Genomic DNA, 72,089 nt, shown 5'->3' on the forward strand with positions numbered 1-72,089 from the left:
TAATGACCTAAATGACAGTGAAAAGAAGAATACAAAATATATATTTAAAAATGTGCATCCTCTATGCAACAAGGCACTAAAGTTATACTGCAAGAAAACACTGCAAAGGAATCAACTTTTTTTAGCCTAAATGCAAAGCCTTATGTTTGAGGAAAATCCATCAAAACGCGTCACTGAGTAACTGCCTCCTTATTTTCAAGCATGTTGGTGGCTGCATCATGGTATGGGTATGTTTCCCAGTCCTGGAAGAGGGGCCTGAGTGAAAAGGTTTGGGAACTCCTGACTTACAACACAAGGCAAAATCTACACTGCCCACTGGGCAAAAACTGGTTGAATCAACTTTGTTTCAACATCAAAAATTAAATGTGATAATGTTGAATCAACACAGAAAACTGATTATATTTGCATTTTTTTTTACATAACCTTTAACGTAAATCCAATGACATGGTGACATTATTTGTTGATTTCACGTTAGTTGACAACTCAACCAAATGTAAATCAAACTAGACATTGAACTGATGTCTGTACCCAGTGGGTGCAGTTGCAAAGTTAGTTTTGACTTAAATCACTTAGAACATCTATGGCAACAATATGTGATTATACAGATATACTAATCAAGATATGTCACACTATTCATCTGCATAATTTCAATCTAACATTAATTTGCATGAGACAAAGTCAATTTCATCAATAGTTACTGCTCTAGTATCCTATGGTGCCACTGATGCAAATGACATCTATAGTGCCACCAACTGGTTGGTTCTAATGAAATATAAATAAGGTTTATATACCTAATTTCATGGCCCCATGTCCATTGGTTCTTATAGCCCTGGTGTGATATGGTCCCATCTAGTGGTGTAGTGTGGCTGACTTTGAATGCAACAAGGAATCATTCTCAAAGTCATAAGATGTGAATTCATTGAGTCTTTATAAAATCAAATCTGGAGTCAAACTGACTACTAATGTAGCAACAATTGTTTTTCAAACCCATTAAAGATGGATATAATGAGTCTCAGGACAACATTTGGAGTGAATCTGAAGTATGGTTCATGAGGAAATGATTTTGAGCATTAGCGTTACATGCAAATAATGAGTTGTTACTAGTTTCCTTGTTTTTTATATATATCAGTAACAAATTCTGTGTATGTCCATGACAGTGATGACAAGTTTCAAGTTCATAGATGACTGTGGAGTGGAGTTACAGCGGTTTAAATGGACACATAAAATCTGACTCCGACATCTTTTGACCAATCCCTTATCTTAACTTAGTTTGAGAGAAGCTATGTATATTTAGCATATTAGCGTAGGATCATCGGCACCATCAAGCATGCCCTGTGGGAGACAAGGAACATCAGAGTCTAACAACAACACACCATGGAACGAACATTGTTTGCCTGCTTGCTCCGCAAGTTGTCCTTCGTCCCCTCTGCAGATCCATCACCATTCCCAGCACCAAAACAGATCCTATTGGCCAGTCCCAGCACCAGATGAGGTGTGAAGGAGGGACCAAACACCAAACCTTCACCCGGAGCAAGCGGACCACAGGGGAGTGCCACAATTGACCTCCAGGTCTAGGGCTCCCTTGCGTGGCTGCTTGGTCCTCAGGTTGTCCTTCCTCCCCTTTGCAGACCCAGCACCAGTCCCAGAACCAATCCAGATCCCGGTTTCCAGCACCAGTCCCAGCACCAGACCACCTGATGAGGTTCGGAGGAGGTACCAAACATCACACTTTCACCTGGAGCAAGCAGAACACAAGGAAGCACCACCATTGACTTCTGGGTTTAGGACACCCTTGTGTGTCTGCTTGCTCATCAGGTTGTCTTTCCTCCCCTCTACAAATCCTGACCCAGCTCCCAGTTCCTGTTCTCTCCCAGGCCCACAGTCCCAGCACCAGACCCAGCACCAACCCAAGGTTTTCCAGCCCTGGTACCAGCACGATCTCCAACCTAGCCCCAACACCAACCCAAGTTTCCTGGTACCAGCCCCAACACTAGCACAAACCCCGGACACTGCACCGTCCTACAACTACCACCTTCATCCAGCAACTTCCAGCTCAGACCCCACCCCACCCCTCACACAAAGACACAAACACACCGTCAACCACTCCACCAGACCAACCATGACTGACTGACTGACTGACTGACTGACACTGATGATTGTTACATGTTATTTGAACGAATGCATTTGTTTTTTGGTAATTGTTGATCGATTGATTATTTATTTTTGAATTGTTGATTCTTTTTAAAGTTTAACTCAATTTGATTTGAAATTGTAACATATAATGAATTTTGAAAAAAACAAATTGACATTTTGGAAAAAGACAGGTGCTTTTGATAATTCTGCCATCGTCGTCAGTGTGTGTAGCCAATGTATCTGATGCCGTCTGGTCAAAAAGTATGGCATGTCATACTCTTTTTTTGGGCTAGACAGCATCAGATACATGGGTTACATATTGTAAGATAGAGGGGCACTGTTGTGCCCGCTTGGATACTTTCTCCAGTGATATAGTGTCAGCCACATGCGAATTGAAGGAAAGTTGGCGGATTCTGTAATTATTTTGCATGAACATACGAAGGTAACCTACTTTTTGAAGTGATTTGCTTGACAATCAGATGAAAACATCATGACAGGTTGTGTTCATGGCACATTAAAAGGTAATACATTTTTATAGTTAAATTACATCTTACTATAAAACCCATTATAGTATATAAAGAGGGGCAGGGCAGGGGGCTCAAACTGGCCTCTGCCTGGGACCTCCAAATCACTAAGTCTGTGCAAGTTATTTATCGTGTAGGCTTCTACATCAGTTTTTTGTCTTGCATCAACAATGATCTATTTTTGGGAGATCCATTTGAATCACTCCAAAACTTTTCACATACAGTGCTGCCATCTAGTGGACAAAGTTTAAATTGCGCCTGGGCTAGAAAAAATTATGATGTCCTTTCTCTTGCATTTCTAAGATGGTACAAAAAAATACAAAAAAACGGTTGGTCTTTACTTTGTATTATCTTTTACCAGATCTAATGTGTTATAATCTCCTACATTCCTTTCACATTTCCACGTACTACAAAGTGTTTCCTTTCAAACGGTATCAATAATATGCATATCCTTGCTTCAGGGCCTGAGCTACAGGCAGTTAGATTTGGGTATGTAATTTTAGGCAAAAAATAAATCAAAAGGAAAAGGGTTCGAAATTAACGAGGCATTAGGAAAGGTGGAAGTTAGTCAGAGTGACCAAGAGTGGTTATGTTTCGATTTCCTATTTCTCGAAAGAGTAGAAGGAGGGTAGTGTGGCTGTCTGTGTACATTATCAGGAAGTGGAGAGTTTTCGGAGCAAAGCACCATAAAAACTGTTATCTGGAGTCTCATTTGACATTGTGACGAGTTATCTGAAGAAGCAGATTTCAGGAGTGATTGGAGCAGGTCGTCTAAACCTTGTAGTAGACAGTGGTGTAAACATACTTTAAAGTATTACTTAAGTAGTTTTGGAGGGTATTTATACTTTACTGTACTATTTATATTTATGACAACTTTTACTTCACTATATTCCTAAATAGAATAAATGTACTTTTTACTCCATACATTTTCCCTGACAACCAAAAGTACTCATTACATTTGAATGCTTAGAAAGAGATGAACATATTCCATTCGCGCACAACCTCTTGCCTCTAGAACATCCCTGGTCATCCCCACTGCCTCCGATCTGGCAGACTCACTAAACACACGTTTCATTTGTAAATTATGTCTGAGTGTTGGAGTGTGCCCCTGGCTATCCATAAATGACAAAAACAAAAAAATCGTGCTGTCTAGTTTTCTTAATATAATGAATTTTGACATGATTTATACTTGAACTTTTTCTACTTAAGTATATTTAAGCAATTACATTTACTTTTGATACTTAAGTATATTTAAAATTAAATACTTTTAGACTTTCACTATTATTTGAGTCATTTGCTATTAAATTATATGTACTTTTACTTAAGTATGACAATTGGGTGGGTACCTTTTCCACCACTGGTAGTAGATGGAAAGTCGGAAAGTCAATTAGTGCTACTGATGTTTGAAGTAAAGTATCTGCCTACTCATAAGATATGCAGTGAGAGCGTTTGTGAATAAACGTTTGCAGTGTCTTAATTGCAAAAGTGATGGTAATGTATCAAGTGTGAGCCGACGGAAGCTATATGTAGTGAAGGTGATGTACGGGGTTGCAATTGTGGTGGAAATCACGTTGCCGAATTCCCGTAAAAATGTTCGTGTAGCTCCGCATTGACATGATTGGGTGGCGGGAGGTCGAGTATGAAACAAACTCACTTCCTTCACAACAGCTCTGCACTGCTCCACGAAGCGCAATAAGCATGAATGCCCTGAATTCTACAGTAATTTTGCTCATTTTCCCTCTCTTGGATTACATTTGACTATTTTCTAAAGGAGGACGGATGAGTTGATAAAATCTAATTGAGAAAAGACCCAGGTTTGGAGAAAGTTGTGTGTGTGACGCACAGACGTTTTTATCTGCAAGACAGTTCAATGAAAACGCAGCGTAGCAGGCAATTGCCGCGTCTACTTTTAATGCAAACTTGTTAAATGTCGACACAAAAAAAATCATAATGGAAATAGCTAGTGTTGAATGTGGCGACCATACGGGGTTCTTTTCTATACGAATATTTTATCTCAGGTGTGATCCGTAGCAGTCTCTGTAGCCGTTTTCTCAACTGCCCCGAAAATCTCGACAGCAGTAGCCATTAAACGCCCATTTAAAAACACACACAGCAACTTTAGTGGACTGAGAGTTGGGTAATCAGCGACTATGGCTACTTCGAGGAAATAATGGTCGTCACAAACAACAAACCCGCTCCAAAGGTTATTTCAGAGATGGAAGAGGAAGCGAGCGATTCCACTCCCTCTTTTTTTTCTGGTCCATATACTGTCTGTGATCTAAGCAGACCAGACACAGCTGCCATAGCACTGGTGCCTATGGGAGAGTCACCCCTTAAAAGGCGTAAGCAGATAGGAACTGTGAATTAAAAAATAAATGTAGTAAACCCACTGAGTAAGACTTATTTTCGGATATAATGGTGTTCGAGCTAACTTAATGTGCATGTCGCCTCTAACTGTAGTGAACTGGAAAAAATGTTTTAATCCATTGCTCAAAGGACAAATAAAAAGCATTCAAAATACAAATAGATAAATAAAAACATCCCAGCCCTTCAGTCATTGTCCAATCCAAATCACACCCCTACACGGGATCAGGGGCCTGGGAGGGTAAATCATGTTCAGTCAGTATTCCCAGCAATGTTTCAGCTGTAATTCTTGAATATCCAAAAACCTTGCATATACAATTATGTCCGACTTCTTGCTCGTTTGGGCAGTACATTTAAATCACTTGCGCAACAAATCAATGTATCTGTATCCTTCAACTGATGAACGAGATTCTGAATCTCAACTGGCTGATCGGCATCCACCGCCATAGCTTCCTCAACTCCACTCGCTCCTTCAACACTTTCCTGCGCCTCTGTTTGGGAAACTTGCCGTACAACCCGGATCCGTGCTACTTCAAACTCCTTCACCCAAGCAGGGTGCTCCGGGAATTCGGAAACGTGATTTCCACCACTATTGCAACCCCGTACATCACCTTCTTCACGAGGCGCACGGAGACTTGGTACAGAGCTCAATTTGGCCTCTGCGTTTGCTTCACACCATCCAAACGGCGCCTCCGACCACATTTTCAGATCAAGCATAAACTGTCTCATAGGGTCTCCGGTAACCCGCAATAGCCAGCATGGATATAATGAACTAATATGTTGCAACGTATCACCACGGTCCATACATGCGGTGGTGAAACTTCCATCCAGCTAACCCGAAAAGCAAGGCAGAACAATTCAGGCATTCTTGAAAGTCAGGATATGCCTTGTCAGGCAAAGAAACATATACATTTTATAGTTGAAAAAATATATTTAGCAAGCAATAGGCATTTAGAATGAAATGTGCAGTTGAGCTTTATTTTTACGTGATGACATCACGTGCTCTGCATACCTTCTGCAATCATAGTTTATTTGAAAAATTCAGTTTCCATTTGTCGCAATAAAGAATGTTTGACAAAAGAAAAAATCCACCTGACAATTGCATGCTTAGGAGCGTTTCCATTGAACTGTCTTGTGTCGATTAAAAACAGCTGGAGTAATGAAGTCACACACAAAAAGTTCTCAAAAAGCTAGAATGTCGAAATAAAAATGTGGTTAAAGTGTTTCCATTATCCATTTAGGCAAATTGCGCATTAGTAGCTTACATTTGCCACAGCCTGTATGCCCTCCCACCTACACAATGTATACAAAAGTATGTGGACACCCCTTCAAATTGCTGACAGGTGTACTGTCAACTGTAAGTGCTGTTATTGTGAAGTGGAAACGTCTAGGAGCAACAACGGCTTAGCCACAAAGTGGTAGGCCACACAAGCTCACAGAATGGAAATGCTGAAGCGCATAACCCGTAACAATTCTGTCCTTGGCTGCAACACTCACTAACCGAGTTCCAAACTGCCTCTGGAAGCAACGTCAGCACAATAACTATTCATTCAGGAGCTTCATGAAATAGGTTTCCATGGTTGAACAGCCACACACAAGCCTAAGATCACCATGTGCAATGCCAAGCATCGGTAGGAGTGGTGTAAAGCTCACTGCCATTGGACTCTAGAGCAGTAGAAACGCGTTCTCTGGAGTGATGAATCACGCTTCACCATCTGGCAGTCCAACGGACAAATCTGGGTTTGGCGAATGCCAGGAGAACACTAGCAACTCCAATGTAAAGTTTGGTGGAGGAGGAATAATGGTCTGGGACTGTTTTTCATGGTTTGAGCTAAGCTCTAGTTCTAGTGAAGGGAAATCTTAACGGTACAGCATACAATGACATTGTAGACGATTATGTGCTTCCAACTTTATGGAAACAGTTTGGGGAAGGCCCTTTCCTGTTTCAGCAAGACGATGCCTTCGGGCACAAAGCAAGGTCCATACAGAAATGGTTTGTCGAGATCGAAGTGGAATAACTTGACTGCACAGAGCCCTGACTTTAACCCCATCAAACACCTTTGGGATGAATTGGAACGCCAACTGCGAGCCAGGCCTAATCGCCCAACATCAGTTCCAGACCTCACTAATGCTCTTGTGGCTGAATGGAAGCAAGTCCCCGCAGCAATGTTCCAACATCTAGTGGAAAGCCTTCCCAGAAGAGTGGAGGATGTTATAGCATAAAAAGGGGGAACCAACTCCATTAATGCCGATGATTTTGGAATAAGATGTTCGAGGAACATGTGTCCAAATACTTTTGGCCATGTAGTGTATCTGCTCCATGTCTCCGGTAGCTACAAAAGCGAGCATGGATAGAACGCAATAATTTACAAATTTATAGTTAGATAGTGGTGACGTCACTTGACCTTATTACCTTATTATTAGGCAATCAGTTATTTGAAAAAACGCCATTTCCATCATCATTTGTCGCAATAAAGTTAGACAAAAGAAAAATCCACCCGTCGAACAGATACTATTTTTTATTGATCTTTAAAAAAAAGTATCCTATAGCTGTGTATTTTTTTGCGACATTGAGTTTGTTCTATAAACTTGGGTCAATAAAAAGCTGCCTCATGTTTTGTGATTATGGTGTCATAGAAATCTTAGCTAACGGTTTGTAATTAGCATGTTTGACAGCCTATTTCCATCGGCATATTGTCCCCAGTTAGTGGCCACCTTACTATTTTTTTAAATAACGAGATATATCCGTTTAATTTTGTTAAAAAAAGAGACATGAACCTCTTTGACGTGTTTCCTAGATATCTGACTAGTTGGTTAGTTTTCCGGTAAAAACAATTACCGACCCGTCAACTTTTCATTTCATTGCATACCCAGCTGCGTCTTTCATGTGGACTTGTAAAATGGTTTGTATGGATCCTGGATACTGATTGGATGAGCAGCGGTCCAAGCCGTGCTATATTCGCAGACACAGGCACACTTTTGCCTGCTAACAGTTCCATCTGAATCCCTGCGCTTTCACTTCATGAGATCATTTTGCTGTCCGAATCATCTCTTGAATGTATCTCAACCTGTACATTATTTCTCCTTGCTTCTAAGCTACTATTTAGTTTATAACAGCGGGGATTACTATAATGTCACGCGAACGTGCTAGTCGGAACTAGGAAACTCTGAAATGTCTGATTTACTAACTCATTGTAGAAAGATACGTTTCCCACTTGGGAAGTAACAGATTCAACTAATAGGATGCTCTATGCAAAAAAAGTGTCCGTTTGAACTCTGAGGTTCCGGGTTTCTGATAGCACGTGAACACGGCATTTGCGTTGCTGTCTGACATCCGAAAGATGTTTCACTCTTGAACTGTTATTTCTCCTGTGCCAAAAAAAGTGAAGCGTCCCGAATTTTTTTCTTCATTATTATGGATATATCCAAGTAAATGCCAATAGAAAAACGCTAAAACAAATGAAAATGCGACTGATACGCACACGTCTGTAACATGGACAACCTGACGAATATGTTGGAAATCGTTTTATAAAAGCAATAAGGCATGCGAGTCAGACTGCTTCGCGTCGGGCCGAACAACGCAATTTACCTATGACTGTATTCATTACATAGCACTGCCTCTTGTGCCTTATTGCTTAATTCAAACATGCTTCCTCGTCCACTTTTTGTGTGTCGCAACCAAATATTGTCTCATTAGTTTTACAAGTGAATCATATGTCTTGACAGTCAAAACTTTTGAAATAGATTTTTGAGAAGATATCAAAAATAGCTTATGGTTTTCAAATTATTGAATTGGAATTTCAGTTGACTAATCAAAGCTATTGTCTTAAAGGGGCAATCTGCAATTGGTAATTTTTTTCTTCTTTTAAATTAATTATACACCGAGTGTACAAAACATTAGGAACACCTAAATTATACACCTTTCCATGACATAGATTGACCAGATGAATCCAGGTGAAAGTTATGATCCCTTATTGATGTCACTTGTTAAATCCACTTCATACAGTGTAGATGAAGGGGAGGAGACCGGTTCAAGAAGGATGTTTGAGACATGGATTGTGTATGTGTGCCATTGATGGTGAATGGGCAAGACAACCGTTTTAAGTGCCTTTGGACGGGGTAGTAGGTGCCAGGTGCACCGGTTTGTGTCAAACTGCAACGTTGCTGAGCTTTTCACGCTCAACAGTTTTCCGTGTGGACATCCAGCCAACTTGACACAACTGTTGGAAGCATTGGAGTCAACATGGGCCAGCATTCCTGTGGAATGCTTTCAACACCTTGTAGAGTTCATGCCCTTACGAATTGAGGCTGTTCTGCAACTCAATATTACGAAAGTATTCCTAATGTTTTGTACAGTGTATATACCCATTGACTTGAAGAATACAACTAACCCTAAGATAATGCTTCATTAGCTTACTTCAACTGTCGTACCCCATCAGAACCCCAAATATAAGCTTGTTTTACCACAGTGTTTCTACACAATGTGACTTATCAAAAACAGTATAGCCTTTAAACATGGTTAAAACTATAATTTTGATATAATAGCTGGTCAGTCCTTGAGCACCTTCCCCATAACTCTGTCTGAATTTGAGAGCGCTTACATTTCTCCAGCCCAATCCCTCAGCTCTTTACCAAAACAATGGCGGTGTGGCCACTTTGTTATTGTTTAAACTGCAGATTTCCACTTTTAATTCAAATTCACCCCAACCCTGATGTGTAAAGACTGTATAACCTCTACTCCCCATCTCCTTCCTGCCAGACTCCCTGCAGCTCTCTCTCGCTGTCTCTGAAGAGGAGGTTCTCCCTGAGCACTGTGAGCAGGAGCGGAGCCTTAGTCTGGGACAGGAGAACACTGAGCCCACACAGATTAAAGAGGAGGAAGTCGGGACCAGTCAGGAGGAAGAACCACTTCAATAACTATTTGATACCAAAGAATCCATATTCGCTCCTCTCTGTGTGACAAGTGAATGTGATCAGGAGGACCCACTTCAGTCCTTCATTCCTCCTCAAATCCAGACTGTGGAGAACAGAACCCTAAACAAGTGAATCTCACAACTTTTGGCACTGTGACTCCGCTGAGGTCTCTCAATATTCCCTGTGACCCTCCAAATAATCAAAACGATGCATCCAGCCACAGCACAGCCGAAAGCAGCGACCCAATAGGACTTGATAGCAGCCCAACATTAGATCCCAGCTCACCATTGGATCACAACCCACCATATAAGAAACAAAGATCCAAACCCAGCACCACAGCTATAAAAGCTCTCCGCTGCCATGACTGTGGTGAAACCTTTGCTCTAAAATCTGACCTGCAGATGCATGTGACTCTCGCCAAGAAGAAACCCAGTGAATGCTACAAGTCTACCTGTAAACTGAAGGCCCATGTCAGACTGTGTCACAATGGGAAAACCTGCCCCTGCCCCTTTTGTGGCAAGACTTTCCAAGTAGATATTTCCAAGCACATGATGATTCACACAGGAGAGAAAACATTAAGCTGTGGTGACTGCGGGAAGAGCTTCAGTCTCAAGAGTAACCTAACCGAACATGTTCAGACTCACACAGGAGAGAAACCATTTAACTGTAGTGACTGTGGGAAGAGCTTCAAACAGAAGGGACACCTAACCATGCATAAACTGACCCACACAAGAGAGAAACCATTTAGCTGTGGTGACTGTGGGAAGAGCTTCAATCGCAAGCAGCCCCTAAACATGTATAATCTGATTTACATGGGAGTAAAACCATTTAGCTGTGGTGACTGGGAAAAGGTTAAATTTAAGGACTCGCTAAAGAAGCATAAACTGACTAACACAGGAGAGAAACCCTTTAGCTGTGGTGATTGTGGGAAAAGCTTCTATCAGAAGGGGCACCTGAATGTGCACAAACTGACGCACACAGGAGAGAAACCATTTAGCTGTGGTGACTGTGGGAAAAGCTTTAGTGTCAAGGGGAATCTAACCATACACAAACTGACACACATGAGAGGAATATGGCTGCTCTGTCTGTGGGAAAAGATTCAGTCGTACAGCTCAGCTGTTAAAACATATGAATAAAGTTCACAAAAGAGAACAGGACTAAAAATATTTAGACAAAGATATGTCAGAAGAGCCGGTTGACGTTTATTGGGTTGAGTCTTGTCCTTGAGGAAAAATTGAGTGATTTCTGCTAGATGGGTCAGCTGCAAAGTCAAAATTAACTATATTGAAACAATTATTTTAAAAAATGTTTTTGCTCTGTGGTCTTAATTTAAGGTTAAGGTCAAATCAGATTTTATGAATTTGTGGCTGTGCGACCTAGTGACCACTCTGCAGAGCTGCCTCCAGAACAAGACTCATAACAGAAAAAAACGCTGACCTGCATCAGAAGATGGAAGTTAAAAGGCAGGGTTTGGACAACTGAAAAGTTATGTAAACTCTGGATAATACGTGCTCTAGATGTGATAGATTTACTTTTGTAAACAGTTCTATTGGGGTAATTCAGACCGAGTTGCAAATGTAAATTTTTGCACTGCCCTCTCTATGGTATTCTGACGTTAAACTGAAGCATGGGAAACGCTAGTGCCAGCCAGGCACGTGTTTGGGGAGGAGATCAAATAAATGGAGGTGTGTCTACATATAAGCCATATTCTGACCTCGACTTCATTCCCTCATAATGTCACCACTTTACCGTGAAAATCCCAAGAATAAGGTTGAGCAACCTGTCGGTTTCAAGTGGAAAAACATATACTTCATTTCCCCCCCATAGGTTTGACACCATTCTCCATGCACTGTAATTTATAAACTGATAAGAGCATTTACCTTTATGATTGCTGAAGACAAATGTGAAGAAAACTCATAAGCAAATCAACACGAATGGTAGTTCTGCCCTTTTCCCACTGTAAAGTATGGAATGCTGTGACGTTGTAAATAATTGCAATTCTATGCTCTTATAACTTGCAGGACTAAACTTGGAGACGCAAGCCAAATGGGATGACAAAGCAAAGCAGAGCACAGCGAGTCGCTCTAAAATGCTTTAATTATATGCTACGACGTTTCCTGTTTCCTATCATTTGCTTTATGTCAAATGTTATTCGCCGCTATATAGGTAGTGACCCTCAGTATTAACCACTCTTATTTAACACATTTAGTGTTAGTTCCCCTCAGTTGGTACCCCACATTTCGTATAATTCCATTGCATTGTTTGGTTTAGACTACCTTAATTTTTTTCTTCTGTAAACGCTGTCACGTTCTTGTGGTTGTTACGGAGGGTCGCTAGTAATAGTGGATATTATTTAATTGAAGGCCTCGTACAAATTGTAGTATACATCCGGGCATCTAAGCTTATAAAACAATAATGGAGCGCAGACCAAATCATTATAGTTTGAACTCAAATTGCAGCGCAAGACTTGGACCTTATTGTCACACAGTTCCATGATCAGTGCGGGCAATCAGGGTTCATTTATATCCTACTAATAATGTACACTGCTTAGTTTTCTTTTATGCATAAAAGCCCTTACAACCCTATTTTTCCTGGAAGTAACCTAGGATTCATGAATACTTACCTTACGATAAATGTGTAATATCAGTGTTTTTAAATCTACCCATGGATTCTGAAACGGAGACAATTATTCATGTTTTGATGGCTATCTTTCATTGATCTCCATATTCTGAACGCATTCTCCGTAGGCTAGATTTGTCTTGTGAAAAATAATTGAATAAATTACCTGATTGATTCAGTCTGTCGCTCGCTCAGTGGGTGTTTTCTGGGGTAAAACAAAATGTATTCAGTGCGCGCAAGGGAGCCACTCCCACAAATTTCGTTTCGCACCTACATAAGGTTAGTCCGAATACCAACTACTGAGAAGTGCGTAAAGGCATGCCTAGGAATGGCGTAAATGTCCTGAGTAAATAGGTCCCTAAGTGAATCAAGTTTGATTTGAATGATGTAACTATTAAACAGTACAGAGTACTGTAGGAAACTCACAGCTCTGGTTCAAAGTCTGTTTTCACATTATTAAAAACAGGGATTCCGTTATATTTTGAATGTCTCTGTATGAGGAGAGTATCAGAATTTTGTTATTGATACATTCAAAATGCATACTTTCCGGATAATATTGCCTTCTTCATGTCCAAGAGTATTTCTCATTCATGTTGACCTAATACTGCTCGTTCATGATATTGATTGGATCTTCTGTGAAGTAAACCACCAAGTCAGCCTTCTTCCACCTCACAAACATTTCACGACTGAGACCCTCTCTTACCGACCCCACTGCTGAAACCCTTGTTGTATCCGGCCTGGACTACTGCAACACTATTCTCTACCGACTCCCCGCCAAAACACTGGACAGACTTCAACACATTCAAAACTAATCTGACTACAAAAATATTGTAATCCGATTAGATACTTCTGAAAAACTGAATGACTTTTAAAATAAGAACTGTGGCATGTCTCCACCAACAGGTGGAAGTTACAAAATGTGCCTCAATCTTCTGTGATGCCCTTCCCACACACATGACAGAGTCATGTTTCTCTCAATGTGTACTCTTAAGCCCATGATACAGAGGCAACATTACCTCCAGAAATTCCAAGTGTATCATGGCCTTAAAGGCTCCAATGAAAATTGTCAGTGTGAAAAGAGACAAGTCAGGTGACGGTCATCACATTCAGAAAAAGTATTTAATGTTGCAAACAGTAGGCCTACTGGGAGATCACTCAGCACAAAGTCAGCAACCTCTTCAAGATACAACTGCTAAAATGGCTCAAGGGCTAATTATTCTTCGGAGTGATAAGAATATTAATTCTGAATGAGACATACATGCATCATTATAGACGATGGGTGATACTGAACAATGAAACACACAAAATGGTTTCTGAAAGAGACGGGCTACACAATTAACCATACAAGTTCTGTTCTCAGTAGAAAAATACAGCTTTACACTTAATGAAAGTTACAGCCAATGCAGAATGGAAAATGACAGGTGAAGCAGAATATGTCCCGATTATGTCTTTTTAATAGTTATGCATAGATGGTGCCGACAGACATGGCAGCTTTGCCTCTAGCTATGTAACTTTGCAGTATTTTTTTTTTTTTGTGTTATTTCTTACATTACTGGCCCAGAACGTTTTGTGTTATTACATACAGCCGGAAAGTACTTTTGGATATCAGAGTGGCGGTAACTCCCCAGCATTACAACTTTCCCAAATTGGATCCTTTGTTTCTTACCCCCCAGGGCATTTTTTAAAAACTGTTAGATACTATTGCACTGTTGGAGCTAGGAACACAAGCATTTCGCTACACCCGCAATAACATCTGCTAAATATGTGACCAATAAAATAACATTTGATTTCAGGACTACCAGAGTAAAGGTCATTCAAGCAATGTCCTCAGGTGACCCTTTAGGCTTTGAAGGTTGTTCTTAGCTTTGTGTTCTCCGATGACTAGTCAACGCACTTCTGGCACTAAAGCATTTTCTACAGAAAAGATTTGCTAGTCATGGTATTAATGTGGTTCCTCCCCTCTGTCTCCCCAGACGATTCAGATTGGAAGGAGTGAACCATTTACAACAATCCTGACAGCAAAATAGTTTACTGCTCATCTGATTATCCTCATATGCACTTGTGACCGCCAGTGCTTAAAGATCTGCTACTATAGCAACGATTATCTGATTTCCCTCGTGTGAATCCTCATATGCGTTGTCAGATGACCTTTATGACGAAAATATTTGCCACAATAATGACAGTTACAAGATGTCTCCCGTGTGATTCTTCATGTGATAACTTAGAGAAGTGTGCTGATTATAACATTTTCCACAGAACTGGCAGCAAAAACGTTTCTCCCCTGTGTGAATCCTCCTGTGAATATTCAGATCCCTAAATTTAAAAAAACATTTGCCACAATCATGGCAGCGATGCGATTTCTCCTCTGTGTGCGACCTCCTATGATAATTCAGGGACCCAGCATTAGAAAAATATTTGCCACATTCCCCACAGCAATACAATTTCTCTCCTGTGTGATCCTTCAAAGTGGTCAAGGAGGGTTCGAAGCGGTCAGACTGAGGGAATACTTTGCCACAATTCACCCTTGTGTGAATCTTCATATGAGAATCCAGATATCCCCACTGAGCAAAACATTTGCCACATTCATCACAGCGAAACTGATTACCTCTGGAGTGTATCATGATCCTATGAGAATTCAGTTTTCCCATCTGAGTGAAACATTCCCCACAATCACTACAGCAAAATGATTTATCTGCTGTCTGACACCTCCTTTGCACTGGTGATTTCAGATCCATTGATTTTCTACCCTCGGAGCTGATAAAACTTTTTCTCTTTTCTGTCTGTGTCCTCCTCGATTTGGGCCGAGAGCCACTGGTTGGCTTTGAATAATCCACTTCCTTAGGTTTTGGTCTGTCTTTGTATTCTTCACTTTGGGTTTGTGAGGACTGAGTAGAGTACTGATCATAGTCACTTTTCACCCAGGCAGGAGTGAATACAGAGTCTTCCTCCCCCTGGATTATCCGGAATTCCTCCTGCTTCTTGTTAATCTGTATGGGGTTCCAGTCATCTTGCCCCAAATCGGGGCTCCACTCTTGTTCAAAGTGCTGCTGCTCAGGGGGAAACTCCACCTCAGAGACAATGAACTGCTCAAAATCTGAAGGGATGGAGAAAAGAGGAGTTAGAATTTATAAGCTGATGAGACAGGTGGTCTTTGCATTGTCTTATGTCAGGAAGTACTTCATCCTCAACTGACAGTGTAGACAAATCCTGACAAAAAGAATCGGGGTCCCTGTTGAAGGATAAGTTCAGCCTTTTACGACGTAATTCTAGTTGGTTCTTCACCTTGAAAGTAGCCTATGAATCTTTAAACAGCCACGACAAACATTGGCTAATTTAAGCCACAACTAGCAAAACATCTATGGAATTGCAACTGTGCAATGTCAAATCAAATTAGGGCTGACCCCAATTAATCGACTGGTCGATTGTTTGGTCGTTAGGCTGTTGGTCAACCGAGATTGTTTCAGTCAAGCAGTAACAAATCGGGGTGTGACCACCAGTGCTTAAATATATATATATATCTGCGCCCATCTCTGTGAACTAATCCATTGCGGAGGCCTAGACTAAAGCCAATCTATGCTTGATTTGAAAATGTGGTCGGAGACTCCATATGGAGGGTGTGATGCAGAGGCATGTAGAGGCCAAATCGAGCTCTGTGCCGCATCGTAATGCGCCTCCCAAATTTTGCAACAATGCAGAGGGCTCTGTATAGCTCCGCATTGACATGATTGGTTGACAGTAGGTGGTGGTGGTAAATTCTGTATAAACACAAACTCACTTTCTTGACAACATCTCTGCACTGCTCTGTGAAGCGCAAGAAGTATGAATGCCCTGACTTCTGCGGAGGTCATATCATCATAAATGCTGCATGGTAAATGCAAACGTCAGATTGAACATGCGCCCAGATGAACAATGCACTTCACTCTCCAGAATGCGCTCTCTCCCAGCAATTTGTGCACATCCATTGTTTCATAACTTCATTGTGTGAAATGTTTGCTTTTGATTGTTAGTGTATATTAATTCTCATTACATACACTACCGGTCAAAGGTTTTATAACACCTACTCGTTCAAGGGTTTCTTTATTTGTACTATTTTCTACAATGTAGAATAATGATGACATCAAATCTATGAAATAACACATATAGTAACCAAAAAAAGTGTTCAATAAAAATATATTTTAGACTCTTTAAAGTAGCCACCCTTTGCCTTGACAGCCTTGCACACTCTTGGCATTCTCTCAACCAGCTTCATCTGGAATGCTTTTCCAACAGTCTTGAAGGGGTTCCCACATATGCTGAGCACTTGTTGGCTGCTTTTCCTTCACTCTGCGGTCCAACTCATCTCAAACCATCTCAATTGGGTTGAGGTCAGGTGATTGTGGAGGCCAGGTCATCTGATGCAGCACTCCACCACTCTCCTTCTTGGTCAAATAGCACCTTAAACAGCCTGGAGGTGTGTTGTTTCATTGTCCTGTTGAAAAACAAATGGTAGTTCCACTAAGTGCAAACCATATGGTGTATCACTGCAGACTGCTGTGGTAGCCATGCTGGTTAAATGTGCCTTGAATTCTAAATAAATCAGACAGTGTCACCAGCAAAGCACCCCCCCACCATCACACCTTCTCCCCCATGCTCCACGGTGGGAAATACACATGCAGAGATAATCCGTTCACCCACACCACGTCTCACAAAGACACGGCTGTTGAAACCCAAAATCTCCAATTTGGACTCCAGACCAAAGGACACTTTTCCACCGGTCGAATGTCCATTGATCATGTTTCTTGGCTCAAGCAAGTCTCTTCTTCTTATTGGTGTCCTTTAGTAGTGGTTTCTTTGCAGCAATTCAACCATGAAGGCCTGATTCACACAGTCTCCACTGAACAGTTGCTGAGATGTGTCTGTTTCTGTTACTTGAACTTTGAAGCATTTATTTGGGCTGCAATTTCTGAGTCTGGTAACTCTAATGAACATATCCTCTGCAGCAGAGGTAACGGAGTCTTCCATTCCTGTGGAGGTCCTCATAAAAGCCAGTTTCATCATAGCACTTGATGGTTTTTGCGACTGCACTTGAAGAAACTACATTTTCCGTATTGACTGACCTGCATGCCTGGTTTTTGCGACTGCACTTCCTGGATTGACTGACCTGCATGTCTTAAAGTAATGATGGACTGTCGTTTACCTTTGCTTATTTGAGCTGTTCTTGCCATAATATGGACTTGGTCTTTTACCAAATAGGGCCATCTTCTGTATACCACCCCTACCGTGTCACGGCACAACTGATTGGCTCACACATTAAGGAAAGACATTCCACAAATTAACTTTTAACAAGGCACACCTGTTAATTTAAATGCATTCCAGGTGACTACCTCACAAAGCTGGTTGAGAGAATGCCAAGAGTGTGCAAAGCTGTCATCAAGGCAAAGGGTGGCTACTCTGAAGAATCTCAGAAAATATATTTTGAATTGTTTTACACTTTTTTGGTTACTACATGATTCCATGTGTTATTTCATAGTTTTGTGTCTTCACTATTATTCTACAATGTATAAAATAGTACAAAAAGAAAAAAAAACTCTTGAATGAGTAGGTGTTCTAAAACTTTTGACCGGTAGTGTATATCACCAGTAGTACATTTACCGTTAATTCTTAGAATTACTAATCTTCAATGTTTTACTTTGGTTCCAGTAATTTATTTTAATGCATTCAATATTATTATTCCTGTTCTCATTGTCAGAGTGGGCAATTGTTTGCACAACCTATACTACACTTGTGAGAAACAAGTTTTGGTTTATTTAATTCAATTTGAGTTCTGTCAATTTAGTCTGTGTGTTTTGTTTCGAGCGCTGCTGTCAATGTTGTGTATGGATGTGCACACATAGAAGTAGTTCTATAGGCTACCTGGCCTGCGTGCAAATGTAGGCATAGAAAAGGTGCCCATTTGGGGATCTGATAGTATTTCTGACTGGCTTTAACGCACCACCACTAATGACCTGTGGAGCTTCTCAAAGTAATGTTTTCTTCACCTCAAAAACAGCAAGCAAACTAAGTCTTTTACAATTACAATAAAATCTTTCCAGCTCTTTCTCTCTTTCGATAACCACTCGGCGTGAAAGGGGAAAATGTCATGCTCTGATCCAGTGGAAAAGTCATAAAAATAAGCTTCTTTATTAGTGCTTGACTTGGACTGAAATATGTTCTGGTACTCATTTTGGGTCATGATACTGTTTATATTTAGGTGCAGGAGCTCCACAATACTTTTGAGCTTATATTCTATAAGAGGAACAGGAGCTCAAGCATTTTTTTGAGGGTGTCGGTACTCAGTTCTGGTGAGCTCCTGCCCAAGTCAAGCACTGCTTCTTATCCCTTGCGCAAATGGCCTACAGCTGTGTCTGTCCCAAGCTCACTGTATTTTATACAATGTTGCAAGTAGCAAGCTTCCAGCTGGACCCAAGTTAATACAATGTTTCAAGTTTGTTGCAGACAGGCCAAATGTAGCCAATGTGATTTATAGGATATTTATTTTTATCAGGATATTTTCTACCTGCAGGCTGCAATATTTTTTATTTGTTGGCTTTATGTAGGCTATTTTTACATAGTTGACAATGGCAATAGAAGTTACTTTTTAGTTTGGTATCATTTTCATTTGGATAGAATTTTGATTAACTACATGACAATGATTAAGATATGAAGACGTTATATATTAAATGGCTTCGTGAAAATGTGCATATGAAAACCATAACTGGCACACAGATCCTCAGAAATGGTAAGATAAATTGGCATTCCACATGAGAAAGGTTGCCGGCTCCCCATGTAGCCTATTACCAGCAACTTCAGGAGAGTAATGGCAGAATCAGCAAAAGCCAGCAGGAGCTGGAGCAGAATAGGTGGGTCAGGTTAATTGTTTTCTTCTTCTGGTTATCTAGATCTCTGTCGCCCTCGAGGCATCAAATCTTAAGCTTAAAGCATCAGACAAGCTCAATGCATATAGTTGATTTTATTAAAACAGAGTGTCTCTAGCAATAGATTTGTGAAAAGAACAGAAGACTTCAGTCAACCAAGATGTTTGTTGTTGTTGTCAGGGACAGCCCTAAATCAAATAATTGTGTTGATTTCAGTTGATTTGGCTATTAACTGGAAAAGTGTTTCATTAAGACAGGAGGCATATTCTGCACGTTTCTGTTTTTTTGCCTCTATCCATTTAAGTTAGTAAGGAGGACACCGGCATCTTTCGCAACCTTAATGGAGGATGTTTAATGTATAGCAGGGAAATTAGTGTGCTAGCCAATGTACAATGTCTGTTCAAACGATAGTGGGAACATCAAAAGACAGAAACAGCGACTACTAACGACTGTTCAGGCTAGAAATGATGCAGAGGCAGGCTGCTAGTGGAGTCATGGCAGAGGGGAAGAGCCGAAGCGAGAGGGTTTACTCCACCCCAAATCTGTCCACATTAAGCAGGTCATTAATTATCACGCAAGTGAGGAGTTTTTGCATGGGGGGAGGGGGGGGGGGGGGGGCAATGAGTGTGGAAATTTTGTCAAGATAAAAATTTATTGCCATTTTGATTAAAAAAAGCCTAATTTGATCTAATATAAGTTTTGTAACACTTGGGTTATTACAAGTGTACTGCAGAAGCCTGGTGAGAGGAGGACCGCTAATAGTATTGGCTGGAATGGAGTAAATGGAATGATATCAAACACATACCTTAATACATTTCCATTGATTCCATACTAGAAGCCCATCCTCCCAAATGATGGTGCCACTGATATAAATATGATGCACCGACATCCTGGTAACTTTGAGGAAAAAAACACTATATCGGAGTTCTCCCTGTTGAAATTCAAGACTTCAATGCATATTCATGAGGATAGCATAGCGTCTCATTCTCCATTGAATATTGTCCGTTGACTTAAACACCCCTCGTCAAATATTCAAAAGAAAATTCAAATAAGGTATTTCCACCAATCCAAAGAGAGGAACAGGAATGAGCTTGACAGCCCTCCGTTCTGCTCTGTGGACATCAAATCCAATTGTTAGGGAGAAGACAAGCATCTCCTCATACAGTATATCTGGCGCGTTTTCATTACGGAAACCGTTCAGTTTTTAAGAACCAAACAGAGCAAACGATTATTTTTATTTGACAAATTCAGGTAGGTCCCTCCCGTTTCATTCGCTTCTGTTTACTAATGGTTTTGCAACATAATTGGCGTAATGAAGATGCCCCCAGCCATAGTTGCGTCACTACTTCTTAAGTCATCTACTTCTTATTTGGTGTGGTCAATCTTGGCATCCAACGTTATGGTGAATTACCGCCACCTACTGTCCTGGAGTGTGGGCCAGTGACAGGGTGAAACTAAAACCTACCTGCCGGCCCCATTGCTCTTAAAATATATAAAATATTTGAGACTATATCTAAGGACGTTCTACTCAATATACTCGTTAAACTGATTTCCTGTATCCCCTTCTCCCTCATTCTAGATCGCAACCTCTTTCCCTCTGATACTGCCCACACTGTTGAAATACATGCTCCACGGTCTCTGCTTCAAAGTCAAACACCCCGTCTATTGTACAATTTCTTCTTAAAAATCAGTTTAACCCTAACCCAATGCTAACCTTATACCGAACCTTAAATACCAAAAATCGACTTTTTGTTTTTATAAATGTTTACGATAGAGCCGAATGATTTTGTGGCTGTGGCAACTAGTGACAACCCCTGATCACCCCTTCAACATTGCTGCCTAGTTTGCTAGCCATAGCCACACAGGTTTTCTAGCCACGTTACGTAAGCTAGCTTCCTGCAGCACTGAAATAAATCCTCAACAATGCAAATGTTTTTAAAATGAATGTTGAATACTGAGAAAGTAACAAACCTGCTCTATACAACTTTATCTCAGGTTTCAGGATGATGTCAAGCAGCCCCTGTAGACGTCGGTTGTCCTCTTTCGATAGATTAACGTTGTCCTGGTACTCTGATATCGTTTTTGCAACGGCTCTGAATATCTCCTCCGCAGGCCCTGTACATCGTTGGTTAAAAATCACTCTCAACAACTCCAATTTATACATTTTTTCAGATAATGCCCATGGCTAGCTCGTATTGCGTTCCGTCACCCGTGAAGCCTACAAGAGTAATGAAGAACTTCCGGGGCAAGTTATTTTAATCCTTCAAAGTAAGAATATTATGTGAAACTGTAAAATTAACAATAAAAGCAAAACTGGAATTAACATTTTATACTAGTTATCTCTTGGATCTCGGATCTCTTGAAGTAATGTGGTAATTGTTTAGTTAAAAAAAAAAAAAAGGATTCCCACTCTTCAAGAAATCACTCCATAACCTTTCCATAAAATGTTTTATGACTTACAAGGATGAAAATACTCATTTTTTTTAAATGTAACCTTTATTTAACTAGGCAAGTCAGTTAAGAACACATTTTTATTTACAACTACGGCCTCCCAAAAGGCAAAAGACCTCCCGCAGAGATGGGGGCTGTGATTATTTTTTATTTTTTTAAATAATATATATATATATAATTATTTTTAAAATATAATTTTTTTAAATATCAATTATTTTATTTTTTATATATATATAAAAATATAAAATAAATAGAGGGTTAAACACACGATAACTACACACCGAAGTAGGTATCATACATGTATGTGTAGATAAACAATGTATCAATTCCCTAGGTGAAAATCCAGTTTGTTCAGGTAGAGAATGGCTACTGGTGTCTAGTGGGCTGAACTGGAATCTAATGGTCTCTACTGGATTCAATAGGACCAGTTTAAGTGACCGTTTGAGCTAGACTCGGTTACAGCTTGCATCAACGTGGATTTCATCAGATCAAGATAATTGTATCACTATCGTTGGACCAATTATTTGACAGATGTTGTGCAGTGATTGCCTGGCAGGGTTCACATGGAAAGTTATAAAATGAGACAAATATAATCAAGTTAAACTGTGAACAATAGTAACTTGTCTGTCTGATGCCCTTCCCTACACAGGGCACAGTCATGTTCCCGTGCATTCTCTCCATGTGTCTGCTTAAGCCTTTGTTTTGAAGCAATCATCACTTAGCCTATATAGTTTCTTCTTAGTTTTTATTCTCTAAAGACTATTCAATGCACTTTTGGCACTTAAGCATTTGACAGACACTTGTAAGATTCCTCCTGTGTGAATGTCTCACACACAGTAGCTACATTTCCATCCACAGTTTTTATGCGAGTTAAATCAAATCAAATGTTTTGTCACATACACATGTTTAGCAGATGTTATTGCAGGTGTGGTGATGCTTGTGTTTCTAGCTCCAACCATGCAGTAATATCTAACAATTCACAACAATGCACACAACCTAAAAGTAAAATAATGGAATTAAGGAATATATCAATATTAAGATGTGCAATGTCAGAGTGGCATAGACTAAAATACAGTAGAATAGAATACAGTATATACACATGAGATGAGTAAAGCAGTATGTAAACATTACACATGAGTAAAGTGACTAGTGTTCCATTATTAAAGTGGCCATTTCAAGTCCATGTACAGTGGGGCAAAAAAAGTATTTAGTCAGCCACCAATTGTGCAAGTTCTCCCACTTAAAAAAGATGAGAGGCCTGTAATTTTCACCATAGGTACTCTTCAACTATGACAGACAAAATGAGGGGAAAAAATCCAGAAAATCACATTGTAGGATTTGTTATGAATTTATTTGCAAATTATGGTGGAAAATAAGTATTTGGTCACCTACAAACAAGCAAGATTTCTGGCTCTCACAGACCTGTAACTTCTTCAAGAGGCTCCTCTGTCCTCCACTCGTTACCTGTATTAATGGCACCTGTTTGAACTTGTTATCAGTATAAAAGACACCTGTCTACAACCTCAAACAGTCACACTCCAAACTCCACTATGGCCAAGACCAAAGAGCTGTCAAAGGACACCAGAAACAAAATTGTAGACCTGCACCAGACTGGGAAGACTGAATCTGCAATAGGTAAGCAACTTGGTTTGAAGAAATCAACTGTGGGAGCAATTATTAGGAAATGGAAGACATACAAGACCACTGATAATCTCCCTCGATCTGGGGCTTCACGCAAGATCTCACCCTGTGGGGTCAATATGATCACAAGAACGGTGAGCAAAAATCCCAGAACCACACGGGAGGACCTAGTGAATGACCTGCAGAGAGCTGGGACCAAAGTAACAAAGCCTACCATCAGTAACACACTACGCCGCCAGGGACTGAAATCCTGCAGTGCGGGACGTGTCCCCTTGCTTAAGCCAGTACATGTCCAGGCCCATCTGAAGTTTGCTAGACAGCATTTGGATGATCCAGAAGAAGATTGGGAGAATGTCATATGGTCAGATGAAACCAAAATGGAACTTTTTGGTAAAAACTCAACTCGTCGTGTTTGGAGGACAAAGAATGCTGAGTTGCATCCAAAGAACACCATACCTACTGTGAAGCATGGGGGTGGAAACATCATGCTTTGGGGCTGTTTTTCTGCAAAGGAACCAGGACGACTGATCCGTGTAAAGGAAAGAATGAATGGGGCCATGTATCGTGACATTTTGAGTGAAAACCTCCTTCCATCAGCAAGGGCATTGAAGATGAAACGTGGCTGGGTCTTTCAGCATGACAATGATCCCAAACACACCGCCCGGGCAACGAAGGAGTGGCTTCGTAAGAAGCATTTCAAGGTCCTGGAGTGGCCTAGCCAGTCTCCAGATCTCAACCCCATAGAAAATCTTTGGAGGGAGTTGAAAGTCCGTGTTGCCCAGCAAAAGCCCCAAAACATCACTGCTCTAGAGGAGATCTGCATGGAGGAATGGGCCAAAATACCAGCAACAGTGTGTGGAAACCTTGTGAAGACTTACAGAAAACGTTTGACCTCTGTCATTGCCAACAAAGGGTATATAACAAAGTACTGAGATAAACTTTTGTTATTGACCAAATACTTATTTTCCACCATAATTTGCAAATAAATTCATTAAAAATCCTACAATGTGATTTTCTGGAGAGAAAAAAAGTATCATTTTGTCTGTCATAGTTGAAGTGTACCTATGATGAAAATTACAGGCCTCTCATCTTTTTAAGTGGGAGAACTTGCACAATTGGTGGCTGACTAAATACTTTTTTTGTCCCACTGTATAATGGTCAGGATAAAGATGGGTTAATAATTCAGCAATCAGGGGGGCAGAGAACTGCAGCAAAAATGGATCAAGCATATTAGCCCCAGGGGATTTTTTAATATTATTATTAAAAAAAAACATTTTTACACATCAATCTTAAGCAAAGCATCTAGTACATCACAGATAGTAAATTGTTGAAATAAACAAAGATTCACTATAAGTTGACGGGTTAACAGTCGTGTCAGCTGGAGGCTGGCAGAGGGAAGAGCAGTTGATTGACTTACCAGGATCAATTAAACCAGTTTTTCTCAAGTAAAAAGCCTGCCGAGATAAAAAAGATGATTAAAAGCATCACTTATCCCATTGTTCTCAGTTATGATGCCAGAGGCCTGCCTTGGCACGGAAGAAGAGGAATGTGTTCTATTCAGCACATTGACTGTTTTCCAAAACTTAGAAGGATCACCAGCAGAGTCAGAGATTGCTTGATTAAGCTTCTGAAATCGAGATAGGACATCTGTTTCTCAATTGTCTGAAAGATTGTCAGTCCACTACAAAGTTAGTTTCCTTGAATTGGCCCAGGCCTGATTTCTCATCTGAATGAGCTCAGATACAGGCCAAGGGTTAGATCAATCTTTGACTCTGAATTGTTTAAAAAGGGTGTGTGTATCTGCCAGAGGAATAAATATGGAGAATACATTTTCTAGAGCCAACTCAGGGTCAGGAACACAGGAGACGATGACTAAATCAGAGTAGAACGCGTCATGTTATGATGAACTTCACAGGGTGGTGAAAGTGCATGGTATGAGCTTGATGCTCCTTTCTCAAAAATATTGAGGGTCTTATTGACATGAAGATCGATGAATACAAAATATTCTCACTCTTATCCATAATAAATCTCATCATGAAGGCTAGCCTACCCGCACAGCCTACCCTGTCTCTGCGACCTGTTGGTTAGAGAGCACGAGCCAAGACCAGAGTAGGCACATTTGCTATTTAAAGCAACAGTTTGTGACAAAACTATTCACATAGTTAGATTTTGATTTGGTACATGAAAACTTAAGCGAAAATGTACATTGTGTGCACCACGTCATCACACACTGATTTTTATCCACAACAAGTCTGCTTGGTGGAAACTGGTGGGAAAATGCGCATATTTTCTTTATGCAGAATTTAGAATATTCACATTAATATCTGTCGCCAATTGAATGGAAACCTAGCTAATGTTAAAGAAAGGCAGTTATGAAATATTTGCAAGTCATGGTAGCATGTGGTTCCTGCTCTTGGTCTCCTCATATTCTTACAATTATTGAAACATTTACAACAATCCCGACAGCGATATAGTTTATAGCTCATGTGATTTATCCTCACATGAACTCATGTGACTACCGCCAGTGCTGAAAGATGTGCTACTATAGCAACAATTATATGATTTCCCTTGTGTGAATCCTCATGTGCACGGTCAGACTATCTTTACGCCGAAAATATTTGCCACAATAATGACAGGAATAACATTTCTCTGTGTGAATCCTAATGTGAGACCTCAGATTACTAGGACGAGCAAAACATTTGCCACAGACCTGGCAGCAAAGTGGTTTTTCCCCTGTGTGAATCCTCATATGAAGTGTCAGATCACCAACTCGATAGAAACATTTGCCACAATCATGACAGCGATGAGGTTTCTCCCCTGTGTGAGTCTTTCTGTGATAGTTTAGATACCCAATTTGAGTAAAACATTTGCCACATTCATCACAGCGATGCGGTTTCTTTCCATTGTGGGCCTTCCTATGAGCATCCAGTTTTCCCATCTGAGTGAAACGTTCACCACAATCACTACAACAAAATGGTTTCTCTTCTGTGTGACTCATTTGCACTGGTGACCTTAGATCCATGGTTTTTCTATCCTTCGAGCTTTGTCCTATTTCTGTCCATGTCTTCTTCAATTTGCACTGGGGATGAGAGTCACTTGTTGGCTCTGAGGAATTATCTTCCTTAGGTTCTGTTTTGATCTGTTCAGTTGAGGCCATTCTGTCTTCATATTTATCACTTTGGGTTTGTGAGGACTGAGTTGAGTACTGATCATAGTCACTCTTCACCAAGGCAGGAGTGAATACAGAGTCTTCCTCCTCCTGGATGATCCTGAATTCCTCCTGTTCCTCTTTAATCTGTATGGGGTTCCAGTCATCTTGCCCCAGGATGGGGCTCAACTCCTGCTTACAATGCGGCTGCTCAGGGAGAAACTCCACTTCAGAGACATTGAACTGCTGGAAATCTGAAGGGAAGGAGAAAAGAGGAGTTAGAACTGAAATGCTAATTAGCTGGTTTTAGCAACGCTAGTATTTACACACGCAACACTAGTATTTACACACTAGCAATGCTAGGAATTAGTTGGGTTTTTAAAAATTAAAAAACAGAAGTCTGCCGGAGGACAGAAGTTAAATTAAATTTAAACTGACTTAAATTTGGAAAAAAAACATAATAGAACGTAAATTAAACAGACTTTCCAAACATGGGTCTGTTGTAGACCCACTTCCTCTTCGCTTACCTCATGTCAAAATAAAAGTCATGCACGTGCACCATACCTGCACAGAAAAAAAATCAACAAGTTGTGGGGGGGACTTTTATTTTTTTACATGAGGTAAGCAGAGAGGAAGTGGGTCTACAACAGACCCATGTTTGGAAAGTCTGTTTAATTAAACATTCCATTAGATTTTTGATTTTTTTTTACCCCCTGCATAAGGACCAAACTTACAGACAATTGACAGAGTAAATAGAAATATCATTTTATTTCACTATTCAGCTTTTTTGCAAGCTAATTCCCATCAACGCTGTTGTGCAAATACTAGCGCTGCTAAAAACATTTACACACCGATTAGATAGGTGCTTATGCGCCATCTGACATAACGGGGTCTAGGATAGGATGGCACAATCATCTTTTTTAAGATAGTTCAGGATTTCGCTCTCATGGGGTGGCAGGGTAGCCTAGTGGTTAGAGCTTTGGATTAGTAACCGAAAGGTTGCAAGTTCAAATCCCCGAGCTGACAAGGTACAAAACTGTCATTCTGCCCCTGAACAGGCAGTTAACCCACTGTTCCTAGCCCGTCATTGAAAATAAGAATTTGTTCTTAACTGACTTGCCTAGTTAAATAAAGGTTAAAAAAATAAAAATCTGTATTGTTGTCGATTGACCCAAACAGTTTTTCAAGTGTGTATAATGGGCAATCATTTTACCAGTAGCCGCAATCTGACTCTAATGATTATAATGGAAGGCGCATTGCTCAATACTGGTCTAAACACCACTAATGGTCCATTTAAAGAAAGCAAAGGTAGTGCAGCGTGCGACTGTATTCAGTCATCTAAAGAACTAAACTTTTGCATAATTGGTCAGCTGTTCAATTAAGTTCTGGATCCCAAAAAGGTGTATTACTGCCACCAACTAGACGGGGTTGGAAAAAACCAAGGTATAAATAAAACCCATACGTGATAAAGAAAATGTATTTAATCCACCCACAATAAAACACCACCCCAAATCTCCCACTTCCTTCAAAACTCCATATCTCCCTTCTCAGACTCTATGACCTGAGAGGGTGGTTTGGCTTGTGACAATACTCCATGCAACTCCTTCGCCGAGAAGTATTTCATTTCCAAGAACCGCTCTGCCCCGTCCACAATGACATCTATGTTTCTGGACTTCCTCTCCACCTTGGCAGTGCCATTAATCCCCATAGCTATAAAGGCCACATTGTTAACCTTTAACATATCTGGGTCTTGCTGTTGAACAGCAAACGCTGCAGCCTTCAGTGAAGGCCTATCCAACACCATGGACTCTTCAGGAGCGCCATTCGAACCCTCAACCCTTTTAACAGCCACGTCATATGAAATGCTCTGGACAGCCCCGAGTTTGGCCAGCTCATACGTTTTCACCCTTGTTGGACATTCATGGTTCCCACCCCAATTGCAACAGGTCACATTTTCATCACTTTTAAAACGTATGATATGATCTTTTCCACAACTTGAACGTCTTGGCTTCTCCCTTTTGCAAACACTTGAAACATGTCCAAAATCTTTACAATCACACTGCATTGGTCTTGGAACAAAACAAAAAAAAATCTTAGGAGATCTTAAAAACATTTTGTTCTAGGAGATAATATCAGTCAGTTAACATTACCCTTATGAATTCTGTGTGCTTGTTTTTATTAAATAAATGCTTCAAATTCACAAGAATCTTCATCAGGTAATGTAACATATCTCAAAACAAAATGTATGAAATCTCTTAAAGGGGCATTTATATTTTTATTTTATTTTCTCTTCATATTCATCATCTCCAGCCCCTCCTAAAACGATTTGGTTTTAAATATACTAAAGTATCAAAAGTTAATGTAATTGCTAAAATATACTTAAGTATCAAAAGTAAAAGTACAAATAATTTCAAATTCCTTATATTAAGCAAACGGCACAATTTTCTTGTTGTTCTTTTTTTACAGATAGCCAGGGGCACACTCCAACATTATTTACAAAATAAGTATGTGTTTAGAGAGTCTGCCAGATCAGAGGCAGTAGGGATGACCAGGGATGTTCTCTTGATAAGTGCGTTAATTGGACCATCATCCTGTCCTGGCATTCAAAATTAAACTAGTACTTTTGAGTGTCAATGTATGGAGAAAAAGTAAAAAGTACATTACTTTCATTAGGAATGTAGTGAAGTAAAAGTTGTCAAAAATATAAACAGTAAAGTACAGATACCCATACAAACTGCTTATGTAGTACTTTAACGTATTTTTACTTAAGTACTTTACACCACTGCCATTGCTCTCTATTTGGAGTACAGCGCTACCGGGGGGAGAGAGAGAGAGATCAACTTGACCATTTCTTAGTTTACGATTAGGGCAAAGGCTGACAACAGCCAGTTACAAATCGATAGCCCACCTTTGTCATCGTGAGTGTCGTCCGCATCATCGACATTGGCCGTGGGGTAATTGCCCGGAGGACTGTTGTTTATTGGTGAGCCGCTGCTGACAGGCGTCTGACCTCCTTTGCCACTCACCGACATGTACCTCGACTCGGTCAGGCTGAGTTGCTTCTCTAGCATTTTGATTTGCTCTTTGCTTTGAGAGACTTCTACACTTAACGCTCCACAACAATCCTCTACTAACTTGCAAATCTCTGTCACCGCAGCGGAGGTTAGAATGTCCATGACGGAGCTTATCCGTTGACGCAAACCACTCGTCTCAGACATTTTAAGCCCTTGGTTTTGTGAAACCGGTCACAACTACTGTAGAACTACTATGAAGATGAAAAACCTTTACAAAAAAAATGTTTTACCCAGCTTGTTCAATAAATAGTAATATTGGTAAGAATATATGGCTTATTGTCAACACTTCGCCATCTTCGATAACTGTGACCTTCCTTGCGAGCGCATCCGGTTAGAGTTAAGATAGACAAAGCGCCACCTACCGCGTGGAGACTAGAAGGCGCATTACTTAGATAAATATTTGAGTACTTAACGTTGTATTTGTAGAATTATCTTACGGTAGGAATTATTCATATCGTTTCCTGAATCGCTGTTTAATATTGAGTAAATCATGGCTTGTATTATGGTTATTGGTTATCATGTTATCGACTTGAATAAAGGATCTATCACTGGAGTAATCTTAGCCTCAGACAAACTATGAGGTTGTATTAGTCTCAAGATCTGGTGCAAAGCAAAATGCAAAAGTCCTGCAGAAGCATGTACAAAACTTCTGACAGTTATCAACTTTTGTTGATAATATTATATATATATAAATTATTATATATATATATATATATATATTAATCCTGCAGGATTCATGCAGGTACCTACACAATTCCTTCACAGAGGCCCAAATTCCTGTAAGATTCCCGTGGAACTTTTTAGTAAGGGATTTGTTTTCTTTCCTTGTTTTTCCCAGTTAACCATCCTCATATTCATTCATCCTAACATCCATTCATCATTCATCTTAATGTCCATATATCATTCATCCTGCAATATCCTTTCATGATTCAAACTGCAATAATAAAATGGCACCAGACCATTCAACATGATAGCCTCAACTCAAACCAGCAACAGTTACAGTGGGGCAAAAAAAGTATTTAGTCAGCAACCAATTGTGTAAGTTCTCCCACTTAAAAAGCTGAGAGAGGCCTGTAATTTTCATCAAATGTACACTTCAACTATGACAGACAAAATTAGAAAAAAAATCCAGAAAATCACATTGTAGGATTTTTAATGAATTTATTTGCAAATTATGGTGGAAAATAAGTATTTGGTCAATAACAAAAGTTTATCTCAATACTTTGTTATATACCCTTTGTTGGCAATGACAGAGGTCAAACGTTTTCTGTAAGTCTTCACAAGGTTTCCACACACTGTTGCTGGTATTTTGGCCCATTCCTCCATGCAGATCTCCTCTAGAGCAATGATGTTTTGGGGCTGTTGGACTTTCAACTCCCTCCAAAGATTTTCTATGGGGTTGAGATCTGGAGACTGGCTTAGGCCACTCCAGGACCTTGAAATGCTTCTTACGAAGCCCAGGCGGTGTGTTTGGGATCATTGTCATGCTGAAAGACCCAGCCACGTTTCATCTTCAATGCCCTTGCTGATGGAAGGAGGTTTTCACTCAAAATGTCACGATACATGGCCCCATTCATTCTTTCCTTTACACGGCTCAGTCGTCCTGGTCCCTTTGCAGAAAAACAGCCCCAAAGCATGATGTTTCCACCCCCATGCTTCACAGTAGGTATGGTGTTCTTTGGATGCAACTCAGCATTCTTTGTCCTCCAAACACGACGAGTTGGATCATCCATCCATTTAGACGGGCCTGGACATGTACTGGCTTAGGCAGCAGGATTTGAGTCCCTGGCGGCGTAGTGTGTTACTGATGGTAGGCTTTGTTACTTTGGTCCCAGCTCTCTGCAGGTCATTCACTAGGTCCCCCCGCGTGGTTCTGGGATTTTTGCTCACCGTTCTTGTGATCATTTTGACCCCACGGGGTGAGATCTTGCGTGGAGCCGCAGATCGAGGGAGATTATCAGTGGTCTTGTATGTTTTCCATTTCCTAATAATTGCTCCCACAGTTGATTTCTTCAAACCAAGCTGCTTACCTATTGCAGATTCAGTCTTCCCAGCCTGGTGCAGGTCTACAATTTTGTTTCTGGTGTCCTTTGACAGCTCTTTGGTCTTGGCCATAGTGGAGTTTGGAGTGTGACTGTTTGAGGTTGTGGACAGGTGTCTTTTATTCTGATAACAAGTTCAAAGAGGTGCCATTAATACAGGTAACGAGTGGAGGACAGAGGAGCCTCTTAAAGATGACCTGGCCTCCACAATCACCCTACCTCAATCCAATTGAGAAGGTTTGGGATGAGTTGGATTGCAGAGTGAAGGAAAAGCAGCCAACAAGTGCTCAGCATATGTGAGAACTCCTTCAAACTGTTGGAAAAGCATTCCAGATGAAGCTGGTTGAGAGAATGCCAAGAGTTTGCAAAGCTGTCATCAAGGGAAAGAGTGGCTACTTTGAAGAATCTGAAATATAAAATATATTTTGACTTGTTTAACCCTTGTTTGGTTACTACATGATTCCATATGTGTTATTTCCTATTTTTGATGTCTTCACTATTATTCTACAATGTAGAAAATAGTAAAAATATAGAAAAACCCTTGAATGAGTAGGTGTGTTCAAACGTTTGACTGGTACTGTAGGTGTTCTTACATAGGTATTTCTCTTGTCCAGGTGGCACAGGGCAGTGCAATAACGTAATCTGTGGATCTGTTGGAGCGTTATCCACTCTGTCCCTTTACTGTCACTTTGCCTCTTTGATTGCCTTACGGAAGTCAGAGCTGGTCTGTTTGTACAGTATATGTCCATGTTCCCAGTCACATTGCCATGGTTAAATGCGGTGGTTCTCGCTTTCAGTTTTGCTCAAATTCTGACATCCTTCCACAGTTTATGGTTTGGATAAGTTCTAATAGTCACAGTGGGAACAGCATCATCTATGCACTTGCTGATTAATATGTCTGTTACCCAAAATAAATTACATTACACAAATATATTATTTTCGACAGTGTTATTAAGCCGTCAATGTTTTGTGATTATCGGTGTCGTAAACATGTCGTTAACTGGTTAACATTTCGCCTGTTTGATATTTCTTTGGAAATACTAGCTACTATTATCGGGTATTTGATAAGCGGTTTAGCAATATAAACGTTTCATCGGTATTTGGTCCCCAGTTAGTTGCCACCTTATTACATCCATTTAAGTGTGTTAAAAAAAAGATACATCGATCTCTTCTCCCAAGCGTTTAGTAGGTAACTGGTTAGTTGGTTAGCTTTTCGGTTTAAAAACATGTACTTACCTGTCCACCTTTCATACCCTGCTGCGGTCTCCTGTTGACTGACTCTTAAAACATGATTCCTCACCAACATATTTTTCAGTGTTGGAACCAAATACAGATGTACAGATGCATCTTATGTTTTGACAAAGTAGACACTAGTTTAATGCTAAAATATAAAGGAATAGGAATAATAGACATTAAATAAACATGTATTGACGTGAACAGTAAAACACTGTGTTGCAGTGATACACTTGGAATGAAAACAAGACATGGTTTGAATAAATATATATTAAATTGCATATATTAGATTCATAAATACACACATCAAAGCAAACAAGACAACTAAATCTCGACCTCCATCCCTATATTGTCACACATATCGCATTAAAAGTCCAGCTCCACTGCCCTCTCTGGGTCCCGCAGCACACAACAGCAGTGGGTGCAGTGCTGGCAGAAGTCGCAGCACACACTTGGCACCTCCGACTCACGCTCCTGAGGGGAGCTTGCAGATGGACCACGCTCCCGCAGCGGGCACAGCAGATGGTGTTTTCAGCTACTTGTATTTGAAAAATAAAATAAAATTGATGAGCGTGGAGGTATTACGTCAACAATAGTAGTTGATACAACTGAGAGAAGATTGTGAAGTACCTGAGGGTGGCGTGACAGAGGTGGCTGTAGGAGTTTTTCTTTTCTCGTTAGTATCGTGGCAAGGAACTAGAACACGGAGCGGATTTAACTTCTTCAGGAAAACAGACCTAATGTAACATGTGGAAACAATCATCATTATATTTCCATCCAGAGTCACATTTATTTATTTTCCAAGCTATAGCACACAATATTTTACATACAGCAGGTTTTTAAAGGACCGAAGTATTATCTGCTTCATGTTTTCATTTTTGGAAACATGGAAAGAATATTGCGATACTGCTATCGCAACAGCCCTATTAGGCAGAGCATGTGTCATGCTCCTCCTCTAGAGGAAACTACAGGGGTTTTTGAAGGAGGTGGAAACTGGTGCTAAGGGCTATAGATATATGAAGAAAATATTTAATCATTTAACATGTTTACCTCTGGAGGTGGTGGTTTACTAGTATGGAGAAAACTGTTCTATATCACAAAAACCTGGAAGTGATTTGAATTTATCATTTTTTTTAAATGGACAATTTTTTAAAAATAAATCGCTTTTTCTCTTTAGTTTATTGAGCGGTAATTGGAAATAGATTCTAGATTTGCAATCTGCGATTGGTACATACATTTTTTTTTTACCTTAAAATGAATAATATACCCATGGATTCTTGAAGAATATAATTTATGGATGCCTCAAACCCCAAATATAAGCTTGTTTTACTACAGTGTTTCTAAACAATGTAATTGTAAACAAACACTTTATAGCCTCAACATGTTTAAAACTGTCATTTTGATATCATAGCTGGTCAGTCCTTTTCACCCATAGCGCTGTCTATAAATTTGATAGTGGTTCCATTTAGCAAGCCTCACCCCTTTACCAAAACAGTGACGGGGTACCTGCTTTGTTATTGTTTGAACTGCAGATTGCTCCTTTCAATTCAAATTCACTGTAACCCTGCTGTCTAAAGGCTGGATAACCTTAGGCACCCATTCCTTCCAGATTCCTTGCAGCTCTCTCTAGCTGTCTCTGAAGAGGAGGTTCTCCCTGAGCATCAGCACTGTGAGCAGGAGTGGAGCTTCAGTCTGGGGCAAGAGAACATAGAAGCCACACAGATTAAAGAGGAAGAGGGGCAAATCAGTCAGGAGGAAGAACAGCTTCAAGAGCTCTTTGATACCAAACACACAATATTCACTCCTGCCGGTGTGACAAGTAAATGTGGTCAGGAGGACCCCTTGACTCCTCCTCAAATCCAGACTGTGGAGAACAGAGAGTGTGACCCTAAACAATTGAATCTCACACCTTTTGGCACTGTGACTCAGCTAAAGGCTCTCAATATTCCCTGTGACCCTCCAAATAATCAAAACGATGCATCCAGCCACAGCACAGCCGAAAGCAGCGACCCAATAGGACTTGATAGCAGCCCAACATTAGATCCCAGCTCACCATTGGATCACAACCCACCATATAAGAAACAAAGATCCAAACCCAGCAACACAGCTATAAAAACTCTCAGCTGCTGTGTCTGTGGTGAAACCTTCGCTCTAAAATCTGACCTGCAGATGCATGTGACTCTCGCCAAGAAGAAACCCAGTGAATGCCAATTCTGCAAAAATGTCTACAACTCTACCTGCAAACTGAAGGCCCATGTCAGACTGTGTCATGGTGGGAAAACCAGCACCTACCCCTTTTTTGACAAGACCTTCAAACTTGAAGGAGTTCTGTCCAAGCACATGATGATTCACACAGGAGATAAATCATTTAGTTGTGCTGACTGTGGGAAAAGCTTCAGTCGCAAGAGGAACCTAACCAAACATGTTTGGACTCAGACAGGAGAGAAACCATTTAGCTGTGGTGACTGTTCTATATCACAAAAACCTGGAAGCTTCAATCGCAAGCTAAACATGCATAAATTGGCGTTATGGCTGGAAAATGCCATTGGGCCTGTTTTTATGAGGAAATTGCAAACTAAAGTGCGTTTTACACTAGCGCCGCCTAAACACCAGCCCAATATAGAGCCCTATGTGATAAAACAAGCAATGTATAGTGTAGAGAATCATTGTAGCATCTAAACAGCTGTGAAATATAATTTCAAAAACCAAAAATATTGTATTTTCAGCTGTTTTGAAGCTGGTGTACAATACCGAAAGTAAAAGACGCAATAAACGAAACTTAAGAACGGAAGCAGAGAAATAGTGCACATAGAACAGATCTACCACTTTTTAGACTTGCTTTCAATGAGAATGACACATTTATAACTTACATTTCTATGTGAATTTGGTCAGGTCAATAAAAAGTTAAATATTGCTGCTTTCATTTTTCCCCCATAGGTATGGCATAGGTATTTAGGGCTCCCGAGTGGCGCAGCCGTCCAAGTCACGGCATCTCAGTGCTCGAGGCGTCGCTACAGACCCTGGTTCAATTTCAGGCTGTATCACAACCGGCCGTGATTGGGAGTCCCATAGGGCGGCTCACAATTGGCCCAGCGTTGTTAGGGTTTGGCTGGGGTAGGCCGTCATTGTAAATAAGAATTAGTTCTTAACTGACTTGGCCTAGTTAAATAAAGGTTAAATTTAAAAAATGAAAATGGAACTGTTCTCCATGCACAGTTATTTATAAACTGATAAGGGATATTGATAAGAGTATATACCTTATTACTGCGGAAAACACATGTGAAGCAAACTCAGATACAAATCAACGTGAATGTGTTTTTTTCCCCTTTTTCCCACTGTGAAGTATGGAATGCTGTCTTTATGAAGAATTGTCATTGTATGCTTATAACTTGCAGGATTGCAGATAATGTACACTATTTCCCCTATTATAATTATATTGTACAATACTTCAAACATTACCATTGAAGAACTGAATGTGTCAACTTTTAGAATGAACCATAGTATTTGTTTTTTTGTTGCGTAAAGGCTCTGCAACCATATTTTTCATTTTTAGTAGCCTAGGATTCATAAATACTTCCCTTTAACATAAATAATGTGCAATATCAGTGTGGTTTTAAATCTACCCTTGGGTTCTGAAACTGAGATCAATATGCCTGTCTTTCATTGATCTCCATATTCTGAAAGCAGTCTCTTCCTTCTGTCCAAGAGTATTTCTCCTTCATTTTGACCCAATGCTGCTTGTTCATGATATTGATTGAATCTTCTGTGAAGTAAACCACCAAGTCAGCCTTCTTCCACCTCACAAACATTTCACGACTGAGACCCTCTCTTACTGACCCCACTGCTGAAACCCTCATTCACGTCCTTGTTGTATCCGGCCTGGACTACTGCAACGCCATTCTCTACCGACTCCCCGCCAAAACACTGGACAGACTTCAACACATTCAAAACACAGCCGCACAAGTCCTCTCACACACCAGACCTTGACCACAACTCTCATAAAACTTCACCGGCTCCCCGTTCACTACAGGGTCATCTTCAAACTGCTCTTGCTTGCATACGAAGCGTTCAATGGACACATACCTCACTGACCTCCTGCACCCATACACTCCCACCCGTTCACTGACCTCCTGCACCCATACACTCCCACCCGTTCACTGACCTCCTGCACCCATACACTCCCACCCGTTCACTGACCTCCTGCACCCATACACTCCCACCCGTTCACTGACCTCCTGCACCCATACACTCCCACCCGTTCACTGACCTCCTGCACCCATACACTCCCACCCGTTCACTGACCTCCTGCACCCATACACTCCCACCCGTTCACTGACCTCCTGCACCCATACACTCCCACCCGTTCACTGACCTCCTGCACCCATACACTCCCACCCGTTCACTGACCTCCTGCACCCATACACTCCCACCCGTTCACTGACCTCCTGCACCCATACATTCCCACCCGTTCACTGACCTCCTGCACCCATACACTCCCACCCGTTCACTGACCTCCTGCACCCATACACTCCCACCCGTTCACTGCGCTCCTGTGACACTGGCCTCCCCACCAACACTCGCACCAGATTTCGCTCCATGGGAAACCGACCATGCTTTTAGTAGTGCAGCCCCCAATTCTGGAACACCCTCTCCATCTCAGAACCTCACAATCCATACACACATTCAAGTCCACACTAAAGAGAGACCTTCACACAGGCATGTCCTAGCTTTTATCTTCTGTCTAGTTCACTTAAATGGTTAGTCTGTCCTTATGTTTTGTGTACTTTTATGTACTTGCTTATTTTAATGTGATTTTATAGCTTTTTTATTTATTTAAATGTGCTGATTATCTTGCTATGGACTCTATTCAGTCCCTCTCGCTGAAGCGTTACAGATTGTATGACAGGCATTTTGAAGGTCATTTCCGATTAGCCGACATATGCATTGTTTACCCTGAATGCAGTTTCCACTAATGTGGGGACATTGAAATTTAAAAGGTAATCACGCTGCAAAGCTGAACTTCCGTAATACGGATCAAATAGAGCCTTATTTAAAGTGACTTTGGGTGTCTTGAAAAGCGCTTAAAATGCAAAGGATTACTATTATGTAATGATTTACTGTCGACTCCTGTTAAGTGCGTTTTATATAAGTGCAAACTCTGGGCTCTATTGAATCCGTATCACGGAAGTTCAGCGTCACAGCGTGATTGAAATGTAAAGGCAACGTTAGCGGAGACTGCGATTACTGTATGTCGGCTCAACCTTTTACATTTTATATTGTTAAATCTGTGAGGCTTCAGCGATACAGATGAATAAGACCCTCTGTGTCAAGTGCGTTACACCGTTTTCCCAGTCCCAATTCAACAAACCTCTGTGTCAAGTGCGTTACACCGTTTTCCCAGTCCCAATTCAACAAACCTCTGTGTCAAGTGCGTTACACCGTTTTCCCAATTCAACAAACCTCTGTGTCAAGTGCGTTACACCGTTTTCCCAATTCAACAAACCTCTGTGTCAAGTGCGTTACACCGTTTTCCCAATTCAACAAACCTCTGTGTCAAGTGCGTTACACCGTTTTCCCAGTCCCAATTCAACAAACCTCTGTGTCAAGTGCGTTACACCGTTTTCCCAATTCAACAAACCTCTGTGTCAAGTGCGTTACACCGTTTTCCCAATTCAACAACATTCTTTGTAACTATTTATATCAGCATTCTCTGGTTTAGCACACACTGTCACTTCAGTCCCAAACCAGTTGTTCTGGAGTCACGTGTGTTACAATGGACTTGTTTGAGTGGAAAGGCTGAAGCAACCGACTGCAAACGAAAGTCGAGTCAAGTTGGGGAGGTGCATCTGCTACAGCCGAAAGTTACAGCGAGGCTCAGTGCAACATGGCAGTGCTGCCGTTGTTTATGAAAGTTGAAATAAACATGTCTCCAACCCCCATATCTCACACTCACAAACTGTAAATGTACTGAATGTGTGTACATTGTACCATCAATTGGGGAGAGAGAGACTCAAAAATCACATTAATTTGTACATATCTGCTGTATGCATATGAATTGCAGCAAAGCTGCTTCCTCTTTCAGTCATGGCTTTCGTCCCACTCGTGCGGGTCAAACAAAAACACTTGACAAGTAGTGCCTCCCACAATGCAGGCGATGACCGCAAACTGCAGCTGGTGAGGAGCAACTGCAGAAAATTGAAGTCGACTGCAGTCGAAACTTCACGACCTTTGATCACGTGTTTGTTGTAAAGTTCATGTAGGTTCAAGTCGGATCCTTTTTGTCCCCATAATGCGATGTACTTTGAAAGTCTTGACAAAGGTGATCCACTCGAATGTGCCCAATGTGTTGTCTTTCAAATTAAGTTCATGCAAGAAATGATCATTCCAGATCACCTTATTACTTATTATAACTGTTTCCCACGTGTAGTTAGTTCTATAGTTCCATTATCTCTGGTCTATACCTTATAGTGCATGGGGACCAGAGGAGGCTGGTGGGAGGAGCTATAGGAAGCTGTCTCATTGTAATGGCTGGAATGGAATCAATGGAATGGTATCAAACACAAACATGGAAACCCCATTTTTGACTCTGTTCCATTTCTTCCATTCCAGCCATTACAATGAGCCCGTCCTCCTATGCTGCGGTGCGTTTCTGGTCTTACCACCTGCTGATACAAACAGAAAAATAGCACCGGGAAGTGAAACTGCCAGTTATAGAAGATGACCATACAACATAATCAAGTTAAAAACTATGAACAATAGTAACTGTATTTGAAGTACTACAAATAGCCAAAGGCATACAGTATATTATTCACCCAAGAACCGGGGCTCCACTCACAGGTGGAAGTTACAAAATGTGCCTCTCACACACAAGGCACAGTCATGTTTCTGGTGGGCTACAAAATGAACCATACAAGTTCTGATCTCAGTGTAAAGATTGTTTCACAGAATGGAAAATGACAGGTTATGTAGAATATGTCCTGATTATAGCCTTTAATGGAGAGCGGGCCTCAGAGCTCCCAAAGTAAAGGTCAATCAAGTGTGTCCTCAGGTGAGCCTGTAGGCTTTAGGATTTTGGCTTTGTTTTGAAGCAATCATTTGACTTGTATGGGTCCTCCTCTGTGTGTCCTCTGATGACTATTCAATGCACTTCTGGCACTAAAGCATTTTCTACAGAAAACGTGGAAGATTCCTCCCCTGTGTGAATGTCTCATACGCAGTGTAAAATGAAAGGCAGTTGTGAAAGATTTGCCAGTCATGGTATTGAGGTGGTTCCTCTCCTCCGTCTCCCCAGATGATTCAGTGAAAGATATATAGAAATATAGTTTATCACTACTGTGATTACCTCCAGTGCTAAAAGACCTGACACTAAAGTGACAATGAAAGGATTTCTCAAGTGAATCCTCATTTGCCTCGTCAGACTGGGGCTCCACTCCTGCTTACAATGCTGCTGCTCAGGGGAAAGCCCCTCTTCAGAGACATTGAACTGCTGGAAACCTGAAGGAGAAAGGGTAAGTTAGAACTTACACGGTGATGAGACAGACGTTGATGGACTATCTGACATAAGCTCATGGGGTCTAGGATAGGATATGTTCAGGAATTGGCATCTTACCTGTACTGTTGTCTATTGACCCAAACAGAGCAATCATTTTACCATCAGCCGCAATCTGACTCTAATGATTATAATGGAAGGGGCATAGCTCAATACTGGTCTAAACACCACTAATGGTCCATTTAAAAAAGCAAAGGTAGTACAGTGAGCGACTTTGTCTTCAGAGGTTGTATATCATTTCAATTGTTTATTCTATTTACAATTAAAACGATTCATATTGACTCGATTTGTGATGAGAATCATGATAGATATTCGCTAGATTTGAGACTTTTTTTGTTTACCAGGATGGATTGAAGAGTTAGAATATTAGACACCAAACCCTGATCACACCAGGGAAATGCCAGTCAAATATCAGGAGGGAGATCGCTTGATTAACAGTGGCCTGCAGTTGAAGGGCTGTAGTGCAGACGGACCACAAACGCCTGCCAGCTGCGGGCCGGCAACTATATGTCGGAGGCGGCACTAGTAAAGTGCATTAGCTGATGGAATAAAACGGCTCTCATCATTAGCCATTGACAACATGGTGCTATTTAGCCGCAAGCAGCAGATTTGTAACCAACATTTACATGGCGAAACTTTCTTCATTCTCAACTTGGAAGTTTTACAAGACATTTATTAGTGTCTTCTAAACTGCCATCGCTAGTTGCAGGTAGAACGTTTGAATTTAGAAAATGCTCTGTTATTAAATAAAATACATTTTTGCTCCATTAAATAATCCAGCAATGTACAGTGGGGCAAAAAAGTATTTAGTCAGCCACCAATTGTGCAAGTTCTCCCACTTAAAAAGATGAGAGAGGCCTGTAATTTTCATCATAGGTACACTTCAACTATGACAGATGAAATGAGAAAAAAATCCAGAAAATCACATTGTAGGATTTTTTATGAATTTATTTGCAAATATGGTGGAAAATACGTTTTTGGTCACCTACAAACAAGCAAGATTTCTGGCTCTCACAGACCTGTAACTTCTTCTTTAAGAGGCTCCTCTGTCCTCCACTCGTTACCTGTATTAATGGCACCTGTTTGAACTTGGTGGCTGACTAAATACTTTTTTGCCCCACTGTATAGGCTACGCTGCCATTTTAGAGTGTATTTGTCTTCTCTCATTGATCATTGAAAAGCAACGCTTGATTTCTGAGTTGCGCACATGAAGTGCAGCCAATGTTCCCTCCAAATTATTTCGGCGCTGAGCAAATTTCAGGTCTGCTGTGTGCAAACTTGAACCTTGTGAAAATTGAGCATTTACTGTGGACACTGAGGCTGTATCCACTTTAAGTTACAGTTTTAACCGTGGTCAAGTAGGCTGCTGTGGCTATTTGATTGTAATGTAGGCCTACCAGAGTGGTCTACCATCAAAAACAATGGAGCAAATACATCCCATAACATTTTAACATGGAAATAGCTGTTCTATCATTCAGGCTACGGTAGTAGACAATGTGTGGTGTTCAATGTAGGCCTACATTCTATTGAAAAAAACATTCAGGGCTTGACATTAACCTGTTTCTCCACTTGTCCTTCAGACAAGGAGGTGACTTAAAATGTTGTTGTGTTGTTTGACGCCCTCTGCCTGTTGACTACTTAGCTTATTCAAGCCTGTCTCAAAATGTAACACTGCCCCTATAAGACAAACAAAAGCTCTTTACCCGACTCACTTTTCAAAGATGGCTAGAAATGCACACGTTTTGTGCTCTTGTAGGAAACAATCACTCCCCCATTGCTGACTACAAATGATCTATAACTGGGCTAATAACTCACTAACTGGGAAAGGACATGAACAAATGTGCACACGAGGCTACATGTAGCTCTCACTTTGATCTCAAAACAAGCACATCTACTCACGACCGCTCATGCTGTAAACACAGTCCAGTTCAGAGTGAATGGCACAGATCTATATATGGTAATGTTCTATTTGCATATAAGGACTACTGCAGCTCTGGCTGGTTCAAATCAAATCAAATGTATATATATAGCCTTCGTACATCAGCTAATATCTCAAAGTGCTGTACGGAAACCCAGCCTAAAACCCCAAACAGCAAGCAATGCAGGTGTAGAAGCACGGTGGCTAGGAAAAACTCCCTAGAAAGGCCAAAACCTAGGAAGAAACCTAGAGAGGAACCAGGCTATGTGGGGTGGCCAGTCCTCTTCTGGCTGTGCCGGGTGGAGATTATAACAGAACATGTCTAAGATGTTCAAAGGTTCATAAATGACCAGCATGGTTAAATAATAATAATCACAGGCAGAACAGTTGAAACTGGAGTAGCAGCACGGCCAGGTGGACTGGGGACAGCAAGGAGTCATCATGTCAGGTAGTCCTGAGGCATGGTCCTAGGGCTCAGGTCCTCCGAGAGAGACAAAGAAAGAGAGAAAGAGAGAATTAGAGAGAGCATACTTAAATTCACACAGGACACCGGATAGGACAGGAGAAGTACTCCAGATATAACAAACTAACCCTAGCCCCCCGACACATAAACTACTGCAGCATAAATACTGGAGGCTGAGACAGGAGGGGTCAGGAGACACTGTGGCCCCATCCGATGACACCCCCGGACAGGGCCAAACAGGAAGGATTGGTTATGGCTCACCGGTCTGTGTAGAGTACGGGACTGGGTTGAAACCTGTCAATGCAATAGAATCCTACTCCGATGCGTTCTGCCTACAACAAAATGTATTGCATAGTTAGTTTTGAAAACTGAGTCTTGCATAGATAATTTTGTTTCGGGGAATTCACATGCAATCTGAGTTATTGGGAGTTTGGAGTTCCGAATGGGGAATTTCACTTCAACAACCCTCCAAGTCGTAATTAAAAGTGTGAAACTCTGAGAAAATGTTGTTACCTGAGTTGCCAAGTGGTAATGTTTCGCCACTGGCCTTTCACCTCTTCAACCTAAAGATGACAACAACTCAGTTTTGGACAATCACAAACGTATTTATCAATGTGGATAATGTAGCTAGTTTGACCATATTGTTATTGGCAACATTTGCTAGCTTATCTAGCTAGCTAAAATCGCATTGGCTGAAGAATTCAAAATGACCTGAAAACAATTATGTTTGACTTACGACCTCTTTATTGTGAAGTTTTCTCTGAGGAGCATGTAAATGCCAAGCAACAGCCACCTGGACAAACTGCCCGGAGAGGGTGAGGGTCAATCGGTGCGCCTTATTGGCCACGCAGTGATGCACTTCCTGGTTGCCATGGATATGTGCATCTCTGACCTCTCCTTGACCTTTGCACTTTGACCTATCTGCCAGACAGCCACTCTCTAACACACAACCAGACAATTCAAACCAAGCAAGGACTTGGAACAAAAGCTTTATGGAACATTCCCACGCATATTGTAACAATCACAGATTCAGCACTGTCATCTGTTCAGGGTAAAGGACAAAAGCAATCCAGTGACTCGCCTTAAGTGTGTCTGGACTCAGAGCATAGCACTGGGTGATGTTCTGATTGCATAATTGGGGCAGTGCAGGAGAGAGACACAGAAATAAAATATCTTCAGGCCACCAATGGAAAATGCCACACTAGCAACACTCCTTAATGGCTGTCCTCTGGGTCATGTCTGGAAATGATGCAGCTAATGGCAAAGTGATGTCAAAAGTTGCGTGTTTGAGTCACGTCAGGGAGAATTCTTTTCATTTTGACTCAATCCCTAAATTCTCCTAACCTGTCACTTCTGACACTAGCGGCATCCCATCTAGCCAAAGCCTGTCCTATGGGCTGGAGTCCTCAACTAGGGTGTGAAGGGCATATAAACACTGTTCGCCCCTGCACATGTATTATTGTTTGTGTTTCGTTTATAAGACGAAGCCGAATAGCATCATGGTAAAACAAAACAAAAATCGCAATACATAGGCTACTCTACTGTTCTATCGCGCAAGAAATTATGTGCAATGATTTCCAAGGGGGGGAAAAGTGTTCGCTGTTTGAAGTAATATCTTTGTTGTTGTAATATCTCAAAATGAAGTAGCAGTATTACCATTACTGATTCCAGCTTTAAGTTTCCCAGTGCCATCATGATCCCTCTCAAAACGTATTCCTTCCCAACCTTCAATCTCTCTCTCTCTCTCTCTCTCTAAATTTAAGGGCTTTATTGGCATGGGAAACATATGTAACATTGCCAAAGCAAGTTAAGTACATAATAAATTTATTATCTCTCTCTCTCTCTCTCTCTCTCTCTCTCTCTTGCGCTCTGTAACTCGTGGCACTACCTCTCCTTGCCACTTGGGGCCGCAATGGTAGAAGACATGGAAATGGTAGAAGACAGCACATACAGTGTGGATATGAAACTAGTACACAGTGGTAGAAAAAGAGCCAAATTGTCATACTTGAGTAAAAGTAAAGATACCTTCATAGAAAATGACTCAAGTAAAAGTCACCAAGTAAAATACTACTTGAGTAAAAGTCTAAAAGTATTTGGTTTTAAATATACTTAAGTATCAAAAGTACATCTCATTGCTTAAATATACTTAAGTACAAAAGTATACATTATTTCAAATTCCTTATATTAAGCAAACCAGACGGCACTATGTTTTTTTAAATTTACGGATAGCCAGGGGCACACTCCAACACCCGGACATAATTTACAAACGAAGCATGTGATGTTTAGTTAATCTGCCTGACCAGAGGCAGTAAGAATGACAAGTGATGTTTTTTGCTTGATAAGTGCGTGGATTTGACCATTTCCTTTCCTGCTAAGCATTCAAAATGTAAGTATTTTGGGGTGTCAGGGAAAATTACATACTTTTCTTTAGGGATGCAGTGAAGTAAAAGTAAAAGTAGTCAAAAATATAAATAAAGTTAAGTACAGATACCCACTAAAACCTACTTTAATAGTACTTTAAAGTATTTTTATATAAGTACTTTACACCACTGCTAGTACACTTCTTCACACCACAGTCACACACACATAATTTATTAACTTCATGATTGTTCTCATGTACTTATAATAGAGTAAGTCTTTCCCAAGGCACCCAAGCCATTCCAGAGTGTGCGTCCTGACACAAAGCACTTCTCTATTAAACTAACTTTGCTCACCCTGCTGTCGGACTGTGTGACTGAGAGGACAGCAATAATGAAAGCAGGAAGTTTGGGAACGTGTGTTAACACTGCCTTTGAAGAGCTGCCATTGACAGAGGCAGAGAGGTAAGTTCCAAATGGCATGGTGATTTTTTGGTATGCAACCAAAGTGAATTAGCGCCTCCTGTCTGACAGCTCTCCATTGGCTGAGGGTTCTCCCGAGTGAAGTGGAATGGCGGGTACATCCCCCGGGAGGCCACTGGTCTAGCTTTGTTTCTTCTGTCGAGAGAGAGGGAGCCACTGGTCTAGCTTTGTTTCTTCTGGAGAGAGAGAGGGAGCCACTGGTCTAGCTTTGTTTCTTCTGGAGAGAGAGAGGGAGCCACTGGTCTAGCTTTGTTTCTTCTGGAGAGAGAGAGGGAGCCACTAGTCTAGCTTTGTTTCTTCTGGAGAGAGGAGCCACTGGTCTAGCTTTGTTTCTTCTGGAGAGAGAGGGAGCCACTGGTCTAGCTCTGTTTCTTCTGGAGAGAGAGAGGGAGCCACTGGTCTAGCTTTGTTTCTTCTGGAGAGAGAGAGGGAGCCACTAGTCTAGCTTTGTTTCTTCTGGAGAGAGAGGGAGCCACTGGTCTAGCTTTGTTTCTTCTGGAGAGAGAGGGAGCCACTGGTCTAGCTCTGTTTCTTCTGGAGAGAGAGAGGGAGCCACTGGTCTAGCTTTGTTTCTTCTGGAGAGAGAGAGGGAGCCACTAGTCTAGCTTTGTTTCTTCTGGAGAGAGAGGGAGCCACTGGTCTAGCTTTGTTTCTTCTGGAGAGAGAGGTAGCCACTGGTCTAGCTCTGTTTCTTCTGGAGAGAGAGAGGGAGCCACTGGTCTAGCTTTGTTTCTTCTGGAGAGAGAGATAGACACTGGTCTAGCTCTGTTTCTTCTGGAGAGAGAGAGAGACACTGGTCTAGCTCTGTTTCTTCTGGAGAGAGAGAGGGAGCCACTGGTCTAGCTCTGTTTCTTCTGGAGAGAGAGGGAGCCACTGGTCTAGCTCTGTTTCTTCTGGAGAGAGAGGGAGCCACTGGTCTAGCTTTGTTTCTTCTGGAGAGAGAGGATACCCCTGTTTACTCAGGCAGCCCAATTCTGATATTATTTCAACTAATTGGTCTTTTGAACAATCACATCAAAATTCTCATTACTTGGGAATTGAAATCACAACCTCTCGGTTGCTAGCAACCTGCATTTCCTGTTATGCCACTGGATCTGTGGGTATGATAAAAAAAAAAGTTTATAACCAATAGACATTCTGTCATTTGTCCCTGTAGGGGAACCCTTTTGGATTCTACACAGAACCCTGTAATGAAGAACCCTCTGGTTCCGGTTAGAACCAATGACAGGTTCTACAGTTATACTTATAGGATACTTCAGATGTGCTTTAGGCACACTCTGTTAAAAATTACCAGTAATTTTACGGTAAGTTACCAGCTACTGTTCATTTTCCAGTAACTTAATGGCAGTTGGTCACTTGGAAGTTCATGTTTAATTTTTCAATAACTTACTGTCAGCTGGTTGCCATGTAGTAATACAAAATTAGAACAATTTCCAGGCAACGTACTCCAATTAGGTTACTGTGAAATGCCAAGGAAGCTCTTAAATGTCATATGCTGTTACAACAATTGCAGAACCCACAGTGTTAAAAGAGGTGCTTAACTTCTGACAACATAACCATCAAGTATGCCCCCAAATATGATTTTGAGCCCTACTGGTTCATTGCCCCTACCTACATTTCAAAGCAGATGATTGTACCTTTTATTAAAAGTATTAGGTAGAAACATTTAGCATTATACTAGATTATCCACACATGTACCCTAAAATGAACAGACAAGTTCCATGAGTTCCTGTTCGTTCCTACCTTATGTGTACCTTTGACCTTTTTGTACCCCAGGGAACAACACTGTACCTTAACCGTACTCTAATTTGGAGATTCTGTGGATATATGTTCTTGGTAATAAAGTACCTGGTGGCACTGCTAACACATTAATATCCTTCCACCCAAAAGCTTGCAAGTTCAAATCCCCAAAGCATCTATACACACTTTACATTACATGTCCCGGAGCACTGTTATTGTTTTTATGTTGGTGTTGTCCGATAATCAGAAAATGATTTACTTGATTCAGGGCAACTTTTAGCAAAGTGCATGAATGTATTTTTTTTGCCATGAAATCTGCAATGTTGTCTGTTCTGCAAGTGTAACAGTAGTGCTTCTGTCCCTCTCTTCGCCTCGAACCTGGGACCCTCTGCACACATCAACAGGCACCCTCGAAGCATCGTTACCCATCGCGCCACAAAAGCCGCGGCCCTTGCAGAGCAAGGGGAACCACTACTTCAAGGTCTCAGAACAAGTGAAGTCACCGATTTGAAATGCTATTAGCGCTCACCACCGCTAACTAGCTAGCCATTTCACATCAGTTACACGAGCGGTTTTGGGTTCAAATCCCAAGTGAGGTATAGACTAGTCATCAGCATTTAGCAGCATACTGTCATTTTACAGCAATAACACCTTAATTCAGCTGTAAAAAAAAACTGTAACTTGTTGTTGTTCACCTTACTTTCACTGCAACCAGTTGTACCGTAAAATTACAGGAACTTTAACAGTGTAGCATTTCATGGCATAAACAGGAAACACAGTGAATGAAAGAACAGGATGGTTCTTCACCACCATCACAGCAGTAAAGAACCCTTCCTGGTAGGCTTTTTTTTTACACTTATCACCCTCACCTCTGACAAAGTACCCTTTTGTTTGATTGTTTTGTATATGCTGGTCCAGCATGGTCTAGCTCAGGGATGGGAAACTCCAGTCCTTAGGGGGCCTGATTGGTGTCACACTTTTGCCCCAGCCACAACTAATCCACCTTATTCCAATAATCAACTAATCAGTTTAGATTTAAAATAGTTTAATCAGCTGTGTTTGCTAGGGATGGGGAAAAGGTGTGACACCACTCCGGCTACCTGAGGACTGGGGTTGTGCATCCCTGGTCTAGCTGGTCAAGCTGGTCTGCAAAACCGCACCCATTATTATCATATTTCCCAGCATGGTCTATTGCAGTTTGATTTTTAGAATTGTTTGTTTCAACATCTGTGTTTTTTGCGTGTACATTGATTGATTCATGAATCAATTTGTTTATCTTATGCTACACGAAGATAATTCAATTGTACTAAACTAATCCAAATCTCTGAGTTGGACTTATTGCACCCATTACTGAAAGGGTTGTTGCAGTGGAGATGGCTTAGCTCGTCTCATTCATCTATTTTACACTGGCAGTCATTCTGAATGCAGATTGTGGGTGATGATACAGTTCCAACTGTTGGCTATCTCCATTCAGGCTGGATTCCAATAGAAATTAGATATCACTTTGCAAGGCAGCATAAGGTGACTTGATGCTGGTTTTGTGGGTAACCAATTTACGCTGGTCACCAGCAAAAATGCAGCAAAGACTGGTCACCATAGAACAATAAATGAAGGCTGGTCTATGCTGTTTATTTAATCAGGGTTGACCAAGCTACATAAAGGATACTATGGGGGTGGGCCACTCAGACCGCAGGCTTGGGAAGCATCTCTCTCTCCCCGGGCTGTTGATGTAGAAATCTGAAGACAGGAAGGAGAGCTAGACAGACTATCTGCCTGGCAGGGGCACATCTGGCTCTAAGTCAGTAAGCCATGAAACATTCATATCTGAATGGCTTCTGGAAATTACGGTTATCTCTTCACATATGAAGGGACAATGAAGAGAAGCACAGTTCGTGTTTATAAGCAGAATGTAGCTTCACTTTAAAAAAAAAAGTAATTTGAGAACAAGGATATTTTGAAAATGACAGGAAAAACGATTGCCACTGTCACACCATTATTCCTTTCTCCAGTGTGGTGCCGATTTGTAATCTTGTACAGGCCTCTGTATTGTGTTCACAATGGATTCTGTCCTTGTCCTAGTTAGCTGCTCACTTTCTAAAGGACCTGGGGAGAAAGAATATCGATTTCTAAGCATGATGGGAGAAAAGCCTCCATGGTTCCCTGGCTGGCCTGAGATGTAATTTGAGCTCAGATGTATTTTTCCACCGAATGACTTTCAGAAAACAGCCAAGATGCCATTTATCTGATTACCACCAGCCCAGTTCCAGGAAAGCTATACATAATTAACACTAGAAGCATATTACCTAAAATGGGTCAATTGAAAGTGTGGGTTCACAGCTCCAATCCAGATGTGTTGGTCATTACTGAGATGTGGTTAAGGAAGAGTGTTTTGAATACTGATGTTAACCTTTCCGGCAAGACAGATCTTCCAAAGGTGGGGAAGTGCCAATTTTGTTTTACCAAGGATCACCTTAAATGCTTGGTCTCCACCAAGTCTGTCCCTAAACAACTTGATTTGCTGGTTTTAAGCATTAAGCTTTCAAATAGCTCTTTGTTGACTGTTGCTGGGTGCTATCGTCCTCCATCAGCACCGGCCTGTACCCTTCCCTGCCCTAAGCTCTCTCCTGGCCCCTTACACTAAGTCTGAATTTGTCCTGCTTGGTGACCTGAACTGGGACATGCTTAAACCTCCTAAAGCAATGGGACTCCCTAAATCTTTCTCAGATTATTACCAATCTCACAAGGTATGACTCCAGACACCCAGAAAAAGGCTACTCTCCTCTGTTATCCTCACAAATAATCCTGATAGGTATCAGTTTGGTGTTTTCTGTACTGACCTTAGTGATCACTGTTTTTACAGCCTTTGTTCATAACGGCTGCTCAGTGAAACGACCTGTCCTGATTTGTCATAGACGCTTGCTAATAAATTTTAATGAGCAAGCCTTCCTTCATGAACTGTCCTCTGTAAAATGGTATGGAAACAGCTTGATCCCCTCTGTCGAATACACCTTGACCTTCTTTTGTTATATTTTCAGTGGTATTGTTAACAAACACGCCCCCACAAAGAAAATGAGAATTAAAAACAGGTTCAGCCCCTGGTTCGACCGTGATCTTGCAGAGTTACTCCACCTCAAGAATTGCATTTGGTGAAAGGCTCGGCACACGCATACTGTGGCTGACTGGCTATCATTCAGGCAAATAAGAAATAAGTGCACTCAGGCTACCCGGAAGGCCACAGTTAGTTACTTTACGGAGCAGTTCTCTCTCTGTGGGTCTAACCCCAAGAAGTTCTGGAAAACGGTTTTAAGACCTGGAGAATAAACCCTCGTCCTCACAGCTGCCCGTGTCCCTTAATGTTGCTGATGTGGTTGTTACTGACAAGAAGCACATGGCTGAGCTCTTTAATCACCACTTCATTAAGTCAGGATTCCTATTTGACTCAGCCATGCCTCCTTGCCCGTCCAACATTTCCTCATCTCCCACTCCTTCTAATGTGACTATCCCCAATGCTTCTCCCTCTTTTTCCCCTGCCCCGCTACAAAGTTTCTCCCTGCAGGCAGTCACTGCGTCCGAGGAGCTAAAGGAGCTCCTTAAAACTTGACCCGAAAACAACATCTGGATCAGATGGTTTAGACCCTTTCTTCTTTAAGGTTGCTACCCCTATCATCGCCAAGCCTATCTCCAACCTTTTTAACCTGTCTCTCCTTTCTGGGGAGGTTCCCATTGCTTGGAAGGCAGCCATGGTTCATTCTTTATTTAAATGGGAGATCAAGCTGATCCTAACTGTTTTAGGCCTATTTCTATTTTGCCCTGTTTATCAAAAGTGTTGGAAAAACTTGGCAACAAATAACTGACTGGCTTTCTTGATGTCTATTGTATTCTCTCGGGTGTGCAATCTGGTTTCCGTTCAGGTTATGGGTGTGTCACTGCAACCTTAAAGGTCCTCAATGATGTCACCATTTCCCTTGATTCTAAGCAATATTGTGCTGCTATTTTTGTTGACTTGGCCAAATCTTTTGATACGGTAGACCATTCCATTCTTGTGGGCTGGCTAATGAGTATTGGTGTCTCTGAGGGGTCTTTGTCCTGGTTTGCTAACTAACTCTCCCAAAGAGTGCAGTGTATAAAGTCAGAAAATCTGCTGTCTCAGCCACTGCCTGTCACCAAGGGAGTACCCCTTGGCCCCACACACTTCTTAATTTACATCAACAACATAGCTCAGGCATTAGGAAGCTCTCTCATTAATTTATATGCAGATGATACAGTCTTATACTCAGCTGGCCCCTCCCTGAATTTTGTGTTAAATGCTCTACAACAAAGCTTTCTTAGTGTCCAACAAGCTTTCTCTGCCCTTAACCTTGTTCTGAACACCTCCAAAACAAAGGTAATGTAGTTTGGCAAGAAGAATACCCCTCCCCCCACAGGTGTTATTACTACTTCTGAGGGTTTAGAGCTTGAGGTAGTCACCTCATACAAGTACTTGGGAGTATGGCTAGACGGTGCACTGTCCTTCTCTCAGCACATATCAAAGCTGCAGGCTTAAATCTAGACTTGATTTCCTCTATCGTAATCGCTCCTCTTTCACCCCAGCTGCCAAACTAACCCTGATTCAGATGACCATCCTACCCATGCTAGATTACAGAGACATAATTTATACATCGGCAGGTTAGGGTACTCTCGGGCGGCTCCACATACAACACCCGTTCTGCTAGTCATATTCTGTCAAAGGTCCCCAAAGGACACACATCCCTGTGTCACTCCTCTTTTCAGTTTGCTGCAGCTAGCGACTGGAACGAGCTGCAACGAACACTCAAACGGGACAGTTTTATCTCAATCTCTTCATTCAAAGACTCTCTTAATGACATGGACACTCTTACTGACAGTTGTGGCTGCTTTGTGTGATGTATTGTTGTCTCTACCTTCTTGCCATTTGTGCTGTTTTTCCGTGCCAATAATGTTTGTACCATGATTTGTTCTGCTACCATGTTGTGTTGCTACCATGTTGTTGTTATGTTGTGTTGCTACCATGCCGTGTTGTCGTGTGTTGCTGCCTTGCTATGTTGTTGTCTTATAGGTCTCTCTTTATGTAGTGTTGTGTTGTCTCTGTTGTGATGTGTGTTTTGTCCTATATTTATATTGTATTAATTAATTAATTTTTAATCGCAGGCCCCCGTCCCCGCAGGAGGCCTTTTGCCTTTTGGAGGCCGTCATTGTAAATAAGAATTTGTTCTTAACTGACTTGCCTAGTTAATTAAATAAAGGTGAAATAAAAAAAAGTGTAATATTTACTGTCGTATACTGTAGTATTTACAGTTAACTATAGTATAAATACTGTAGCTAAAGAAAATTGTAGTATAATCAAATCAAATCAAATTGTTTTATAAAGCCCTTCTTACATCAGCTGATATCTCAAAGTGCTGTACAGAAACCCAGCCTAAAACCCCAAACAGCAAGCAATGCAGGTGTAGAAGCACAATAGTAATTACTGTAATGTTTTTGTGGACTATACTATACTGTAGTATTTACTCAAGTGTTTTTGCAGAGATTACTGTAATATTATAGTGTTTTTGTTTTATTATCTTTGACATAGGCGCACAATTGGCCCAGCGTCGTCAGGGTTCAGCCGAGGTAGGCCGTCATTGTAAATGAGAATTTGTTCTTAACTGACTTGCCTAGTTAAATAAAGGTGAAATAAAAAGACGTGGAGGCTTTCTCCTTCAGGGAACCTACTCAAGAAATGTAGGTAGGAAGGAAGGAAGGACTGGGGTCTGAACAGATAGTTCAGAGCTTCTGCTCTTTTCTTTTAACCTGTAGGAAACACAATATATGGTCTTTACTTGGCATATAGATTTCTCACTTACGGTAGGCACAAATTGCGATATGGGGAGAGGAATGGGCAGGGTAAATGCAAATTCAAAACTATAGTATTTTCTCTAGTTAAAAAAGTGTAGTGTTTTTGCAGACTGTAGTGTTTTTGCAGACATTAGTATTTGCTATAGTGTTTTTTGTGGATAATACAGTAGTATTTGCTATGGTATTCTACAGTATGCTACAGCATTCTAAAGTAAGTACTACACGTGATCGAGGGATAATACAGTATAGTATTCTACAGTACACAAGTGATCGAGGGATAATACAGTATAGTATTCTACAGTATACTACAGTTTACTATAGCATTCTATAGTAAGTACTGTAATATTATCCAGTAAACTGTAGTATTCTTTCATGTGGGTACCTTCCTGTCTCAGAGAGAAGAGAAAGAAAATTGTTTAACGTCAATGTGCTATATTTTCCAAAGATGTTATGAGCAGTTGTGCATTCTGATTAGGGTGTATGTCAGGTAAGATGCCTTTGTGTTGTAACATGCACGTACTATTGCATGCAAACAGCTTGACTTCTAATACGCCTTGAATATGACCCATCACCACAGCAATTAAAACCTGCCTGCAGGCTTCTGGATCAGGTTTGCTTAACACTAAGAAGCTCCAGTCCTGAAGTCTTGACTAGGTTGGCCAGTCATAAATAAAAACATAACCACCAGCCACTACCATGTCAATGCAGGTACAAACTCAGACTTTACACTATAGTTAGCTCTTTTAAAATAACAGAGCCATCATCTAATCTATCAGTAGGGATGTATTTGTGTGTGTTTCTCCAATTACTTATTTTCATGGAACTCCCAGCAGTTACCCTGCATGGCCCCAAAACCAAATATGCCCCTACTTGCTGTCGTCTCCAGTTATTCCCCCTAGCCTCTCCCTGTTAGTGGTTATCTGACCATGTGGCTGCGGCTCCTTTCAACAAAACACTTCCTTCCTCTCTCTGCCAGGACCTTCAGGCTTGAAGCACCACAATATTTTTCAAAAGAACTGAAGGAGGTTTTCTGTCTACTACAATGACAATGTGTAGACTTCACACAGGAAGATTGGACTTTTTTCAGTTTTTTCCAAAGTAAAAAGTCTTCCGAGTTTGAACTTGCCTCTCGAACCCTCACTCATTATCAGTCAGCGTGTATTACACTAGGGTGAAACCCCGATTATAGGCTACTTATTGACTTATGTCTGTCAAAGTACGATGTGTGTCGGCTAGTACACGGTGTAGCCTGGGATCTGTGGCTTTTAAAAGGGTCATTGCGGTCATATCACCTGATTGCATTAGGAGACGAGCGTGTTAAGTGATCAAACCGCAGGCCTAATGGGGTGTGCCTCGTGTGCTCTCCAGTGGCATCTACTGTGGTTGTTGAGCTTTCAGTGGTTTTGAGAGAGATTCTAAAGCCACCTCATTACACACACACACACACACAATCATCGTCATCAACATCATCATTAGCTTTCAGCTCAATAACAGTCTGAAAAGCTACATAAATGTGTTGTTGCATGAAAATAGAATAGACTATTGATAGTGTGACAAGTCCATAAATGGTTAGAGCATTAGACTCCAACCACAGCTGATGTTGCCTTTCACAATGTGTGTGGAATTACAGTTTTTTACAATCACTTTGGTACTAATTTTGGAACCTTGATGAAATTTCTCAAAAAACACTTTTTTCCAATTTCTTGGATACAATACACATAAAGCTAAGATCATTTGTTCATTGAACTAAAAACACCTGTTCAAAATGACACAACATAACATCAAAGTATTACCATTTCAAAATGCAATTCACACATTACATCTGAAATGACTGTCTACTCATTTCATTACAATGATCTAACTATCAATTGATACAACTGCTCAAAATGATAAGTAACTGTTGCATTACTCTTAATGCAGAGTTTTGTGGAAACTGACGAACAATATTCCATGTTTAGATCATGAAAGTTTCAGGATAACGAGATCCATTGACACCAATTACCGTGGAACATTGGACTACATTATCTATGGATGTAATATTTCATCATAATTCTTTATCACTGTCTATATGGTCCGATGTACTACTTTTCCAGACCATGTTTTCATATTTGACATTACTGTACACTCACCGGCCACTTTATTAGGTACACCTATCTAGTACTGGGTAGGACCCCCTTTTGCCTCCACAACAGCCTGAATTATTCACGGTGTTGTACGTTAAGAGATGCCCTTCTGCACACCACTGTTTTAAACAGTTGTTATTTGAGAATTTGTAGCCTTTCTGTTAGCTTGAATGAGTCTGGACATTCTCCTCTGACCTCTTTCATTAACAAGGTGTTTTTGCCCACAGTACTGCCACTCACTGAATGTGTTTTGTTTATCGCACCATTCTCTGTAAACTCTAGAGACTGTAGTGTATATAAATCTCAGGAAGGCAGCGGTTTCTGAGATGCTGGAATCACCATGTGTGGCTTCAACAATCATACCACGGTCAAAGTTGCTTAGATTACGCATCTTACCCGTTCTAATGTTTGGTCGAACAACAACTAAAGCTCTCTACTCTATAGACTCTATATATTGAGTTGCAGGCAGCCACATGATTCGCTGTTCGAATGTAACCTTCCTTGATGAGCTAAATCAGGTCTGTAGAGCTGATGGCGTGACCTATGTCATTGTGTCAGGTTCCACCATGCTCAAATGGTGCAAGCATGGTTTCAGGCCCATCCACAATTTACCACCCTGTACTTACCCCCAAACTCTCCTGGAAGGTATATGATAGGCGCCCTCACGAACAAGCCGCCCTTGGATTCGCCCGAAGATTCTTCCCAAGATGTTGGGCTAACGAAAACATCCATTGTGATGTGGATGAGAACCTATGGCCAAATCCACAAGACAGGGTTGAGGGAAATATAGAAGTACAGTAGTTTTTTTCTTTTTTTGTCGCTAAATATTTTTGCTTTGATTCAAAGAAACCTATGAGTGATTTGATTGTATTTCATCAATAAATGTCATATTTTGTTCAATGATTCCACTGTGTCTGTAGTATTCTCTCTACTAGTTTTTTTTTACAGTGATGTATTTACGTGTAGTAGCATAATGAAACATGTATCACATATTTTGTACTACAATATTTAATGATTGAACGAACAACGACACAGTGAAACTCGGTATCTTGTGTGTGGGTGATCTAAATGAATGTTCCTGTGGTATTTCTTGATAAATGAGTTATTTGAACCAATGATTCTGCAAGTGCAAGGTTTCTTTGAAGATACGAACGCACTATGCAATGTTTTGAACATTGGACAGCCTGTGTTACAAGTGACGACCGTTTTGAGTTTTGTGTCTAGAGTTTTGAGAAATGACCACAAGGTTCTGAAATTAGTGCCAAAGTGATTGTTAAAAACTGTTAATAGGGTGCTTATAGAAAGAGAAAACAGGGACTGCGTCAAAGAATGGGTACATTGGAGGTGATCAAGGCAGGCCCAATGCTTGGAGTGGGTCCGTATTCCTCACAGCCTTTGTCAGTGGTGAGAAGAAAGTCAAAGCACTTTCATGCAACTCAGCATGTATTGTCTGTGACATTATTGGTTAACAAACAGCTGGGTTTTTTTGGAGTCTAAAGGTTGCAATCAGTGTTAGTGTGACAATGCCAAGTCAAATATCATTTCAGATTTCTGTGTTTGGATTCCAAAATATTTACAATGGAGCGACATGTGAATGTTCAGATAGCCGTATGAATGTACTGCATGTGCCTTTCATACAAAACACATTTGTTAGGTCGAAGCAACCTTGAGAGAATTGAGTCGTGGTGGAGAAGCCTGGTCACTCAGCAGCTACGAGTATGACTCACCACAGTAGGATGTAGGGAACGGAGAGAGCGGGTGATGTTTGGCGTAATAATGGTAATGCTGCATGACTCAAGTACCCCTAATAGATTTTTTGTCTTTTAAATTTGTAAACCTTTATTTAACTAGGCAAGTCAGTTAAGAACAAATACTTATTTAAAATGACGGCCTACCGAGGAACAGTGGGTTAACTGCCTTGTTCAGGGCAGAACAACAGGTTTTTATTTATTTATTTATTTATTTACTTTGTCAGCTTGGGGATTCAATCCAGCAACCTTTCAGTTACTGGCCCAACGCTCTAACCACTAGGCTACCTGCCGCACTAAGAGTTCTCTGTGTTCCATACACAGATGATCATTCTGCCATGCCAAACACATTCCTGCTGAATCATCTAACTGTGGCAGATTTTAACTTTAGTTACTGTACCTGTGTTTCAGCCACTAACCCAGTGTTGATCTGTGGGTGTGTGTGTGTGTGTGTGTGTGTGTGTGAGTGAGTGAGTGACAGAGAGAGAGAGTGCTAACACACTATAATCAAATCAAATCAAATTTTATTTGTCACATACACATGGTTAGCAGATGTTAATGCGAGTGTAGCGAAATGCTTGTGCTTCTAGTTCCGACAATGCAGTAATAACCAACAAGTAATCTAACTAACAATTCCAAAACTACTGTCTTATACACAGTGTAAGGGGATAAAGAATATGTACATAAGGATATATGAATGAGTGATGGTACAGAGCAGCATAGGCAAGATACAGTAGATGGTATCGAGTACAGTATATACATATGAGATGAGTATGTAAACAAAGTGGCATAGTTAAAGTGGCTAGTGATACATGTATTACATAAGGATGCAGTCGATGATATAGAGTACAGTATATACGTATGCATATGAGATGAATAATGTAGGGTAAGTAACATTATATAAGGTAGCATTGTTTAAAGTGGCTAGTGATATATTTACATCATTTCCCATCAATTCCCATTATTAAAGTGGCTGGAGTTGAGTCAGTATGTTGGCAGCAGCCACTCAATGTTAGTGGTGGCTGTTTAACAGTCTGATGGCCTTGAGATAGAAGCTGTTTTTCAGTCTCTCGGTCCCAGCTTTGATGCACCTCTACTGACCTCGCCTTCTGGATGATAGCAGGGTGAACAGGCAGTGGCTCGGGTGGTTGATGTCCTTGATGATCTTTATGGCCTTCCTGTAACATCGGGTGGTGTAGGTGTCCTGGAGGGCAGGTAGTTTGCCCCCGGTGATGCGTTTTGCAGACCTCACTACCCTCTGGAGAGCCTTACGGTTGAGGGCGGAGCAGTTGCCGTACCAGGCGGTGATACAGCCCGCCAGGATGCTCTCGATTGTGCATCTGTCTAACCTGTCTATTCCCTGTCCCCCACTGGAAAGTCTGGCTCCAGGAAGAGAGAGCACATGTGATGGGGTCATCTTCCTCCTCATCTGTTCCCACAGTTAGTTTCCAAATTGAAATACAGTCAGAGCTCCTAGTCCCGACCCTATCGAGCCTCTCTGGGGTCTACCCTGTAACCGTTCACTGGGTTAATCAGCAACTCAGCTTGCCAAAGTTTCAGACATATTACAAACAGAACAGGGCTCCGGGCAGCCGAGCGGAAATGGAGGAAAACTCGCCTCCCTGCGGACCTGGCATCCTTTCACTCCCTCCTCTCTACATTTTCCTCCTCTGTCTCTGCTGCTAAAGCCACTTTCTACCACTCTAAATTCCAAGCATCTGCCTCTAACCCTAGGAAGCTCTTTGCCACCTTCTCCTCCCTCTTGAATCCTCCTTCCCCCCCCCTCCTCCCTCTCTGCAGATGACTTCGTCAACCATTTTGAAAAGAAGGTCGACGACATCCGATCCTCGTTTGCTAAGTCAAACGACACCGCTGGTTCTGCTCACACTGCCCTACCCTGTGCTCTGACCTCTTTCTCCCCTCTCTCTCCAGATGACATCTCGCGTCTTGTGACGGCCAGCCGCCCAACAACCTGCCCGCTTGACCCTATCCCCTCCTCTCTTCTCCAGACCATCTCCGGTGACCTTCTCCCTTACCTCACCTCGCTCATCAACTCATCCCTGACCGCTGGCTACGTCCCTCCCGTCTTCAAGAGAGCGAGAGTTGCACCCCTTCTGAAAAAACCTACACTCGATCCCTCCGATGTCAACAACTACAGACCAGTATCCCTTCTTTCTTTTCTCTCCAAAACTCTTGAACGTGCCGTCCTTGGCCAGCTCTCCCGCTATCTCTCTCAGAATGACCTTCTTGATCCAAATCAGTCAGGTTTCAAGACTAGTCATTCAACTGAGACTGCTCTTCTCTGTATCACGGAGGCACTCCGCACTGCTAAAGCTAACTCTCTCTCCTCTGCTCTCATCCTTCTAGACCTATCGGCTGCCTTCGATACTGTGAACCATCAGATCCTCCTCTCCACCCTCTCCGAGTTGGGCATCTCCGGCGCGGCCCACGCTTGGATTGCGTCCTACCTGACAGGTCGCTCCTACCAGGTGGCGTGGCGAGAATCTGTCTCCTCACACGCGCTCTCACCACTGGTGTCCCCAGGGCTCTGTTCTAGGCCCTCTCCTATTCTCGCTATACACCAAGTCACTTGGCTCTGTCATAACCTCACATGGTCTCTCCTATCATTGCTATGCAGACGACACACAATTAATCTCTCCTTTCCCCCCTCTGATGACCAGGTGGCGAATCGCATCTCTGCATGTCTGGCAGACATATCAGTGTGGATGACGGATCACCACCTCAAGCTGAACCTCGGCAAGACGGAGCTGCTCTTCCTCCCGGGAAGGACTGCCCGTTCCATGATCTCGCCATCACGGTTGACAACTCCATCGTGTCCTCCTCCCAGAGCGCTAAGAACCTTGGCGTGATCCTGGACAACACCCTGTCGTTCTCAACTAACATCAAGGCGGTGGCCCGTTCCTGTAGGTTCATGCTCTACAACATCCGCAGAGTACGACCCTGCCTCACACAGGAAGCGGTGCAGGTCCTAATCCAGGCACTTGTCATCTCCCGTCTGGATTACTGCAACTCGCTGTTGGCTGGGCTCCCTGCCTGTGCCATTAAACCCCTACAACTCATCCAGAACGCCGCAGCCCGTCTGGTGTTCAACCTTCCCAAGTTCTCTCACGTCACCCCGCTCCTCCGCTCTCTCCACTGGCTTCCAGTTGAAGCTCGCATCCGCTACAAGACCATGGTGCTTGCCTACGGAGCTGTGAGGGGAACGGCACCTCAGTACCTCCAGGCTCTGATCAGGCCCTACACCCAAACAAGAGCACTGCGTTCATCCACCTCTGGCCTGCTCGCCTCCCTACCACTGAGGAAGTACAGTTCCCGCTCAGCCCAGTCAAAACTGTTCGCTGCTCTGGCCCCCCAATGGTGGAACAAACTCCCTCACGACACCAGGACAGCGGAGTCAATCACCACCTTCCGGAGACACCTGAAACCCCACCTCTTTAAGGAATACCTAGGATAGGATAAAGTAATCCTTCTCACCCCCCTTAAAAGACCTAGATGCACTATTGTAAAGTGGCTGTTCCACTGGATGTCATAAGGTGAAAGCACCAATTTGTAAGTCGCTCTGGATAAGAGCGTCTGCTAAATGACTTAAATGTAAATGTAAATGTAAACATGCAGCTTCCAAATTGAAGTATTGTCACAATAAACATGCTAAAGATGTTGCACTCAGGATAACACCATATATTTGCATATTATGTGTTTGGCTCTACAATTGTCTATCATTGATTATTGAAGCATAGAAATATCACCTGTATCCCACCACACAGAGTAGCCTGAGAAACCCTTCTGAGAATCCCCCTTCTGATGACCAGGTGGCGAATCGCATCTCTGCATGTCTGGCAGACATATCAGTGTGGATGACGGATCACCACCTCAAGCTGAACCTCGGCAAGACGGAGCTGCTCTTCCTCCCGGGGAAGGACTGCCCGTTCCATGATCTCGCCATCACGGTTGACAACTCCATTGTGTCCTCCTCCCAGAGCGCTAAGAACCTTGGCATGATCCTGGACAACACCCTGTCGTTCTCAACTAACATCAAGGCGGTGGCCCGTTCCTGTAGGTTCATGCTCTACAACATCCGCAGAGTACGACCCTGCCTCACACAGGAAGCGGCGCAGGTCCTAATCCAGGCACTTGTCATCTCCCGTCTGGATTACTGCAACTCGCTGTTGGCTGGGCTCCCTGCCTGTGCCATTAAACCCCTACAACTCATCCAGAACGCCGCAGCCCGTCTGGTGTTCAACCTTCCCAAGTTCTCTCACGTCACCCCGCTCCTCCGCTCTCTCCACTGGCTTCCAGTTGAAGCTCGCATCCGCTACAAGACCATGGTGCTTGCCTACGGAGCTGTGAGGGGAACGGCACCTCAGTACCTCCAGGCTCTGATCAGGCCCTACACCCAAACAAGGGCACTGCGTTCATCCACCTCTGGCCTGCTCGCCTCCCTACCACTGAGGAAGTACAGTTCCCGCGCAGCCCAGTCAAAACTGTTCGCTGCTCTGGCCCCCCAATGGTGGAACAAACTCCCTCACGACGCCAGGACAGCGGAGTCAATCACCACCTTCCGGAGACACCTGAAACCCCACCTCTTTCAGGAATACCTAGGATAGGATAAAGTAATCCTTCTCACCCCCTCCCTTAAAATATTTAGATGCACTATTGTAAAGTGGCTGTTCCACTGGATGTCTTAAGGTGAACGCACCAATTTGTAAGTCGCTCTGGATAAGAGCGTCTGCTAAATGACTTAAATGTAAATGAAACCAACATGAAGTGAAACGGTTAACAGCATAGCAAGATTCTTCCTCTCATTCCTTTCCACAACTTGTTTCTCTCTCTCTCTCTCTCTCTCTCTCTCTCTTTCGCTGCAGGCTTCTCGTTCCATCCAGCCAGGCTGATCTTTTATTATTAACCTGTCCCAGTCCCACCGTAAACACCTCCATCTCTCCCTCACACTCAATTACCAAGCACCACCCTAGAAGACAATCTACCTCCGTTTAACCCTTCCCTTGATCGCACGATTCTTCCACGTCCTTCAAAGTCCTATAGATAGACTCAGAGGAGAGGAGTGGGATGGAACGAATGAGCCTGTCTGACATCTACATGTGGTGCGTGGAGAAAATAGGTACATCATTCGCACCTCTTTAAGTGGTCAATGCTCAATTTGCCGAGGAAATGGAGTGATTTAGTTTGCCGTGGTGGAGAGAGCGAGGGAATTGAAAGGAACAGTCCATTGAATTGGGGGGGGGGGGCAGACGTGAGGAGTGAGGTAGCAGAGAATGGATGCTTTCCATTATATAGAATGTTCAAGGACACTACAGTTCCAAACTGCTGAAGCCATGTCCTAATACTACAGTATGTGTAACAGGAGAGTGGACCGCTGAGCTAAGAGTGTATCTCATATAGGAACACAATATATTGTATTGCCAGCGTTAAAGGCACCTTGAGGTTTGTGTTGTGGAGATTGAATTCGGGACTTGATTTGATTCTATTCTCAGCCCTATAATTGTTTTCTCCAACTTGCTACAGTACTTCGAAGCCGTTTCCTTCAGATACTCGTTTCGCTCTCGGTGCTGTTGTTCACATCTTTAATGGACTGTGGCTTAGAGTGCTAAATGAACGCAATGAAAATGTACAGTGCACTCTGATTATGTCTCATCCTTGTTCGTCTGGCAGTTTTGTGGGCCTTTCATGACCATGTGTAATTACACCAGCTGTCATCTCTTCATTAATTGGATTATTTATATATATACAGTTGAAGTCGGACGTTTACATACACTTAGGTTGGAGTCATTAAACTAGTTTTTCAATCACTCCACAAATTGCTTTTTAACAAACTGTAGTTTTGGCATGTCGGTAAGGACATCTACTTTGTGCATGACACAAGTCATTTTTCCAACAATTGTTTACAGACAGATTATTTCACATATAATTCACTGTATCACAATTCTAGTGGGTCAGAAGTTTACATACACTAAGTTGACTGTGCCATTAAACAGCTTGGAAAATTCCAGAAAATAATATCATGGCTTTAGAAGCTTCTGATAGGCTAATAGACATAATTTGAGTCAATTGGAGGTGTACCTGTGGATGTATTTCATGGCCTACCTTAAAACTCAGTGCCTCTTTGCCTGACATCGTGGGGAAATCAAAATAAATCTGGTCTGGTTCATCCTAGGGAGCATTTTCCAAATGCCTGAAGGTACCACGTTCATCTGTACAAGCAATAGTAAGCAGGTACAATGGGACAATGCAGCCGTCATACCGCTCAGGAAGGACATACATTCTGTCTCCTGGAGATGAACGTACTTTGGTGCGAAAAGTGCAAATCAATCCCAGAACAACAGCAAAGGACCTTGTGAAGATGCTGGAGGAAACAGGTACAAAAGCACAGTATCTATATCCATAGTAAAACGAGTTCTATATCGACATAACCTGAAAGGCTGCTCAGCAAGGAAGAAGCCACTGCTCCTAAACCGTCATAAAAAAGCCAGACTACGGTTTGCAACTGCACATGGGGACAAAGATCATACCTTTTGGAGAAATGTCCCCTGGTCTGATGAAACAAAAAAAGAACTGTTTGGTCATAATGAACACCGTTATGTTTGGAGGAAAAAGGGGGAGGCTTGCAAGTCGAAGAACACCATCCCGACCGTAAAGCACGGGGGTGGCAGCATCATGTTGTTGGGTGCTTTGCTGCAGGAGGGACTGGTGCACTTCACAAAATAGATGGCATCATGAGGGAGGACAATTATGTGGATGTATTGAAGCAACATCTCAAGACATCAGTCAGGAAGTTTAAAGCTTGGTTGCAAATGGGTCTTCCAAATGGACAATGACCCCAAGCATACTTCCAAAGATGTGGCAAAATGGCTTAAGGACAATAAAGTCAAGGTATTGGACTACCCAAAACGTTTGACCCAAGTTAAACAATTTAAAGGCAATGCTACCAAAGACTAATTGAGTGTATGTAAACTTCTGACCCACTGGGAATGTGATGAAATAAATAATTCTCTCTGCTATTATTCTGACATTTCACATTCTTAAAACAAAGTGGTGGTCCTAACTGATCTAAGACAGGGAATTTGTACTAGGATTAAATGTCAGGAATTGTGAAAAACAGAGTTTAAATCTATTTGGCTAAGGTGTATGTAAACTTCCGACTTCAACTGTATATATATATATATATGTCAGTTTCCGATAATAAGCAGTTATATATAGGATGTCTAATTTCTCCCAAATTCCCATGGGAATCCTTTACCCATGTGTGTTTGAAGTGAACAACACAGTGAATGTCAACTCTATCAATCTGAAGTTAATTCAGTTGGAATTCGATTTTTCTCTATTTGAAGGGTTCCATGTTCCACCTGACAGGGAATGGAATTGACCCCAACTTTGGTGGATAGGCTACTACTCTCTTTCCTGGTTATGGTTGTGGTGCTGGGAGATGGTCCACTTGAACATAAAGTCCATTCGGTTAGATACATATTTCTCAATATCTAAGATGGTAATCTATTCTGGAGAGTGTGTTTCTGACTGTCCTATGTCACACTTCAGTGTTATTTCATGTTCGTCCACCAGCTTATCTCAACTCAAGCTGTTCGCTCAACAGAGCAGAGATATTAAATCACAATATCTTCATTACTTTGCTGTGAAACTAATGAAAATTATCACTTTGAGGGAGAAATGAGTGTTTGTTTTTTTCTGTGGTTCTGAGTGGCTACTCTTCTTTCTGAAGCTATACTGGCATGGTATCTGACCTTCAGTGCCAAACACCCCCGCTGAGGCCTGGCTGGCAGAGAGAGAAAGTGTTTGTCGCGGGATCTATGTGCCACTCGATACTGTCTCTCTCTCTCGCCTTCTACCCCCTCCCAATACTGAGAGAGGCATTAGAAGTCTTTTTCTCCATTTCTCCCGTTCCAATACAGAGACACAGATGAAGCATCTCTCACTCTCTTCCTGTCTCTCAAAACGACAGAGACACACAGACGTGATCTCTGTCTCAGACTGTAAATCAATAGAAGCCATTTATAATCTCGGCCACTGACGGTCGATATATTGCATTCATTTGAGGTTGGCAGCTACTATCAGTCCGTCTGGCGCTCTGACACAAGCCGGTTGGAAGACACAGCTGGGCTTCTTGGCCACTTACACACTCTGAGAAGGCCCTCAGCCCTGTGTTATTACACAATCACCATTTCCTCACATCACTAGTGCGCTAGGACGAGAAGGAGGAGTCTGTTGTCAGTTTCCGATAATAAGCAGTTAGTAGGTTCTAGCCTAGGAACAGTGTTGAGGAACCGACTCTGAAAACATAGTTTACCAAGCTACCAATTACTTCACACTGGAAGAAGTTAAACTACACTAGCCTTAAGAAAAATATAGTTTATTTAACTAAAGTTACTTTGAAAAAGTAGATCACCACATCCAAACTACTTTGTGAAAAATGATTATATCTAAATCTGAAACTTCCTTGTCTACAAATTGCAAGAAAACAGATCACTCTGCAGTCAGAAGGTGTTATTTAGACTATTAAACACAAAAACTATATTTCAAATGGGTCTGCTGCAGAAAAGAAAGGACATTCTTAATCATTTTTTGAAATATAACTTAATCATTTTTTATAATATAACTTAATAATAAAAAAATATATAGAACTTAATCATTTAAAAAAATAGAACTTAATCCTTTTTTAAAAATATGACTTAATCATTAAAAATAATATATAACTTAATCATTTTTTAAAATATAACTTAATCATTTAAAAAAATATATAACTTAATCATTTTTTTATAAAGTTTTTACAAAACAAAAGTTGTGTGTAGTTCCATTAATTAGCTATACCGCTATATGGCAACAAAGTAATCAACTACTAAAACACTACCAAGATTAGAATTTAGTTCAATTACCACCAAGATACTGTAAAATGTACTTCAATTACTAGTAAAACTACAACTACATGTTGTACACACCAACACTGTATAGGAATAATAATAATTCCCCTAACTTCCTTTTGTTCATAGAATCCAAACTATGATATCAATCTGCAACACAGGGTTACATGCAGAGTACTCTACAGTCTATCACCAACCCCTTTCCTTTATCCACTTCCCCTCTCCTCCCTCAACCCCTCCCTCCCTGCCTGAGATTCTGGGGAACCCACTCTACTTCCTGGAGGTCACATCAAAGCCATCCAATCAGATCTAGTATTCTCATGTTGACCTTCACCCCCTGGACAGGCAAAGGAATCACAGGAAAATATGTGGAATCACACAAACCACACTGTAATGCATCTACCCAGAGTTAACACAAAACATGTCATCTGGATCGTTTTTCTTTGTGCCAGTTGTCTCTTCCTGCCTGGGTATTCAGCTTGAAAGCTTTTTTATGTACGTTTTGTCTTCCATCTCTCACAAATATTATGACCAAGAGTCAGACTGTAATCAATCTATTTACATTCTCCCATCATCTCCGCTCTGAAGTACAAATAGAAGGATGTGGAGACACAAACAGGTTGTTTCTCTATATAAGCTTTCCAGGCTAGTCTGTTCTCCTACAGATAAGATGTTGGTTCAATATTGAGTAATGAATATCCCTGCCCTCCAAACAAGATTGTAGGTGTTTGGCAGGAAATCAGTTCCTACTGTGTCTCCATTGGAGCATCCGGTCACTCCTTTTACACATATTTACTAGTCTCTCTAGAGACAGACATGTTGCCTGCCTCAATATTCCAATGTTCTGGCCATTGCCTAGCTCACAATGTTCTGGGATATCTGAGACTACATACAGTTGAAGTCTGAAGTTTACATACACATTAGCCAAGTACATAGTTTTCACAATTCTTGACATTTAATCCTAGTAGAAATTCCCTGTCTTATGCCAGTTGGGATCACCATTTTATTTTAAGAATGTGAAATGTCAGAACAATAGTAGCTTTCATTTCTCTCATCACATTCCCAGTGGGTCAGAAGTTTACATACACTCAATTAGTATTTGGTGGCATTGCCTTTAAATTGTTTAACTTGGGTCAAACGTTTTGGGTAGCCTTCCACAAGCTTCCCACAATAAGTTGGGGGGGAATTTTGGCCCATTCCTCCTGACAGAGCTGGTGTAACTGAGTCAGGTTTGTAGGCCTCCTTGCTCGCACACGCTTTTTCAGCTCTGCCCACAAATGTTCTATAGGATTGAGGTCAGGGCTTTGTGATGGCCACACCAATACCGTGACTCATTTTACTGTGGATATAGATACTTTGTACCTGTTTCCTCCAGCATCTTCACAAGGTCCTTTGCTGTTGTTCTGGGATTAATTAGCACTTTTCACACCAAAATACGTTCATCTCTAGGAGACAGAACGCGTCTCCTTCCTGAGCGGTACGAGGGCTACGTGGTCCAATGGTGTTTGTACAGATGAACGTGGTACCTTCAGGCGTTTCGAAACGGCTCCCAAGGATGAACCAGTGTTGTGGAGGTCCACAATAATTTTTCTGGGGTCTTGGCTGATTTCTTTTGATTTCCCCATGATGTCAAGCAAAGAGGCACTGAGTTTGAAGGTAGGCCTTGAAATACATCCACAGGTACACATCCAATTGACTTAAATGATGTCAATTAGACTATCAGAAGCTTCTAAAGCCATGACATCATTTTCTGGAATTTTCCAAGCTGTTTAAAGGCACAGTCAACTTAGTGTATGTCCACCTCTGACCCACTGGAATTGTGATACAGTGAATTATATGTGAAATAATCTGTCTGTAAACAACTGTTGGGAAAAATGACTTGTGTCATGCACAAAGTAGATGTCCTAACCCGACTTGCCAAAACCATAGTTTGTTAACAAGAAATGTGTGGAGTGGTTGAAAAAAGAGTTTTAATGACTCCAACCTAAGTGTATGTAAACCTCCGACTTCAACTGTATTTACCTGTGCCTTAAACCCTTCCTGCTCTGTACATTCAGACTCTGTATAGCTCTTATCTATGACAGAATACAGGTGACTATCAGAGCACACAGGAAGTTCTTGTAAAGTAGAACTTCCTTCTGCTTTGCTCTGCCCATCCACTGTAGGCCAACAAACCCATTGAGATATAGTAATAAGGCCATAGTCCATTTTGTGAGGATTAATGCACCCAGAGGGCTCTTGACTGAGTTAACGTCTCAGGGTAGCCTAGTTTATTTTTCGGCTCCTTACTGGAAATTCAATGCTTCCTGTTCATTCCAGATGCTCGGTCAGTCAAACAGCCTGACTCAGTTCATTCCTACTGAACCTCCTCTCCTCTTTCACAATCCCGCCAGCTGTCACTTCCTGTCTTGTCGCAGGGACAGGGACTAACTGCAATCTGTCCCTGTATATCTGTGCGTGTACTGCACTGTACAGTTCGTATGGTGGAATAAACATCATATTAAAACAGGAAGGAAAACAATCCGCAGCCAATTTTCTTTGTTGATCTCCAGTTTGTAAATCTGTGCTGCGGAGGCGAACGACAAAGGATTAGACTTTGTCGTCATCATGTGTGTGTTGGGAAGACAGGCTTACGTGTTTGAGGGACGGAGTCGGTCTGTTTGACATCTTTGTCCTCTGTTAGCAAAGGGGATTTCATCCATTTGAGTGTTGCGTAGTAAGTAAACCATGACTTGCTGTGATGTTTGTGTGTCAGCAGCAATGCAAGACAGACAGCACTGTGTATGGATTACATTTTTGAATGAATGAATGACAATGAATGTCAACGAATGACTGAATGAATGACAAATTGCCAGTTGGCAACACATCCCTTATGGAATTAATTGACACGTAAAAAAACATTACAATAATTCAATTTGATCCTTTTTCTTCCGGTGTTCTCTGCAGTGCGTTTTCTGCATAACAAATATTTGTATATAATGTATGTGCACGGGTGACTGCATAATTGCTTCACCTAACAATGCAATTCCATTTCAGAAATGTACAGTGAGACTACTTTCTACTCATGTATATTTCTGAGTTGCAGCACACAGGGGCGGCAGCAGAAGTCCCACCTCAGTCAGCAGACTGAGCAGAGAATTTGTTTGACTGAATGAAATGCCCCATTAGAGTGGGTGGAGAGTGTGTGTGTTTTGAGAGAGAAGGAGACTGCTGTTGTCTAACTACTTACTCTTGCTTAAAATGTTTCCACCCGATGAAACAAAACCCTTTAGTCTTTGTTGTCAACATGATCTCATCATTGGACCAATTATCAGTTGCCCATCCTGCAGGTTTCTTTTATTTGACACATGCATAAAGAAACAATACTCTCCCTTTTATTCACATGAGCTTTTTTTTATGTCACTTACAAGGGCTCTCTGAGAGACAGCGGGGGATGAGAAGGTATTATCATAATAGCAGGGTTTAAAATAAATCGGGAGTAGTGCAGAAGTAGGCTTGCACGCACGCACGCACACACACACACACACACACACACACACACACACACACACACACACACACACACACACACACACACACACACACACACACACTGACACTGACACACACACACAAACACAAAAGTAGCACACAGCTCCCACCCACTAAACTAATGGGCGCGGAGAGCTTTCAGACTGCGATGGAGAGAGAAACTTCTCTTCCGCAGCCCTTGTTGCGAGTGAGAGACAGCTGGAGAGTACTGGGCACCATGCTAAACTCAGTTCCGACCCATTTGGAGGAGGACGGCTGGGCGCCCTGGAGGGACGGATGAATACGGGTCACAGGTAATTGGCAGAGTAGGCTGGAGAGCTGAAGGGTGTAATTTTCTGCCTCCCACAGCAAAGAGGAGATGGAAGGATGGCTCGGACTGAGCCGCTGCAAGGTTATTCGAAGATGGGAGATTTTGTGTTCTGTTCCTCACATTCCTGGCTGATGGTGCATGAGAGAGAGAGAGAGAGAGAGAGAGAGAGAGAGAGAGACAGAGAGAGAGAGAGAGAGAGAAGCTTAAATAAAATGAAAGAGGAGAGAGAGTGCTACAGAGAGCAGAGCTACATGAAAATATGAAAATTGTTGCAGGGGGTAGATGAGGGATGATGACAGTTTACTACATGACACATTGGCATGGTACACCCTCCTGAGTGAGGAATGGGCTCTGGATTCGGCCCACCAGCACAACAGAAGGCTTATACATCTGATGACCATCCTTCAGAATCATGATGAAGGGTGTACAGATTTTTCAGAACTGAATGATACACGATGGGAAAAGTGTGACCATTTCACGCACAATAGTAAAAACTAGTGCTGTCAACGCTTCAAAATGTAATCGAGTTAATCGCAGGATTTGCTGAGATTAATCATGATTAATCACAAATTCCGAATTTGCTCAAATTGAGCTGTAATTTAAAAGGGACAATCTGCAGTTTCCACATCCATTTTAAGAATGATACTGTAATGATATGTACCCCTTGACTCATATCAATGCCTCATGAGCTTAGTTCAACTGTTGTAGCCCATCAGAACTCAAAATGTAAGCTTATTTTTACTCCAATGTTTCTAAACAAGTCAATTTAAACAAACACTGCATAGCCTCAAAACATGCTTATGGATGGTTAGATCTAGACTCCATAGCTCTGTCTATAATTTGATAGTGGTTACATTTCTCCAGGCTTTTATTGAAGTCTTGATTCTGTCCAAAGTAACGGTAAGCAAAATCTGGTGGCTTGATAAAGCACACTTTCCTTAATCTCAATGTCAACCTGTTTTGACAGCGCATTATTGTGTTTAGACGTACAGATTATGCATGTTGATGTTTTCAGTGTATTTTGAGTGCTTCCAGACAAGGCAATTTATTAGGGAGAAAAAAAGTGCACTCAAATGATAAAAAGTTAACTCGAGTTGATTGATTGATTGACTGACTAACTCTGACAGCCCTAATAAAAACACAATCGAAAATCTTCATGAATGGCATCCAGTAGAAATGAAAGAATCTACCAATATGAATATAATTTTATATTAACAGTACCAGTCAAAGGTTTGGACACACCTACTCATTCAAGGGTTTCTCTTTATTTGTACTATTTTCTACATTGTAGAATAATAACGAAGACATCAAAACTATGAATATAACTAAGAATATGCATATCCTTGCTTCAGGGCCTGAGCTACAGGCAGTTAGATTTGGGTAAGTCATTTTAGGTGAATATTGAAAAAAAGGGGCGCATCCTTTTTTTGGTTACTACATGATTCAACACGTGTTATTTCATAGTTTTGATGTCTTCGTTATTATTCTACAATGTAGAAAATAGTACAAATAAAGAGAAACCCTTGAATGAGTAGGTGTGTCCAAACCTTTGACTGCTACTGTACATGTAAACAGGGCAGAAAAGTGTCTGGTAGCAGGGATATACAGTTATATCAAACATTAAAAACACATACACAATCCATGTCTCAATTGTCTCAAGGCTTAAAAATCATTATTTAACCCGTCTCTTTCCCTTCATCTACATGGATTGAAGTGGATTTAACAAATCAAATCCAATTGTATGCGCTGGACACAACAGATGTAGTAGACCTTACCTCGAAATGCTTACTTACAACCTCTTAACCAACAATGCAGTTTTAAGAAAAATAAGAGTTCATAAAATATTTACTCAACTAAAACAAACAGGTTACACATTAAAATAACGAGGCTATTAAGAGGGAGTACCGCTACCGACTCACTCAATGTGCGGGGGTACAGGTTAGTTGAAGTAATTGAGGTAATATGTATGTAGGGGTAAAGTGACTATGCATAGATAATAAACAGCAAGTAGCAGTAGCGTTAAAAATAAATAAAAGTGACATCAGTAAGGGATCATAGCTTTCACCTGGATT

General features: G+C 41.5%; 2 protein-coding genes and 1 long non-coding RNA gene across 4 annotated transcripts; all 3 read right to left on the reverse strand.

Annotated features, from left to right (window-relative positions):
• Window positions 1-13,654: 13,654 nt before the first annotated feature.
• Window positions 13,655-21,673, reverse strand: LOC115133191 (oocyte zinc finger protein XlCOF10-like). 2 transcript variants are annotated; one of them, XM_065025238.1, is made up of 3 exons: window positions 21,419-21,506; window positions 16,752-17,022; window positions 13,655-15,648 (listed from the first exon to the last, which is right to left on the reverse strand). In XM_065025238.1, the coding sequence occupies exons 2-3, from the start codon at window positions 16,801-16,803 to the stop codon at window positions 14,738-14,740; spliced, it is 963 nt and encodes a 320-aa protein (XP_064881310.1). In that variant the 5' UTR covers window positions 16,804-17,022; window positions 21,419-21,506; the 3' UTR covers window positions 13,655-14,737. The 2 variants fall into 2 exon arrangements, with proteins under 2 accessions (XP_064881310.1, XP_029522037.1); XM_029666177.2 differs by lacking the exon at window positions 16,752-17,022 and having other exon boundaries at window positions 21,419-21,673.
• A 953-nt stretch (window positions 21,674-22,626) lies between these two features.
• On the reverse strand, window positions 22,627-30,059 carry LOC115133183 (gastrula zinc finger protein XlCGF48.2-like). The gene is made up of 2 exons (XM_029666163.2): window positions 29,596-30,059; window positions 22,627-26,941 (listed from the first exon to the last, which is right to left on the reverse strand). Exons 1-2 carry the CDS (start codon window positions 29,903-29,905, stop codon window positions 26,094-26,096), a joined length of 1,158 nt encoding a protein of 385 aa, XP_029522023.2. The 5' UTR covers window positions 29,906-30,059; the 3' UTR covers window positions 22,627-26,093.
• A 3,152-nt stretch (window positions 30,060-33,211) lies between these two features.
• On the reverse strand, window positions 33,212-37,245 carry LOC115145138 (uncharacterized). The gene is made up of 2 exons (XR_003865915.2): window positions 33,667-37,245; window positions 33,212-33,574 (listed from the first exon to the last, which is right to left on the reverse strand). It is a non-coding gene; the product is annotated as an uncharacterized LOC115145138 (long non-coding RNA).
• Window positions 37,246-72,089: the final 34,844 nt, after the last annotated feature.

This window comes from Oncorhynchus nerka, linkage group LG2 (genome assembly GCF_034236695.1).
Source record: "Oncorhynchus nerka isolate Pitt River linkage group LG2, Oner_Uvic_2.0, whole genome shotgun sequence".
In the NCBI taxonomy this organism is placed as follows: Eukaryota; Metazoa; Chordata; class Actinopteri; order Salmoniformes; family Salmonidae; genus Oncorhynchus; species Oncorhynchus nerka.

What these genes read in the sequence shown, in the direction of transcription:
- LOC115133191 (XM_029666177.2), bottom strand. Translation starts at nt 21,611, where the DNA reads ATGTATAAATTGGAGTTGTTGAGAGTGATTTTTAACCAACGATGTACA. An exon ending in GATAAAGTTGTATAGAGCAG is followed by an intron (nt 15,649 to 21,418) that starts GTTTGTTACTTT and finishes CCATCCCTTCAG; the next exon opens with ATTTTGAGCAGTTCATTGTC.
- LOC115133183 (XM_029666163.2), bottom strand. Translation starts at nt 29,905, where the DNA reads ATGTCTGAGACGAGTGGTTTGCGTCAACGGATAAGCTCCGTCATGGAC. An exon ending in CGACACTCACGATGACAAAG is followed by an intron (nt 26,942 to 29,595) that starts GTGGGCTATCGA and finishes CCTTCCCTTCAG; the next exon opens with ATTTCCAGCAGTTCAATGTC.